The 72,089-nt window shown below is 38.1% G+C and overlaps 2 protein-coding genes across 6 annotated transcripts; both read right to left on the reverse strand.

Annotated features, from left to right (window-relative positions):
* Positions 1-28,156: 28,156 nt before the first annotated feature.
* Positions 28,157-36,682, reverse strand: LOC104114671 (uncharacterized). Of its 2 annotated transcripts, none has more exons than XM_009625169.4 (6): positions 36,374-36,680; positions 35,329-35,863; positions 34,188-34,379; positions 31,155-31,184; positions 29,410-30,516; positions 28,157-28,972 (listed from the first exon to the last, which is right to left on the reverse strand). In XM_009625169.4, the coding sequence occupies exons 2-6, from the start codon at positions 35,767-35,769 to the stop codon at positions 28,421-28,423; spliced, it is 2,322 nt and encodes a 773-aa protein (XP_009623464.1). In that variant the 5' UTR covers positions 35,770-35,863; positions 36,374-36,680; the 3' UTR covers positions 28,157-28,420. The 2 variants fall into 2 exon arrangements, with proteins under 2 accessions (XP_009623464.1, XP_018632669.1); XM_018777153.3 differs by having other exon boundaries at positions 28,722-29,088; positions 36,374-36,682.
* A 1,598-nt stretch (positions 36,683-38,280) lies between these two features.
* LOC104114672 (calcineurin B-like protein 7) lies at positions 38,281-42,636 on the reverse strand. Of its 4 annotated transcripts, none has more exons than XM_009625172.4 (9): positions 42,483-42,636; positions 41,005-41,155; positions 40,247-40,329; positions 40,060-40,119; positions 39,761-39,869; positions 39,565-39,617; positions 39,320-39,400; positions 39,119-39,231; positions 38,281-39,030 (listed from the first exon to the last, which is right to left on the reverse strand). In XM_009625172.4, exons 2-9 carry the CDS (start codon positions 41,081-41,083, stop codon positions 38,967-38,969), a joined length of 642 nt encoding a protein of 213 aa, XP_009623467.1. In that variant the 5' UTR covers positions 41,084-41,155; positions 42,483-42,636; the 3' UTR covers positions 38,281-38,966. The 4 variants fall into 4 exon arrangements, with proteins under 4 accessions (XP_009623467.1, XP_009623469.1, XP_009623468.1 ...); XM_009625174.3 differs by lacking the exon at positions 42,483-42,636 and adding an exon at positions 42,201-42,476; XM_009625173.3 differs by lacking the exon at positions 42,483-42,636 and adding an exon at positions 41,771-42,476.
* Positions 42,637-72,089: the final 29,453 nt, after the last annotated feature.

The following is a 72,089-nucleotide window of genomic DNA, read 5'->3' on the forward strand; positions in this document are numbered from 1 at the left end:
TGTAAGGATAGACTGTACAATATGAGGATATTGGAGTCTCATGGGGTAGACTTTGCTACTTTTCAGCTAGAGGGCAGAGCCCGTAGATGGTGGCAATCTTATGCTCTTGGCAGACCAGCAGATTCTCCTCCCATGACTTGGGACTGGTTCACCCGTATCTTCTTGGACAGGCATATTTCACCCTCCCAGAGGGAAGAGTTGCGGTTTCAGTTTGAGCAGCTCCAGCAGGGTTAGATGTCAGTGACTGATTATGAGGCGAGGTTTTATGAATTATCTCGCCATGCACTAATGATACTCCCTACTGAGGCGGAGAGAGTGCGAAGGTTTGTAGCCGATTTACATACTAGTATTCAGGCCACTATGGCTCAAGAGGTTGAGATGGGTACTTTTTATGAGCGAGTTATGGAGATAGCCCAGAGGATTGAGGGTGTACGTCAGCGGAGCCGAGAGCAGATTATGAGACATAAGCGGTTCAGGTACTCTGGAGAGTTCACAGGTGCTCCGTCCGGGGGCAGAGGTCAGTTCGTGAGGGGGCAGTCCAGCAGACCCCCATATCCAGCACCACCACCTCCTCGAGGTGCTCCAGTGCGACCTTATCTCAGTGCTATCCCAGAGAGTTCTTACCGCCCATAAGCTATTCAGGGTCCTCCCAGTGGGTATTCACATCCCCCGAGCCAGACACTTAGTAAACAGCCCATCGCACTGAAGAGTTGTTACGAGTGCAGGAATCCCAGTCACATGCGGAGGTTTTGCCCCAGTCTTCGAGGTAGACCAGTACAGCAGGGTCAGCAGCCTATGCTTACCGGACCAGTTACTCCACCAGTAGGACAGGTGGGTAGGGGCCGTCCTAGAGGTGGAGGTCAGCCAGGCGGAGGCCAGACAGTTGGCGCTCCAGCTCGGCTCTATGCTTTTCCGGCTAGACCGGATGCAGAGGCCTCAGATGCCGTGATTACAGGTATTATTGCTGTTTGTGGCAAAGATGCCTCAGTATTATTTGATCCAGGATCTACGTATTCATATGTGTCATCTCTATTTTCTCCATTCCTGGGTGTTTCTCGTAAGTCCTTGAGCACTCCTGTTTTTGTGTCCACTCCTGTGGGTGATTCTGTTGTTGTGAACCGGATCTACCGGTCCTATATTATTACATTCTGTGGTTATGAAACTAGAGCAGATCTCCTATTGCTTGAGATGACCGATTTTGAAATTATTCTGGGTATGGACTGGTTATCCCCATATCATGCTATTCTAGATTGTCATGCCAAGACTGTTACCTTCGCTATTCCAGCATTGCCTAAGCTGGAGTGGAAGGGTTCGCTTGTTAGTTCATTTAATCGAGTTATTTCTTTTATAAAGGCTCAACACATGGTTGAGAAGGGTTGTTTGGCTTATCTAGCCTATGTTCGGGATACTACTGCAGAGACTCCGGCTATTGATTCAGTGCCTGTAGTTCGGGAGTTCCCCGATGTATTCCCGTCAGATCTTCCAGGTATGCCACCTGATCGTGATATTGATTTCTGTATTGACTTGGCTTCAGATACCCAGCCTATATCTATCCCACCGTATCGCATGGCTCCGAAAGAATTGAAAGAATTGAAAGAACAGCTTGAAGAGTTACTAGCCAAAGGGTTCGTCAGACCGAGTGTATCGCCTTGGGGTGCACCAGTATTATTTGTGAAAAAGAAGGATGGAACAATGCGGATGTATATTGATTATGGCCAATTGAACAAAGTCACTATTAAGAACAAGTACCCCTTGCCGTGTATTGATGATCTATTTGACCAGTTGCAGGGTGCTAGGGTATTCTCTAAGATCGACTTGAGGTCGGGGTACCATCAGTTGAAGATTCGGGATTCGGATGTTCCGAAGACTGCTTTTCGGACTAGATATGGTCATTATGAGTTTCTGGTGATGTCCTTCGGTTTAACTAATGCCCCGCAATGTTTATGGATCTAATGAACAGGGTATTCATGCCATATATTGATTCGTTTGTCATTGTCTTCATTGATGACATATTAATCTATTCGCACAGTAAGGAGGAACATGAGCAACATATGAGATTAGTGCTTCAGACATTGCGGGAACAAAAGCTATATGCTAAGTTCTCTAAATATGAGTTTTGGCTTGAGTCTGTAGCATTTTTGGGTCATATTGTATCGGTCGAAGGTATTAAAGTTGATCCCAAAAAGATTGAGGCAGTTCAGAATTGGCATCGTCGCACTTTGGCGACTGAGATCAGGAGTTTTCTAGGTTTGGCAGGTTATTATCGTCGGTTCGTGGAAGGTTTTTCATCTATTGCAGCACCTTTGACCAAATTAACCCAGAAGGGTGCTCCATTCCGATGGTCCGATGATTGTGAGGTGAGCTTTCAGAAGCTCAAGGCATCATTGACTATAGCACCAGTGTTAGTGTTGCCTTCCGGTTCGGGGATGCATACAGTGTATTGCGATGCTTCGTGCGTTGGCTTAGGTTGTGTATTGATGCAGGAAGGGAAAGTTATTGTATATGCTTCACGTCAGCTGAAGCCCCACGAAAAGAATTATCCAGTACATGATTTGGAGTTAGCTGTGATTGTTCACGCTCTTAAGATTTGGAGGCATTATCTTTATGGGGTGTCTTGTGAAGTTTACACTGATCATCGCAATTTGCAGCATTTGTTCAAGTAGAGGGACCTAAATTTGAGGCAGCGCAGATGGCTGGAGTTACTAAAAGATTATGATATTACTATCCTGTATCATCCGGGCAAAGCAAATGTGGTTGCAAATGCCTTGAGCAGAAAGGCAGAGAGTATGGGTAGTTTGGCTTTCATTTCAGCAGAGGAAAGGCCATTAGCCTCGGATATTCAGTCCTTTGCTAACAAACTTGTGAGGCTGGATATTTCAGAGCCCAACCGAGTTCTTGCATGTGTGGTGGCCCAATCTTCACTATTTGAACAGATCAAGGCTCGCCAGTATGATGACCCATACTTGATGGTTCTTCGTGAAATGGTACTACGAGGTGGTGCCAAGGATGTTACTACTAGAGCGGATGGTGTTTTACGACTCCAGGATCGTCTGTGTGTTCCTAATGTGGGTGAACTGAGGAAAACGATCCTGGAGGAGGCACACAGTTCTCGATATTCTATTCATCCAGGTGCTACGAAGATGTATCGTGACTTGAGGCAGCATTATTGGTGGCGACGAATGAAAAAGGACATAGTTGAGTATGTAGCTCGGTGTCTAAATTGCCAGCAAGTTAAATATGAGCACCAGAGGCCAGGTGGCCTACTTCAGCAGATGACCATAATAGAGTGAAAATGGGAACGAATTACTATGGATTTTGTAGTTGGGTTGCCGCGAACCTTGCGGAAGTTTGATGCAGTTTGGGTCATTGTTAATAGGTTGACCAAGTCGGCACATTTTGTTCCTGTTGTGACTACGTATACTTCAGAGAGGTTGGCCCAGATTTATATTCAGGAGATGGTTCGGTTACACGGTGTGCCAATTTCTATCATATCAGATAGAGGTCCTCAGTTTACTTCACATTTTTGGAGAGCAATACAGAGTGAGTTGGGGACCCGTGTAGAGCTCAGCACAGCCTTTCATCCGCATACCGATGGACAGTCAGAGAGGACAATTCAGATTTTTGGAGGATATGCTCAGGGCATGTGTGATTGACTTTGGAGGTCAGTGGGATCGTTTCCTGCCTTTGGCCGAGTTTTCTTATAATAACAGTTACCAATCCAGCATCGAGATGGCTCCATTTGAGGCTTTATATGGTCGGCGATGTCGTCCACCTATCGGATGGTTTGAGCCAGGTGAGGCTAAGTTATATGGTACTGATTTGGTAAGGGATGCCTTGGAAAAGGTAAAGTTGATTCAGGAGCGACTTCGTACAGCACAGTCCAGGCAGAAAAGTTACACGGATCAGAAAGCATGTGATATATCATTTATGGTAGGTGAAAAAGTTCTCTTGAAGGTTTCGCCGATGAAGGGAATTATGAGATTCGGGAAGAAGGGCAAGTTGAGCCCAAGGTTTATAGGCCCATTTGAGGTGTTGAAACGAGTTGGGGAGGTTGCTTATGAGCTTGCATTGCCTCCCAGCCTATCGGGAGTTCATCCGGTTTTTCACGTATCTATGCTCCGAAAGTATCATGCCGACCTATCACATGTGTTATACTTTAGCACAGTTCAGCTAGATAATAGCTTGGGTTATGAAGAGGAGCCAATTGCCATTGTTGATAAACACGTTCGCCAGTTGAGGTCCAAGAGGATTTCTACAGTAAAAGTCTAGTGGAGGGGCCAACCAGTCGAGGAAGCGACTTGGGAGGCCGAGGAAAACATGCGGAGCAGATATCCAGACTTATTCAGCACTTCAGGTATAATTCTAAACCCGTTCGAGGACGAACGTTTGTTTAAGAGGTGGAGAATGCGATGACCCAAAATGTCATCACTAAATTTAATAATTAATTATGTATTCTAAAACCTCAAAAAGTACTATTTATCATTCCTCGACTTGGGTGCGCAATCCGTAAAATTTTATGGCAAGTTTTTATGTGAAAAATGGATTAAAATGTGGATTAGAGCTTTAAAATTCAATTGAGTTGACTTTGGTCAACATTTTGAGCAAACAGACTCGGATCAGTGTTTTGACAGTTTCGGTAGGTCCGTATCGTGATTTGGGACTTGGACATATGCCCGGAATCAAATTCCGAGGTCCCTAGCCCGAGATATGGAATTTTGAAGAAAAATTAAAATGTTTAAGTTCGAATAGTGACCGGATGTCTAATTATGTGAAAACGACCCAGGAATAGAATTTTGATGATTCCAACAGCTTCGTATGGTGATTTTGGACTTAGGAGCGTGTTCGGAATTTTACTTGGAAGTCCGTAGTTAAATTAGGCTTGAAATGGCTAAAAACAAGAATTTAAGTTTGGAAGTTTGACCGATGAGTTGACTTTTTGATACCAGAGTCAGAATCTAGTTCCGAAAATTTTCATAGCTCCGTTATATAATTTATGACTTGTGTGTAAAATTTGAGGTCAATCGGAGTTGATTTGATAGGTTCCGACATTGAATGTAGAAGTTGAAAACTCTTAGTTTCATTAAGCTTGAATTGGGGTATGATTCATGGTTTTGGCATTGTTTGATGTGATTTAGAGGTTCGACTAAGTTCGTATGATGTTTTAGGACTTGTTGGTATATTTGATTGAGGTCCCGAGGGCCTCGGGTGAATTTCGGATGGTTAACGGATCAAAAATTGGAGTTAAAAAGCTGCTGCAATTTTTCCTCATCTGTTGGACATTCTGGGTTGTGATCGAGCCAGATATCGAGCCCAGGTATCGAGCCCAGATATCGAGCCCAGGGTTGACGAGGCACAGGCTCGATCTTGTGAATCGAAGCCATGATCGAAGGTCTAGCTCGAGGGCCATGATCGAAGGACCAGCTCGAGGGCCATGATCTAAGGCAAGGCTCGAGGGCCAGGATCGAGACCCAAGATCGAGGGTCACAATCGAAAGCTCAAGCTCGATGCCATGATTGAGGCTATGATCGAAGGCCCAACCTTGATGCTCTGATCGAGGCCATGACCGAGGTCCAGGCTCGAGCTTGTGATCGAAGCCGCGATCGAGGTCCAGTTCGAGGACCAGTTCCGAAGGCTGCTGGGCAGTTTTATAAAAGAGGGCATTCGTCCCATTTACCATTTTTGACGAACTTGAGCTTGAGCAGAGGCGACTTTTGTCAGATTTTCAAGCAAAAAAACATTGGGGTAAGTGATTCTAACTCGGATTTGGTCTACACATACAAGTATATCATTGTTTTCACCATAAATTAGTGTTTTGAGATTTAAATTTGGGAAATTTTTAGAAATCTCATAGAAACTAATTTTTGAGATTTCGGTATTGATTCGGAGTCGGATTTGAGTGAAACTGGTGTGGTTGGACTCGTAATTGAATGGGTTGTCGGATTTCATAACTTTTGCCAGATTCTGAGACGTGGTCCCCACGGACGAATTTTTAATTAATTTCGAGATCTTTTCTTAAAAATATAGTATTTTCTTATAGAATTGATTCCTATAATATTTAGTGATTGTATCGAATTATTTTGGCTATATTCGAGCCAGACGGAGTTGGATAATCGTGGAAAAGGCCTTTTAGTGGATTAAATTGGAGCAAGACGAGGTAAGTCTCTTGTCTAACCTTGTGAGGGGGAAATTACCTCATAGGTGATTAAAATTTAATAATTGTTGCTAATTGTGGGAGGCTACGTACGCACGTGGTGACGAGAGTCCGTGCGTAGCTACTATTAATGCTAAAGTCCAGGTAGTTAAGGACTCAAAGCATGCCTTACTTGTGTAAATTGTATTCTTTGATTTATTTATATTAATTGATATCTATATGGATATATTGTGAATTGTTAGATAAAGATATTAAAGGATAAAAATCTCATAGGCTTGATTGTCTGTTTAAATCAATTAATTGTTAAAAGAAATTGTTCCCCTCCCAAATTTATCTTATAATAAATATACTCTCCTTCCGGAGGCACATAAGAAAATGTCCTCCTTTCTTGTGGAGCGGGCCGAACGCCTCGGCAGGATAGATGCATCTATAGATCGCGCCGCATGTCCCTCGGCAGTGTACACGACACTCTGGATCGGGCCGTACGTCCTCGACAGAAATTGTGCTTAATAATAATAATTACACGATACTTTAATAATTTATTTCAACTTGTGAAGTTAATAAATATATTTGGAAAATCCTTGGAATTTAATGAATTATTATTCTTGCTTGTTAAGGAATTAATTGTTACTCCTGTAATTGAGATTTAATTGATAAATTGAAAATTATTTGAATTTAAGGAATTTAATTAATATATTGAGAATTGTTACATTTGAAGGAATTTGAATATTTTCGCTGATTAAATAAATTATTGTAAATTCTATATATCATGCTGATTTAAAAATCCTAATTTTATTTCAGTTATTGTTATCGACCCATAGTGAGTGTCAAAGTCGGCCACCTCGTCTCTACCACTTCGAGATTAGGCTTGATACTTACTGGGTACACGTTATTTACGTATTCATACTACACTTGTTGCACTTTTTGTGCAGGACCTGAGGCAGGTTCTAGTGGAGGACCTATCATTACATACCCACGTCATCCCGAGGCATAGTGGTGAGCTGCCTTTCTGAGCCGTTCTGCAGCTACCAGTGTCTCTTCTTATATTTACATTCTGTCTATTTCATTTCAGACAGTATTTGGAGTATTGTATAATCTACTAGATGCTCATTCCCTTGTGACACCAGGTCTTGGCACATACATTGGTAGAGTTTGGGTTTATATTTTCTTGGTTTTAAATTTTATCAATGTATGCTTAATTTATTAGTTGGCTTGCCTAGCTGTAGTGTTGGGCGCCATCACGACCTACAGGTGAAATTAGGTCGTGACACTTGAGGTGCAAATTGTGATATATTGTGATACTAATACACATGCGGTGGTATAAGGTCTGGGTATTGAAACGCATGCGGTGAGATAAGGGTGGCTTGATACGCGTGGCTAGTAGGAGTGACTACTAGAAGTCATGCGGTGTGATAAGGGTGGCTAAAACGCGGGATGCTATTTCGGGAAAAATATTTTCTTTAAATAAATCGTGAAGGCTCCCGTGGTGATATAAGGAAATGAGATATTGTGAAATTATTTATAATTTGGGACTACGAGGCGGTACCTCGGTAGTGCCCTTGTTGATATTGATTTATGGCCATAGTTGCCTTCGATTAATTGTTGTGATTTTCATAAAGTTGAAGGAAATTCTGTATTGATTCTACGAGATATTATTTGCAATTATTTGGTGTCATTAAATGTGACATACTATTTGATTCATTTCCAATGTCATTTTATTTTACTATATTGTTAAACATTTTACCATGCCATTATTATATTCCAGTAGGGCCTCACCTGACCTCATCACTACTCTACCGAGGTTAGGTTTGGCACTTACTGGGTACCGCTGTGGTGTACTCATATTATGCTTCTGCACATCTTTTTGTGCAGATCTAGGTACATCTTACCAGCCTAGACGTCAGTGAGTTACCTGCGCACGGAGACTTCGAGGTATATCTGCCAGCATCCGCAGACTCCGTAGTCCCCTTCTGTCATTTTATGTTGCTTCCTTATATTTTATTTAGACCTTGATATATAGAGACATTGAGAATAAATTCTTAGAAGCTTGTGACTTATTTCTATTGGGTTTTGGGAGTTGTAATCATTTGAATTGTAGTTTATTTATTTTCAGATATTTATGATTATTCCGCATTGATAGGCTTACCTAGTCTTAGAGACTAGATGCCATCACGACCTCCTACGGAGGGAATTTGGGGTCGTGACAGTGTCTTGATTAACCTCGAGTGGGAGAAATTCCCCATAGGCATTGAGTCTTACGTGCAACTTGGGTAATTGAAAACCATGTACGCGAGGTGACGAGTACGTACTTGGTTTATATGTGCAAATTTTATTGAGTTAAAGTCTTGAGCATATTGTGTAGTAAATTGGATAATTGTTGGCATATATTTAATCATCTACTTATCGTGCCTAAACCCTTGTTGTTGACTATGTTATTATATGACAATGTGATGTGATTGTTATTTGATTATTTACGAAATTTCGTGAATTTGCTGGCTTGATAATTATTGGAATTTAATTTCATTTTGGATTTTTCCCTCTACAAATAATTAATTAAATGAGCTTAAGAAGAGGTGTTTATATAATTATTGAAAATTTGATCTTTTATGAAGACTTTGCTTTAGGTTGTGTAATTTCTATCTCTATTGATTGTTTTTGGGTGTTGTACACATTGTGTGGATCATTTGGCTATTTGCTATAAAATTAATTGACTTAGTTGTAGCTTTGAAATTTGGTTGTGTCCATTGGGCAAATTGTGATATGAATTGATTTTTGTTATGTTGTGATAATTTCCCGTGTAAATAGTTGTGTTGTGTGAGTTGTTATTCTGGGGAGATAAGGGTGCCATTTCACTGTTGATATTATGTGGTTATAAGAGTGGCATTTCACTGTTGTGTTTGTTGGCTATTGATATTGTCTGGGCAGAGCGATAAGGGTGGCTATAGGAGCGATAAGGGTGGCAATAGGAGCGATAAGGGTGGCTATTGATATTGTCTGGGCGGAGCGATAAGGGTGGCTATAGGAGCGATAAGGGTGGCAATAGGAGCGATAAGGGTGGCTATTATCAGGGACGATATGTGATGATGTGGGGTTGTGGTGTTGACAATTTTCATGTGATGTTGTGATTTTCTTGTGTTTATTTTTATACCTTATGCAACTTGTCTTGTTGTTAGTAAATTGATAATAATCTGATTTATGTTGAAATTGGGAGCCTTTGGCTATTGCCAAGCGGTTTATAAAATGAAATGTGGGCACGAGGTGCCGTGAATTTTAATATGAGATAGGGATATTGGCGTGAATTGTCCATGCAGTTGTGATATAAAATGTGGGCACGAGGTACTGTGATAAAATGATAATGATATTTGGCACGTGAATTGTCCGTGCAGTTGTGATATGAAATGAGGGCACGAGGTGCCGGGCAAATATGATGATTTAATTATGGGCACGAGGTGCCATTGAAATATGAAAATGGGCTGAGACCCGTATTTATGAAAAATATGAAATGGGGTGAGACTCGTATTTTGATGATTTTTAAATGAGGTGTCATATGGTGACTTTTTAATTGAAAGAATTATATTCAAAATATTTATTTGGAAGGAATTTTACTTAGAAAGTATTATATAAAAGAATTGTATTTTAAAAGATATTTATTTGAGGAAATTGTATTTGAAAAGATTTATTGAAAGAATTATATTTGAAAAATAATTATTTGAGAAAATTATATTTGAAAGAGAGTTATCTGGAAGAACTATGTGAAAGACATTTATTTGAAGGGCTTGATTTAATTGGGTGTAATTGTGTTTATTAATTGCTGAGTAATATTAATGGTATTCTTGTCGTCTGTTGTGCATATCACTAGTTGTTTTATCCTGCCTTTATTATTATTTGTTTCCTATTATTTTATATATTATATTGCACAGGTTATTAGACTAGTGAGTGTCTTGACTGTACCTCGTCTCTACTCCATTGAGGTTAGTCTTGATATTTACTGGGCATCGCTGTGGTGTGCTCACTCTACACTTCTGCAAATTTTTGTGCAGAGCCAGGTATTGGAGTTATTGGACTTGAGAAGAATTAAAGCGGGATCGTAAGGATTCAAGGTAGAGCTGCTTGGTCGTCGCAGTCCCTTGGAGTCTTTCCATTTCATTGTATTTTAATCAAACAGTATTATATATTCGGTCCTCGTGATTATTCTATGTATTCAGTTAAAGTTCGTGAATAAGTACTACCAGTCTTGGGAGGTTGTATATTGTAATTATTTCCGCTGTTAGTTTTGGTTACTTATTTAATTAAAAAAAATGGCTTAAAAAATGCAATGAAAATTGGCTTACCTAGTCTTAGAGAATAGATGCCATCACGACTCCTGTGGTGGGATTTTGGGTCGTGACACCACAATGCCAATTATATATGGTAATTTTATTCCTTTAATATATATGTATATATATATATATATATATATATATATATATATATATCCATGATATGACTTCTATTATAATAATTTTAAAAATTCTCTACTAAAATTCAAAATTATCTTATATTTTTATTCTTAAAATTAAATTATATTTTAAAATATAATCCCATTTCGAATAATTTATTTACATTTTAAAAAAAAGTTTACGTCATACCAATGTTTTTTTAAAATATACTTTTTGTTACACTTGAAAATCGGTATCGAAACTATCAATTAGAAACCAATATCCCTCTCGTTGAATTCGAGAAAAAAAATCTTTCACATAATCTAATGATTCAAAACTAATATTCTTCAACGAAAAAATATTATACCCTTATAATGTTGGATTGACTGCAGCTAAATGAAGAGGTTTCAACTTATACCCTTAAATTCCTAGAAGGTGCTAAATTAAAATTAATGATAGCAATTGTATAGCCAAAGCTGTGTTATTTGTTTGATATCCATTTATACAAATTGACTCTTCAAAGTAACATTCTTTAAAAAGAAAAAGAAAAATAATTTTTTCTTTAATATTGACTATTTTTGTGATGTTTCTTTCTCCAGCACGTAGGTTTACATTATTATATATATAAATAAACTTTTATTCGATTTTTAAACTCCATTTTGTTATATGGATTAAACATAGATGTGTACCCTATATATTACATTTATTTTAAAAGAAATTCGCTTTATTCAAATCTAGCTATAGTATTTTAAAGAACTATAAGTATAAGGTTTTAAATGTGAAAGAGTTTTACTAGTTATATGGAGTAGTTTTTTTTTTCTATTTTGCCAGAGTCGAAGTAGTATTTAAATAATTAGATAAGATAACAAAAGTTCCTAACATGATTGCATATGATCATTAACCGAATTAAGTATGATAACATGATAATAAAAGATAATTTTTTTTTATTTTAATTCAAATTTAAAAACTTTATCTATAAATTCAAAATATCCTTTAATTCATATTCAGTTGTTTTTAGATATATAAGTGCCACGACCCGAAATTCACACCTTCGGACCGTGATGGCGCCTAACATTTCACTTGCTAGGCAAGCCAACGTTAGAATAATATTAATCAATTTTTAAATAATTTTTAAATTATTAATAATCAAAGAAACAAATGCGGAAGCAAAGTTTGAAATATAGTGAATAATCCCTAAAACAAATGACGGTGTATAAATACCATCCCAGAATTGGTGTCACAAGTGCACGAGCTTCTAGAATAACACAAATAAAGGTCTGAATAAAATGAAGCTGTCTGAAAATAAACACACAACTAAAGTAAAATAGACGAGGACTTCAGAACTGCGGACGCCATGCAGTTATACCTCAAGTCTCCTCTGAGTAGTTGAAATCCGAGCAAGTCTATGGCACGCCGCTGAGACCAACTCTGATATCTGCACAAGAAGTGCAGAGTGTAGTATCAGTACAACCGACCTCATGTATTGGTAAGTGCTGAGCCTAACCTCGACGAATTAGTGACGAGGCTAAGGCGGTTCACTTACATTAACATGTACGCAATATTAGTAACAACAGCAATAATAGAAATAAATCAGGTAACTCATTCATAATGATTGAAGCCAACTCAGCAGTCATAACCAATTATCATTTCCATCAATTCTGTTGCAGCGTGCAACCAGCTCTCACAATATATTCACATTCAATTATGTTGCAGCGTGCAACCCGCTCTCACAATATATTCATATTCAGTTCTGTTGCAGCGTGCAACCCGCTCTCACAATATATTCATTTTAATCAAGTCTGTTGCGGCGTGCAACCCGATCCTCCAATATGGACTTTTAATAAGTCTGTTGCGGCGTGCAACCCGATCCTCCAATATGGACTTTTAATAAGTATGTTGCGGCGTGCAACCCGATCCTCCAATATGGACTTTTAATAAGTCTGTTGCGGCGTGCAACCCGATCCTCCAATATGGACTTTTAATAAGTCTATTGTGGCGTGCAACCCGATCCTCCAATATATTCATTATAATCAATCATGTTGCGGCGTGCAACCAGCTCCTCCAACATATTCCTTTACCAATTCTCATAGAAGAATTTCCCCAATAAATGCAACAATTAATATAAAATTATAAGACAACAAGCATACACTAATTATGATTTAATTACGAACAACCAAAGGCAAATAACAAATTATTATAGAAATCAGAGAGAAAATATGCAGTTTAATATTTAATATGCTAAATATCAAATAACAATTAAGGCACATAATTGTAACGACCCGACCGGTCGTTTCGAGAATTTAAGTCTCGTCCGGTGGCATAAGGCCCTGAGCAGCTTCATATTATGTGTATAGACTTACGTGCATAGTTGAATTTATTTACCGGATAATTCAGAGTGATTTAGGACACTTAGTCCCTAAAACGAAAGCTTAAGTCTTAGGATTTTGACCATAGTCGGAACTATGTGAAGACGACTCCGGAATGGAGTTCTGTTGGTTCCATTAGCTCCGTTGGGTGATTTTGGACTTAGGAGAGTGTCCGGACTGAAAATCCAAGGTCTGTAGCGGATTTAGGCTAGTAATGGCGAAAGTCGAATTTTTGGAGATTTGGACCGGAAGTGGACTTTTTGATATTGGGGTCGGAATGCGATTCCGAGAGTTGAAACAGCTCTGTTATGTTATTTGGGACTTGCCTGCAAAATTTGACGTCATTCCGGGTTGATTTGATAGGTTTTGGCACGAGTTTTAGAAGTTGAAAGATTTGAAATTTATAAGTTCGATTCATGGTGCGATTCGTGGTTTCGACGTTGTTTGATGTGACTTTAAGGCTCTACTACGTTCGTATGGTGTATCAGGATTGGTTGGTATGTTGGTTGAGGTCCCGGGGGCCTCGGGTGAGTTTCGGGTGCTTAACGGATTAAAAGTTTGATTTGTGTTACTGCTAAGTCTTCAGGCTTCTGGTATTTTCGCACCTGCGAAGAAGAGACCGCAGGTGCGAAAGCGCACGTGCGGAGAGGCAAGCGCAAAAGCGAAAAAATAGAGGAGGGCCAGGGGTCGCAGGTACGAGGAAAATTCCGCATCTGCAATGCCCGCAGATGCGAAGATAAAGGCGCAGGTGCGAGAAGAGCTGGACTTGACAGTCTCCGCAGGTGCGGAGAAATTGCGAGCATCAGCGGCTCCGCAGAAGCGAATTTTTGGCGCGCAGAAGCGAGAAGAAGCGCAGGTGCGGTTGGACATGCGCACCTGTGGTCGCGCAGATGCGGCTATTTATGCGCAGGTGCGGTCACGCCTGGGCAGAAAAGAGAAATCCGAGGGTTTGGTTTCATTCTTCGTTTTTGCACTTGAGAGCTCGAAATTTGGCGATTCTTCGAGGGTTTTTCAGAGGAAACTTTGGGGTAATGATTCCTAACTCGTTTTTGGTTGTATTCCATTAATCTATAGTGTTTTCTCCATTTAGTTTCGGATTATTTGGGGTTGAAATTGGGAAAAATTGGAAGAACTTCTTCAATGAAGATTTCGAGTTTTGAAAGGGGATTTGTGGTCGGATTTGAGTAATTCTTATATGGTTGGACTCGTGAGTGAATGGGTGTTCATATTTTATGATTTTTACCCGATTCTGAGAAGTGGGCCCCATGGGCGATGTTGAGTTAATTTCGGAATTTTCGTTAATACGTTGATTTCGTTAATTAGATGAGTCTATTATTGTTGTAATTATGATATGCAATTGTGTTTGGTTAGATTTGGACCATTTGGAGTCGGATAATTGAGGGAAGGGCATTCTTACGGACTGTTTGAGCTTGGTTCAACGTAAGTATCTTGCCTAACCTTGTGTGGGGAACTTTCCCTTAAGATTTGAGTCTTCTATGTTGATTTGTAGTCCATGCACGCGAGGTGACGAGTACGTGCTCGGACTTATTTGTGAAAAATTGGCCTTTTAGGATTCTTAGGTCCTTATATTCACTGAGTATGAAGTTGTTCTTGATATGATTAAGTTCCTATTTACTAGTTTCACCTCTACTTGCCTTAATTAGAATTAATTGCTTTCAGGATTCACTCTTATTGCCTATTGTATTCTTATTTGACTTAACTGAAGATTCTACCTCCTCTATTGTCATGCTATCTTTTCATAACTGCTTATCTTTATTTGAAATTATTATTATATCATCTTATAATTTGTTCAGTCTTAATTGAGGTTATGATTATCTTTCCGCTGCTTATCCTTAATTAAATTGTTGAAAATCCTTAGTAATTTCTCAACCTTGAAAGAAGTTTTAGATATCCTATGTCTTAGTCGACTTGTTTTATTTGGAATTATTTAACTCGTGTTAGTTTCCCTGTTGTTGAAATGTATATTGTGGGATCGTTGATACACGTTAGTTTCCCTTTATTGAGTTGTTCTCTTTACGCCTAGCATTCTTTACTGTGGTTATTCCTTGTGATTTGGTCCCACATTTTTCCTATGATTTAAAAGTTCTTGAGTTGATTTACTTGTCGTACTTTGTATTATTGCCATTGTTGTTGTTGTATTTGTTGTGGTGATGCACGAGGTTTCTGACGTGCGATTGTTATTATTGTGATGCACGAGGTTTCTGCCGTGCGGTTGTTGTTATGGGGTTGCACGAGGTTTCTGCCGTGCTATTGTTACTATTGATATTTGCACATGCGGCGTGACAAGGTGGGATATATATGTGTGTGAGTTGCGCATGTGGCGAGACAAGGTGGGAACATTATTATGCACGTGTGGCGAGATAAGGCGGGCATTTATGTTACTATTGCACACGTGGCGAGACAAGGTGGGCTGTGTCAGGGATTGATTTGTGATGATTTATGGCCTGGGGGCATTCTTGTTGTTGATATTTGTGTAGTGGTATACGTACCTGTGTGAGCTTTATCTTGTGAAAGTTGTGAGAAAATATTCTACGTGTTGTCCGTTCTTCTTCTTCCTTATGCTTATTTGCTGGTATGGACTATGTTAGGACACTTGCACAAGCATACACGTAGTTAAGCACTTTTATTGGATAAGAGGTGTTCTTGATATTGTTGAGCATAGATGCTCACCCTTGTTAACTTGCCTTCTATGTGAGAATGGCTCTATTGGCACGTGAGTCATCAGTGTGGTTATGAGGTGTTATGAGGGCACGGGATGCCAAGTGTTAGGGTTCAGGTATTGAGACCCGTGAGTTGTGAATTGTCCAAGGTTCGGTACCTCGTGGAGTTGTTGACTAAAACCTGATGTAAAAGCGGTTGTAATTACTGAGTTATTACTTGTCCTTGCTGTATTCGTGATTCCGGATTTAGGTTGTGTTCCATTCACTTTGTCTGCGTCATTTTCATGATATTCCGCTGATACTTGTTGTTTCTTGCTTTAATTCCATTACTGTATTGTGAGTCATATTGCATAATCTTTATGTAGACATCATACTCCTGTTATTCATGTACTTATATCTGTTCAATTTATTAGACCAGTGGGTGTCTTGACTGTTCCTCGTCACTACTCTACCGAGGTTAGTCTTGATACTTACTGGGCACCGCTGTGGTGTGCTCATGCTACTCTTCTGCACATTTTTGTGCAGATCCAGGTACTTGTTCGTAAGCTAGCTGGGTGGACTGTTGCTATGGAGACTCAAGGTAAACCTGCTGCTGCGTTCGCAGGCTTCGGAGTCACCTTCTAGTTTTCGTTTTGCTCTGTTTATTCTTATTTCTGGACAGTTGTATTTAGAAGTTTTCTAGCAAACACTCTGTAGAGTTTATGACTTGTACTACCGATTTTGGGAATTTTAAGAGATTCTATTTAAATAATATTGTTGTTTTAATTATTGTTAGGCTTACCTAGTCCCTAAGACTAGGTGCCATCACGATACCCAACGGAGAAAAAATTGTGTCGTGACAATAATTCAAATAGCATGTAAAAATTAATGCAGGAATTTCAGAATTAATATTTGATAAAGAATAGGAGAGAAATAATTATTATAACAATTAATTCATATTTAAAATAATTAATGATTTTTCAACTAAATACACAAACAATTAATTTGACGACGTATAGACACTCGTCACCTCGCCTATACGTCGTTCACATACATTTCACATAACAAATAATTTAAGGATTCTATTCCCTCAAGTCAAGGTTAACCACGATACTTACCTCGCTTTGCAAATTCCAATCAATTACTCAGCCATAACTTATCCTTTTAAATTTGCCTCCGAAAGCTACAAATCTATTCACAAACAATTCGATATATTCAATACTAATCATAGGAATTAATTCCATATGAATTTACAAACTTTCCAGATAAAAATCCGAAATTCATTTAAATATTCGATAGTGAGACTCACATCTCAAATCTCGGAAAAACTTACGAAATTCGAACACTCATTCCGAGACGAGTCCAACCATACAAAAATTATCCAATTCCGATGTCAAATGGACATTCAAATCTAATTTTTTTGTTTTTGAAAAGTTTTACAAAAATTCCAATTTCTTCCGTCTAAATCCGAAATAAACGATGAATATAGACTTAGATTTATGAAATACAATCACTATATGATAAAGAACACTTACACAGTTCAAAATCATGAAAAACTTCTTTGATATCGCCCCTAAACCGAGTTCTAATTGAGGGTTTGTGAAAAATGGGAAAAATCTCATTCTGGTTCTGTTTTAAGTCACAGGCGTCAGGCCTTCTTCCCGATCGCGAAGGGCCTGTCGCGTTCGCGATGAATAGCAGCCCATGGCTTTCGCGTTCGCGAGTCCTCCTTTGCGTTTGCGAAGGCTTTTCCCCCCTGGCCTTCGCGTTCGCGTGTCAGTGCTCGCGTTCGCGTAGAAGGACAACTGACCCCTCCCCTAGGCCTCTAAAGCTTCACGTTCGCGTTGAGCTGGTCGCGTTTGTGAAGGGTAAAGTCCCCATAGCTTCGCGTTCGCGACCCAATCTTCGCATTCGCAAAGAAGGAAAATTCAGTCAGCCCAGTTTGCTCTTCGCGTTCGAGAGAGTACATTTGCGAACGCGATGAAGGAAATACCAGAAGCGTGAAGTTGCAGAAAAATCAGATTTTCTAAGTTCAAAATCATCTCGTAGCCTACCCGAAACTCACCCGAGCCCTCGGGGCTCCAAACCAAATATGCACACAAGTCCAAAAACCTAATACGAACTTGCTCGCGCGATCAAATAGCCAAAATAACACCTAGAACTACGAATCGGACACCAAATCAAAGGAAGTTTTCAAAAAAAAATTAAAACTTATATTTTTACAACTGGACGTCTGAATCACGTCAAATCAACTCCGGTTCTCACCAAATTCGGCAGACAAGTTATAAATATTATAGTGGACCTACACGGGGCTCCGGAATCAAAATACGGACCCGAGGTCAATAAATCCAACATCAGTAATTTCTTAAAAATCATTAAGCTTTCAAGCTTTTAATTTTTCATCAAAATTCCATATCTCGAGGTAGGGACCTCGAAATTCGATTCCAGGCATACGCCCAAGTTCCATATCACGATACGGACCTACCGGAATTGTCAAAACACTTATCCGGGTACGTTTGCTCAAAATGTTGACTAAAGTCAACTTAGTTGAGTTTTTAAAGCTCTATTTCACATTTTAATCTATTTTTCACATAAAAACTTTTCGAAAAATTGTACGGACTGTGCACGCAAGTCGAGGAATGATAAATGGTGTTTTTTGAGGTCTTAGAACACAGAATTACTTATTAAATTTAAACATGATATTTTGGGTCATCACATTCTCCACCTCTAAAACAAACGCTCGTCCTCCAACGGAGTTAGAAAAAGTACCTGAGCTGGTGAATAAGTGTGGATATTTACTCCGCATGTCCAACTCGGACTCCAAGTAGCCATCTCAATAGGCTGACCTCTCCACTGCACTCGAACGGAAGGGTAACTCTTTGATCTCAACTGGCGAACTTGCTGGGCTAAAACTACCACCGGCTCCTCCTCGTAAGTCAAATCCTTGTCCAACTGAACAGAGCTGAAATCTAACATATGGGATGGATCACCATGAAATTTTCGAAGCATAGACACATGGAACACCGGATGAACCGCTGATAAACTAGGTGGTAATGCAAGCTTGTAGGCTATTTCACCCACCCTTTCAAGAATTTCAAAGGGTCCGATATACCTAGGGCTTAACTTGACCTTCTTTCCGAACCTCATTACACCTTTCATAGGTGAAACTCGGAGCAATATTCTTTCTCCAACCATGAATGCAATATCACGAACTTTTACGGTCGGCATAACCCTTTTTCCTAGACTGAGCTGAGCGAAATCGATCCTGAATAATCTTGACCTTATCCAAGGCATCTTGTACCAAATCGGTACCCAACAACCAAGCCTCTCCCGGTTCAAACCAACCAACTGGCGATCGGCATCACCTTCCGTATAATGCCTCATATGGAGCCATTTGAATGCTCGACCGGTAGCTATTATTATGAGCAAACTTCGAAAGTGGCAAGAAATGATCCCAAGAACCTCCAAAGTCTATAACACAAGCGCGGAGCATATCTTCCAATATCTGAATAGTGCGCTCTGACTGTCCATCTATCTGTGGATGAAATGTTGTACTCAACTCCACCCGCGTGCCTAACTCACATTGTACAGCCCTCCAGAAATGTGAGGTAAACTGCGTACCTCGACCTGCAATAATAGACACGGGCACCTCGTGAAGGCGGGCAATCTCACGAATGTAAATTTCAGCTAACCTCTCTGAAGAATAGGTAACTGCCACTGGAATGAAATGTGCTGACTTTGTCAACCTGTCCACAATGACCCAAACTGCGTCAAATTTTCTCTGAGTCTATAGGAGCCCAACAACAAAATCCATAGTGATATGCTTCCACTTCCACTCAGGAATTTCTAACTTCTGAAGCAAACCACCAGGTCTTTGATGCTCGTACTTAACTTGCTGACAATTCAGATACCGAGCTACATATGCAACTATATCCTTTTTCATTCTCCTCCACCAACAATGTTGCCGCAAATCTTGATACATTTTGGTGGTACCTGGATGAATAGAATACCTGGAACTGTGTGCTTCTTCAAGAATTAATTCACAAAGCCCATCCACATTAGGCACACAAATATAACCCTGCATTCGCAGAACCCCATCTTCCCCCACAACAACATGTTTGGCATAACCGTACCGCACAGTGTCCTTAAGGACAAGTAAATGAGAATCATCATACTACCTCTCTCTCTGATGTGCTCATATAAAGAAGACCGAGCGACTGTGCAAGCTAGAACCCGACTGGGTTCTGAAACATGTAACCTCACGAACTGATTAGCCAAAGTCTGAACATCTGCAGCTAATGGCCTCTCACCAACCGGAATATACGCAAGACTGCCCATACTCACAGCCTTTCTACTCAAAGCATCGTCCACCACATTGGCCTTTCCAGTGTGATACAAAATGGTGATATCATAGTCTTTCAATAACTCCAACCATCTTCTCTGCCTCAAATTAAGATCATTTTGTTTGAACAGATACTGAAGGCTACGATGATCAGTAAATACATCACACGAGACACCATAGAGGTAATGCCTCCAAATCTTCAGCGCATGAACAATGGCTGCCAATTCTAAGTCATGAACGGAATAATTCTTCTCGTGAACTTTCAATTACCACGACGCATATGCAATTACCTTGCCATCTTGCATTAATACTGCACCAAACCCAATGTGAGAGACGTCACAATATACCGTATACGATCCTGAACCTGTGGGTAATACCAACACTAGCGTTGTAGTCAAAGCGGTCTTGAGCTTCTGAAATCTTAACTCACACTCGTCTGACCATCTAAATGGGGCACCCTTCTGGGTCAATCTGGTCTTAATAATTGTTCACAATCAATTATAGAATCGTCAATTAACTTCATGTTAACAAAAATCTCGTTTCAAACCTTCACAATACTAATAATGAGATACGAGGCATGAAGACCTCATAATTATTTTACCCGAATTAATGAGTAACATTTAACACCACCTGGGCGAGCACCTACCTCGTAGGTTAAAACTCAATAATTACAAACACGAATTTTGGCAAATATGCACAGAGAATTTCATACAAGAATTCTCAAATAAGCCTAACATACATGACTCCCTATTAGTACTATAGTACAAATTTAATTTTCACAAGGGAGAATTTAAATACAAGAATTTTTATCACAAGGATCTCGTCCTTATATAACTTCCACCGCAGCTCATAGCCCGGTTTAAACATATCAATTTATTTTAAAATGCGAGGACTTCGGCCTCAGTTCTGAATCACAAGTAATATACACATCTTGCCAATTGAAACTTTCCATTTTCTCCTTTTAAATAATTTCGGTTACACAAAATCACAACACATAATGAACCCCACACCGGTAGGGCATATAATTCATAATTTGTAATTAATTATCCGTAATTTACATCAAAACTTACCGAAATGAGTAACAGAAAGTCATATTTAGCCTTACAGCTCTTATTAGTGACCAACATGGATTGATAGGCGTAGTTATCTCCATAGAATCTCCCAACAGGAATAAACACATAAGTAGATTATAGAATTACGAAGCTTTCTCATAAGTGGAGCACAATAGGAGGACTCATCTTGATACTCAGAACCGAATCAAGTTAAGGAAATTATTCCTTTATTTTAAATCGAGGTCGTACCTATAACGACATCATTTGATGTAATGACCCCCACCATACCATAAAACAAATATAACAACGACTGAGTCTCCACCTCTAGGGCGTCTTCTACCCGCATGTCCTCCACCCTTAACTGGTCGTGTGGGTGGTGTAGTAACTGCAATGGGGCACGTAGCCTGAGTGCTTTGATGAAATATGCCTCTCCCAAGTTTGGGACAATTTTCTCATGATGTGCCTAGTATCACCGCATTCATAACAACCCATTTGCGGGTTTGGCTACTCATACTAAGTCTGTGCTAGATAACTGGGATAACCATTGTAGGAAACTCATGTCAGTGGTGCATTAAAAGAACTTACTGGAGCACCTCGATTAATCCGATGTGTGAACTGGGCTGGCCGACTATCCAAGCCTCCGCCATAATGATTTATACTTATAGAGTAGAATCCACTATATCCCCCAGAACCTCGAGACGTCTTGGTCCTCCTTAGTTTCCTTCCCGAACATGTTCTAATATCTTGGCAATTTCTACCACTAGTGGAAATGAAGTATTAGCCTGTAGCTCCCGAGTCATACAAAATTTTACGATCATAATTGAGTCCTTTAATGAGTCTGTGGACTCGCTCTCTGGCTATAGGAAGCAAAGTAGGAATATGACGGGCTAACTTATTGAAACTGATGGCATATTATGACAACGTCATGGTGACCTGATGCAATCGTTCAAACCCTATGCACCATGCATTACGGAGAGTCTAGGAAACAAACTCTTACAAAAGTATTTCTGAGAACCGAACCAAGTGGGCGGTGTTGTATTGGCTGGTCTGCCCTCTTCATAGGCTTGCCACAGATACCTGTGGAGAATTATCTCTCCCAAGGCCAATTTCTTCTTTTGTTATGCTGACTCAACACTGTTGAGCTGACCCATTTCTTAACATACTCTTCGATTTTTTTCTTTGGGGTAAACTTTACCCCTATTTATATACAATGATCACAAAAGTAGAGCTCCATATAGACAATTCTTAGTCCAGAATCTCATCAAACACTGTACTTCCTCCGAAGCACCCCAAAATCCGCAACCGTGACGTCCACGCTGAGTAGACCTTCTATAAATTCAATGTTGTTTCTCTAACTCCGTTGGTACTGAAGTATAAGATTATTACGGAGGCGGACATACCGCAAGTCCCAACCTTATTCTCTATAAGATCTCAGGCCTTAAACACATGTAAATTTTGGAAGAACCTTTCAGTACCACATATATACATTTCAGGCCAAAACTAATATAACACATGACTCGCAATCCATTCATTGATAGTGGACCCCCGCACTCGGCACGAAGTCATAGTTCACCATGTCCGATGGTCCACAATATTAACCTTCACAACTCGTATAAATCAACCAGATGCCAAGGTACGTTGCACCCCCTACATTATTCACTGGGCAATCTCTTTATACGTCCGCATCTTCAGTCGGAATCACACGTTGAGGCAATGTTTGAGCATCTCTGGCTCCCTCGTAGTTCATCTGTAGCATCACGAACCGTCGACGCACAACTGATATAGAGTGCGCAATGTCATACACGAGTAGATACAAAGGAATACGAGATATAGGTTTCAAGAAAAATCAATGTTGAACGATAAGGAATGAAAGAAGTGATATTGTTCCTAAACTTCATAGCCTCTGAGAGATAAGTACAGACATCTCCGTACCGATCCTTCAGACTCTACTAAGCTTGCTCGTGACTCATGAGACCTATGTAACCTAGTGCTCTGATACCAACTGTCACGACCCGAAATTCCCACCTTCGGACCGTGATGGCGCCTGACATTTCACTTTCTAGGCAAGCCAACATTAGAATAATATTAACCAATTTTTAAACAATTTTTAAATTATTAATAATCAAAGAAACAAATGCGGAAGCAAAGTTTGAAATATAGTGAATAATCCCTAAAAAAAACAACACTGTCTAAATACCATCCCAGAATTGGTGTCACGGGTGCACGAGCTTCTAGAATAATACAAATAAAGGTCTGAATAAAATGAAGTTGTCTGGAAATAAACACACAGCTAAAGTAAAATAGACGGGGACTTCAGAACTGTGGACGCCATGCAGTTATATCTCAAGTCTCCTCCGAGTAGCTGAAATCCGAGCAAGTTTATGGCACTCCGCTGGGACCAACTCTGATATATGCACAAGAAGTATAGAGTATAGTATCAGTACAACCGACCCCATATACTGGTAAGTGCTGAGCCTAACCTCGACGAAGTAGTGACGAGGCTAAGGCGGTTCACTTACATTAACCTGCACGCAATATTAGTAACAACAACAATAATAGAAATAAATCAGGTAACTCATTTATAATGATTGAAGCCAACTCAGCAGTCATAACCAATTATCATTTCCATCAATTTTGTTGCAGCGTGCAACCAGCTCTCACAATATATTCACATTCAATTATATTGCAGCGTGCAACCCGCTCTTACAATATATTCACATTCAGTTGCAGCGTGCAACCCGCTCTCACAATATATTCATTTTAATCAAGTCTGTTGCGGCGTGCAACCCGATCCTCCAATATGGACTTTTAATAAGTCTGTTGCGGCGTGTAACTCGATCCTCCAATATGTACTTTTAATAAGTCTGTTGCGGCGTGCAACCCGATCCTCCAATATGGACTTTTAATAAATCTGTTGCAGTGTGCAACCCGATCCTCCAATATATTCATTATAATCAATCCTGTTGTGGCGTGCAACCCGCTCCTCCAACATATTCTTTTACTAAATCTCATAGAAGAATTTCTCCAATAAATACAATTATTAATATAAAATTATAAGACAACAAGCATACACTAATTATGATTTAATTACGAACAACCAAAGGCAAATAACAAATTATTATAGAAATCAGAGAGAAAATATGCAGTTTAATATTTAATATGCTAAATGTCAAATAACAATTAAGGCACATAATTCAAATAGCATGTAACAATTAATGCAGCAATTTCAGAATTAATATTTGACAAAGAATAGGAGAGAAACAATTATTATAACAATTAATTCATAATTTAAAATAATTTATGATTTTTCAAGTAAATACACAAACAATTAATTTGACAACGTATAGACACTCGTCACCTCGCCTATACGTCGTTCACATGCATTTCACATAACAAATAATTTAAGGGTTCTATTCCCTCAAGTCAAGGTTAACCACGACACTTACCTCGCGTTGCAAATTCCAATCAATTACTCAACCACAGCTTTTCCTTTTAAATTTACCTCCGAAAGCTTCAAATCTATTCACAAACAATTCGATATATTCAATACTAATCATAGAAATTAATTCCATATGAATTTACAAATTTTCCGGATAAAAATCCGAAATTCATTTAAATATTCGACAGTGGGACCCACGTCTCAAATCTCAAAAAAACTTACGAAACCCGAATACCCATTCTGAGACGAGTCCAACCATATAAAAATTATCCAATTCCGATGTCAAATGGACCTTCAAATCTAAATTTTTTGTTTTTGGAAAGTTTTACGAAAATTCCAATTTCTTCCGTCTAAATCCGAAATAAACAATGAATATAGACTTAGATTTATGAAATACAATCACTATATGATAAAGAACACTTACCCAATTTAAAATCATGAAAAACTCCTTTGATATCGCCCCTAAACCGAGTTCTAATTGAGGGCTTGTGAAAAATGGGAAAAATCCCATTCTGGTTCTATTTTAAGTCACAGGCGTCAGGCCTTCTTCGCGTTCGCGAAGGGCCTGTCGCATTCGCGATGAATAGCAGCCCGTGGCTTTCGCGTTCGCGAGTCCTCCTTCGCGTTCGCGAAGGCTTTTTCACCCCGGCCTTCGCGTTCGCGTGCCAATGCTCGCGTTCGCGTAGAAGGACAACTGACCCCTCCCCCAGGCCTCTAAAGCTCCGCGTTCTCGTTGAGCTGGTCGCGTTCGCGAAGGGTAAAGCGCCCATAGCTTCGCGTTCGCGAAGAAGGAAAATTCAGTCAGCCCAGTTTGCTCTTCGCGTTCGCGAGAGTACATTCGCGAACACGATAAAAGAAATACCAGAAGCCTGAAGTTGCAGAAAAACCAGATTTTCTAAGTTCAAAATCATCGCGTAGCCTACCTGAAACTTACCCGAGCCCTCGGGGCTCCAAACCAAATATGCACACAAGTCCAAAAATCTCATACGAACTTGCTCGCGCGATCAAATCGCCAAAATAACACCTAGAACTATGAATCGGACACCAAATCAAAGGAAGTTTTCAAGAAAACTTTAAAACTTATATTTTTACAACCGGACGTCCGAATCACATCAAATCAACTCCGGTTCTCACCAAATTCGGCAGACAAGTCATAAATATTATAGTGGACCTACACCGGGCTTCGAAACCAAAATACGGACCCGAGATCAATAAATCCAATATCAGTAATTTCTTAAAAATCATTAAGCTTTCAAGCTTTTAATTTTTTATCAAAATTCCATATCTCGAGCTAGGGACCTCGAAATTCGATTCCGGGCATACGTCCAAGTCCCAAATCACGATACGGACCTATCGGAATTGTCAAAATACTGATCCGGGTCCGTTTGCTCAAAATATTGACTAAAGTCAACTCAATTGAGTTTTTAAAGCTCTATTTTATATTTTAATCCATTTTTCACATAAAAACTTTTCGAAAAATTGTGCGGACTGCGCACGCAAGTCGAGAAATAATAAATAGTGCTTTTTAAGGTCTTAGAATACAGAATTACTTATTAAATTTAAAGATGACATTTTGGGTCATCACAATAAGTATTTGACTAACATTGTCAAATATAGAATAAAGTTACTATATACTATTGGCATTTATTAGCTTGTCACTTGGTTTAACCACAATGCTAATTATATATGGTAACTTTATTCCTTATATATATATATATATATATATATATATATATATAGATTATAGTCAATGATCAAATTACTGCAATATCATTTGCAAAACCTCGGAAATTTGGGGGAGAGAAGAAAAGTAAGAAAATCGGCATTAATTACTTTTTAAATTTCTTCCTTTGGAATAAATTGCAGTTGGAGCATTAATATATTTGAAAATAACACCTAATCCCACTAAACTTAAAAATGGTTGTGACATGTGACTTACATTAATACATTAAATTCAGGAAGAAAATTTTGAAAATTCAGTTAGAATAAATAAGATAAGAGCTCAAATAAAGATGAAGCTGGAGTAAGACACAAAGAAATAAAGGAGAGATTCAAGAGGAGAAAAAAGGAATATCTCAATCCCATTTGATAGTGATTATAAGCATGTATTTATAACACCTTTTCATGTAAATGATCAGTTGCGATTACTGATCTATTGTAATTAAGCTACTAATATACTATTTAGTTTATATTGTTAGCTCACCATTTACCTTACTTCTTCACAAATTTCGAAGCACCCAAAATATTGTATCCTAGATACGAGTCATATGAATTTTATATAGAGAGGAAAAACATTTTCCTTCATTTGACGTTTAACTTAAGCAAATTCTCCATCCACCTATTTTGACATCAAACTAATTATAGCCTGTTTGGTAAACTTCTAAAATTAACTTATTTTGAACAATATTTTTTTTTTAAAAAGTACTTTTGGTAAAAATATTGCTAATTAATTTGAAAAGCACTTTTAAGTAACAATTAGTGTTTGATCAATCTTTTAAAACGTGTTCTAAGTGTATTTTTCTCAAAAAATATAATTCAAAAAGTGTTTTTGGGGAGAAACTATTTTTCTGCTTCTACTCGAAACTTCGTTTTGATATAGAGCTAAAACGAATTACTCCATTACATTTTTGCACCAAACTCTATCTATACTAATATGAAAAACAAGAAAATATGTCAATATAAAGAAGACGCCGAAAAAGGAAGAAGACATGCACGTTACGACTATTTATATAGAGAAATGTACTTTAAATGAAAACTACGGCATGCGGAGAACTATGAAAATGGAGTAATATTAAGTAAAAGCCAAAAAAAATTAGGTCATCCCAAAACAAGAGCAAAAAATTATAAAATTACTAGTCGTGTTTAAGCCATAGTTCAAGGTCATTATCGGTAATCAAAATTTCCAATCCATCTTATAAGCCATGACAGTGATGTGAAATTGTTTTCTTATGGATGATTGTCAGAAAATATTTTCTTAAGAAAAACATTTTTCAAGAAGAGTATTTCCGTCAAAAGGTGAAATTTAACCTTTTTTTTACTTTTGGGTGAAAGTTATTTTCGTTCCCAAATATTACAATTCGTATAACTTCATATCATTGGTCCACCTAATTATACTTAGACATATTATTAAATTTTAATACTCAAAAAATTAAATAAAATACTGCTCAATTGCTAATATGACTATCAATCTCTATTAAAAAAAAAAATTCTTAACCAAAAACCAAAAAATATATTTATTTAGAAAATAAGTCATTTTCTAGACACATTATACAGAAAATGTTTTCTGTCGTACCAAGAAGCTGCCCTCATTTTCTTGGATCACTAGGACAGTTATCCCTAGTTGTTAAAAGCATACCACTATTCTTTTTATAGGGCAAATCAGTCATCATATTTATGTGGTCTTGGATCAGGAAAACACATCAACTTGTCACAACTATACATGTAGTATGTCCAAATTTATCTAAGTTCTTTTTGTATGAGACAATCTTCCTGACTTGACCCTTCCATATAGAGTAACAGAACTTAGTATAGTATATGTAATTTCACATTTAAGTCTTTTCCCATATTATTTCCTGTTTCAGTAACAGTAAAGGTACCTATGGTTGATCCAATGCAAATGCACTATTACACATTGTATTTCTATTTTCTATTGTTGTGAGGGAGAGGGGGTGGGAGAAATAAAATTAGTTAAGAGGAATTGCAAGCTCACTAATCACTGCTACAGATGGTAAATAATCAAATTTCTCCTCAGGAAGAGGAGTGCTGTATTATTTTTGTAGATCAGGTAAGCTTATGGTACATGGCAGTTATTACAGAGATCAGTTGCACAAACAACTTTTATTAGCCTGCTACCTTTTGCTCTAGTTTATCAGAAAATAGTACAACTTCTTTTATAATCAATTGAAACATGCTGTAAACTGAAATGAGCCCCTAAACTTCTCTACCCCGAGAGTCGAGACCTTAACTGCATATTAGAACAATGAAAAGGCCACTCACAAGTTCCTCTGAATGAATTCCAAAATTCTCTCCTCCATGTATATACGATCTCTCATTCTCCGAGGCATGTGACGTTCATCTGGGAATATTAACAACTCATAAGTCTTTCCGGCTGCCACGAGTGCATTAATAAGCCTAGCCGTGTGCCTAAAATGCACATTTTCATCAATCATGCCATGTACAAGTAACAGCTTCCCTTTGATCTTGTCTACATGGTGCATTACAGAGCTCTCTCGATAGCCTGATGGATTTTCGGATGGCAGGCCCATATACTTTTCTGTGTAAAATGTATCATATCCATCCCATGATGTTACAGGGGCACCAGACACAGCACATTTAAATACCTCAGGAAACCTTGCCAATGTCATAGCTGAGAGATACCCACCATAGCTCCATCCATATAATCCGATGTGGCCTTGTTTTGCGAGCCCTTGTTTCAGAAGCCACTCAGCTCCTGTCAGTTGATCCTCAGCGTCAACGAGGCCACAGTTATGTTTGAGTGCACCCTCGAACACAAGTCCTCGCCGAGCAGTGCCTCTATTATCCATCTGTAAAAAGCTGAGCAGCTAGGTTCAGAATTACTTTGCTTTTATCGGGTTTATTCTCTGTGTTTTCTATGTTAGCCCGAAATGAATTCTTAAGAAAAACTAAAAGGCAGTGTCATCTGCATAGATAAAAAGCACAAAAAACTCAATTTAGGTAATCCAGAGAAGAGAAGGACAATGATTTCCATAAAAAGACAGTCATGTACAAAAAAGGGCAGCCCCGTGCACGAAGCATCCCGCGTTCATGCAGGATCCGAGGAAGGGCAGCACCCCAAGGGGGTGTGTTGTAGGCCAGTGGTTGATTCTACGGCTCGAACCTAGGTCACACGGAGACAACTTTACCGTTGCTCCAAGGCTCCTCTTCGATATTGCCAAGTACAACTGAATGAATTTAGATTTTTTTAAAAAGGCATATGGATAGAACAGAAAGAGGAGCGGACCTTCCAAACTAAGATGCCTTTGCTTCTTAGATACTGAGCTCTCATATCGACTGTGTTTGTCCACGAATCACACACAAGCTGTACACTGGGACCACCATAGACTTCAATCATAGTTCTGTATGGAGGAGGTCCAAATTTCATTGGATCCGGCTTGTATAATTGCCCATATAAAGCAGTTCCATCCTGGGCCTGTATCTGAATTATTTCTGGAGATTCAAGATGGAGTTTTCTGAACCGTGGAACACTGACTGGTTGATCAAATAGATGCATAATTAAGCTTCCGTCATGCAAGGAGCAGAGTGAAATTCTGGGTGGTGAGACCAAGGAATCATGGATATCTATGAATCTTTGCATTTGGTGATCAAGCACAACTGCATGCTTTCCGCGTCCATTAGTCAATCTCAAAGGGGACTGCAATAGACTGTTAGCATCGGGGAACAATTTAGCACAGTAAAGGTGAGATTCCAAAGGCCCATCTAATGTTCCTGTAAAATATACAAGGCCAGTAACTTCATTTACACCAGCAACTTGTTCAACCAGCCAATCACCATGTGTTATAGGTCCCAAACACACTCCATTTGTGTCATGGAGATACAAATGTCTGAATCCTGTTTTCTCACTTGCCCAAATAAATGCACCATTAGTTCTGTTGAGTCCTTTGTCCAAAGGTACAAAACAATCGTGAAGATTTATCCATGTATCATGTTCTTCAACCAATAATACATTCCTTTGCCCTGTCTTGATATCAAACTTAAGAATTTTCAGTTTGGAATGTGATCGATTCAAGACCTGTGCAGTCAGAATATTTCCATGCATCCAATTCACTCTGCTCAAATATTCATCTTCATTTTCTTTGTCCTTTTCACCACACAGAAGATCCATCCAAGTTATTTGACCTCCATTAGTTGGAACCACTCCCAGGCGAACTTTAACATTTGACCCTCCGGCAAAAGGATAAGCATGGTCTTCCTGTGCCTCGGGACCAATGGAACTTTTACCTTGGTGCATAATTCTGAATAGAGGTATACCAGATGAATCAATCTGTGTGAATGCAATATATTTGCTGTCCAATGACCACCAGTACCCATTTTTCCGTTCCATCTCCTCCTACAATCAGCAGAAATGAAATTTTTTAGATGATTCTGTAATACCAAGAAATGACAATTGAAGCATCTAAGCAATCCACTCTGATCCCTATTACTAGAGTCCTAAAAGATCCATTTCCTATTTGCTGGCAGAAGGTCATAACAGATGCTGAAAGTGCTGGAGAAGTAAATAAGTCAGAAATTTTTTTAAAAAAAGGTCAAAAGTAGTATTTATTTTTAACTTACCCTCCTCCCACCCTATACCCAATAAAAATTATATACAAGAAATATAAATTAAGACAAAAGGTCAAACTTCTATGTCAACCCTACCCTAACTTGAACAAAGCTTTAAAATTTTAACAAATAAGTTCAAAAGCACTAGATCCAAACTAAAGGATATGAGAATCTAAAATCTTATAAAATACTTTCAACACTCATTTGACTATGTCTGTGTTCATTTCCTCGGTCAGAGCAAATACAACTATTTCAACAAGCTATCTGAAGATGTCCATAAACGTAGGTCTTTTTGATAAAGGTTCATAAACGTAGATCTTAATGGTACTTACTAAAACGGGCTAATATACTGATGAATTTTCAATATCAATCTCAAACAGGCAAATCTTCCCTATACTAGTAATAAAATATCAATAGCAATCTCACCTGTGCAATGTATTCAGCAAGACCATGTGTCTGTATATGAAAAAAAAGAAGACAAAGAGGATTAGTATCAAATTAATTTAAAGCAAGCAGCATAATACTAACCATACTGTCCATCTCAGCATAAAAGGATTCGGTTACAAATTCTAGCCAAAGCAACTGTTCAATGATCAGTTCTGTTAAAACAACAGATTCACTATAGATACTGATCCTTCCACTTCAGCGCACTCCTTTTTCTTTTTTATTTTTTCTTTTTTTGGAGAAAGAGCATTCCCTTTTCTTTTCTTTCCTTTGCCGTCCCACTTGTCTTTCTCCCTCATGCAATAACTTATGCTCTCGCTACAGCCTAATGGGTCTATTTCTACCATCATCACTATTAGAATAGTTAGAATTATCACATATGTATGGATGTAATATTATATGTATTACTATCCTACGTTGCGTCAACGGATTGTTCAATTCAAGATATTTTTCTTCCCGCATTCTCCCAATCTTTCTCTTGTTTTCTCCTGGCACATCATTAATTCCACTTCACCTCAAAAGATAAAAGGTAAAGGACATTAAAAAAATGTCAAATGAAAACAACTTGACTAGATAAGTTTGTTGTTGACCCACATTTAAATATATCTTTACCTTCTATTTTTCAAGATTTCTGAAAACCAATTCGGATTTATGCCGGGACGTTCGACTACGGAAGCTATTCATTTTATTAGGCAGGGAGAGAAAGAGGGATTTACATATGGTGTTCATCGACTTAAAGAAGGCTTACAATAAAGTGCCAAGGGAGGTTCTGTGGAGATGTTTGGAGGCTAGAGGTATTTCTCGTTGCATACATAAGGGCTATTAAATACATGTATAATGGAGCTAAGACTCGAGTGAGAACAGCGAGGAGGACTCAGAACACTTCCCAGTTGTGATGGGGTTGCACCAGGGGTTAGCCCTCGGCCCATATCTATTTGGGCTGGCGATCGAAGCACTGACGCGCCACATTCAAGGGGAGGTGCCGTGATGCATGTTATTTGCAGAGGACATTGTACTGATTGATGAGACGCGAGGCGATGTTAACGAGAGGTTAGAGGTTTGGAGGCAGAGTCTGAAGGTTTCAAGTTGAGCAGGACCAAGACAGAATACTTGGAGTGCAAGTTCAGTGGTGCGACTCAGGTAGTGGACGAAGACGTGAGGCTTGATTGTCAAGTCATCCCTAGGAAAGAAAGTTTTAAATAGTTTGGGTCAGTTATACAAGAGAATAGAAAGATTGACGAGAATGTTACACGTCGTATTGGGGTGGGGTGGATGAAATGGAGGCTCGCTTCCGGTGTTTTGTGTGATAAGAATGTGCCACCAAAACTTAAAGGTAAGTTCTATAGAGCGGTGGTCAGCCCAACTATATTGTATGGGGCGGAGTGTTGGCCAGTCAAGAACTCCCATGTCCAAAAGATGAAGGTGGCCGAAATGAGGATGTTGAGATGAATGTGCCGGCATTAGGTTAGATAGAATTAGAAATGAAGTTATTTGGGACAAGGTGGGCGTGGCCCGTGTGGAGTACAAGCGAGGGACGAGATTGAGATGGTTCAGGCATGTGAAGAGAAGAGACACAGATACATCGATTAGGAGGTGTGAGAGGTTGACCTTGGAGGCCCTAAGTAGAGGTAGCGACGGGCCGAAGAAGTATTGGGGTGAGGTGATTAGGCAAGATATGGCGTTGTTCCAGCTTACTGAGGACATGACTATAAATAGGAAGGTATGGAGGTTGAGTATAAAGGTCAAGGGTTAGGTAGCCGAGCGTTGTCCTTGTATGTTACAGTCACTTTAGTACATGACTTAGTGTCATTTGTGTATTTTCGTATTCCTTGACTTCTGTCATTACTTGTTGTTGCTTTCGTTTCGACTTTCTGATTGCAGTACCTAGTGTTAGTTTTGTATTTTTGCTCCAATTTTTAGATTGGTGTGCTTGTTGTTGCCTTCTTTTTAACTTTCCTAAACCGAGGGTCTACCGGAAACAACCTCCTGCCTTCTTGAAGGTAGGGGTAAGGTCTGCGTATACACTACCCTCCCCAGACCTCACTTGTGAAATTACACTGAGTTCGTTGTTGTTGCTTCTATTTTTCAAGATATGCTGAGAACAATTTCAAAACAAGTTTAAGAAGTAGGTTTGTCATTCTGTTCTATTCTTTCAACAAATAATTAACCACACAAGCTCCGTAATTTTCATTAACAAATTGATTGAGAGTGAGAGTGATAATATTAGAAAAATCCTTTTTTTCCAGAGAATCGTGATAGCGTCAAAGAAAAGTACAGAACATGTATATTTAAATCCAACTTGGTCTTCTAAATAAGCTAACAGAAATTACAGCCAATGTGAAGGTAGCAAGATCATAAAAAGAGAGACAAATTAACTAATGCAAGTAATTCTCGTTTCTCAATGTTTCTGTGCAATGCAAATATGAAAGGGGCTAAGAAGAGTCCCACACCACAAATGAGGAAAAGATTCCCTCCTCCGGCATCTTTTAAAGTATCACTTGCCCTCACCATGCTATACCATGTTAAAGGCTGGGTGTCTTTCCATAGGCCACAGTGGAGTCTTTTTTCCCACATTGGACCGTCTCTAATAGGCTTTTTATTTTCTGATAAGTAAATCCATTTTGACCTGTCTGTAATAGCTAATACACGAGTTTTATCTCTTTGAAATTGTGGTTCACAAACTCAGTATGTTCCGCTTTGAATTCTTAAAAGTTGGTGAAAATTTTAATAAAATTCATTGTTGTGCCCCAAAAACTAGTTAACTGAGGGAGCAATATGTGGCTGCCAAGCATCGAAGTCAATAGGATGGACCAAACAAAAGAATAACTGAATAAAGTTTCTACTTGAGCTACCAAATAATAAAATGACAAAGGAAGAGGATGAACAAGGCATAAATTAGCACAAAACTGTCAGATGATGCATGTTACATGTGAAGAGCAGTTAAATTTGTAGAGCACTTATAGCAAAAGATACAGGCAGATAAATCAGCAATAAGTATTTGGAACACGTCCTTACTATAACATTGCCATCGGCACCTGTTGTTAACTGCTTAGATTCATGGTACAGAAGGTTTAACACATGCAACTCGTTATCTCTCACATAGGCAAGCCTGGTACCATCAGGTGAAATATGCGGATCCAAGACCGGCGAGGAGGATGTACTTGCTAGCTCAAGTTCTGGCTCTGCATTCTGATCCTTTAAGTATAACTGTTTTACACATAAAGTAAGCTCTGATTAGATCTGATCATTGGAGAAAAAAGTTCAAGGATTTCAGATTGTTTGGCTCCTTAAAGACACAATATGATACAGATTTATGCAGGATTTCAGGTAAACAACATAATTTCACATGAAAAGAAATTATTACTCCATATGACATTTTCTTAAGCAATCCCGAGAAATATTTTCGTAGATGAAACACAGAATAAAAATGTGTTGATCAAAACTCAAATAAATGACTTCAAATGCGAACAGAAGGACTATATTAAGTGAACTTGAAGAGAAAGAGAAAATTGCCACTAGTTCAGAAAAGACAGTTCTGATCTTTTACAACTTCATGTGCCACACACCAAAATAAGGCTTTCTATGACTTTTTTAAAGCAATACACTTCTTTTATTAAGTAAAAGGTTTAATGATGAGTACAAGGAATTAATGAGTTATTAAAAAATATTCTACCATGAATATTTGCTGTTTTTTTCCTGGCATTCTTTGTGAGACCGAGATGTGATTACTAAAGATGCATCGTGCATACCAGTTGTCGCTACATTGCATGGATAAATAAACCAACATGTAAAAATATTTAGTGGCTCTCTCTCTGTGAGAAGTATTGCTCATAGGCCATTTAACCGCGGTTAATGTCATCCAAAGTCCAGTATAATGCACGTCATAATGAGGCCATGCATGTACAACAGTTATTCCTTGAAAAAAAGAGAATCAGGGAGTTGGCTCCGTGCAGAATATCACAGTGTTGTAAGGTTCTGGAAAGATACACAGAAAATGAGAGAATTTTATAACAGGCAGACAGCAACTCTTTTTCTTCTTTGACTGCCACCAATTGTATCAACAAATAATTCAGGAAAAGCTCTCGTTCAGTGCAACGTAGGGATCAAATTAAATAGAAAGTGAGCACCAAAAATTATATGAGAAGAGAGAACGTACCCCCGCAGGCAATGGCACCATAATGACCTTTCGTTTAGCGCTTGCCTTAACCCATTCATATCGTGTTACCCCTAAACCACGCTCCCTTGACCTTTCCCTTCTAAGCTTCTCTTCTGCAGATAAGTTATTCTCATCGAGCCCGCCATCTGGTGGACTGAAGAACAAATCTTGCCTACCACTTTTGAGATCTAACACAAAAACCTTTCTGTATAGAGTTTGGTTTGGACTATGCAAATATGTAACTAGACTATCATCCGGACTAAAACTTATACAAGTTGGTGAACCATAACCAGGCAATGGGTACTGCACTATTTCTTCAACAGGAAACAGGATGCAATCCTCTAGAGGCTTTGCAACATTTGTATCAGTCGCTGGCATTTCGCTTGGAAATGATCGTGAACGCTTCAAACACTTCTTGTTACTTGAATTTGTAGATTGCATTACAGATTAGGTCATCCAAGATTGTACAATTCACACATTGATCCAATCAATCTCAAAGATTAGTTCTACGCCAAATCACTTCTCAAACGTTCAGCTGCATTCGAAGAAATCAACAGGTACCCCAAATTGAATACTACTTTTTATTAGTGTAATTCAGAGCACTAAAACAAGAAAATTGAAAACACTCAATAGTAAAACAAACCCAGATTCTAAGACAAAATCAAATAAAGCTTCAACCTTTAGGCTACCACCAAAATTCCTACTTCACAATACAAAAACATTTTACTATACATAATAAGTAGATTTCAGATTGGTTTTAGGCTGAAGAGTTTTCACTTTATTCCTGTCCTCTTTGCACAACAAACAGTTAAGTGGTTAAAAAGTTTAGAGCAAATGCCAGTATTTGAAGTAGTGATACTGATAGTGGTTGGTATTTTCTACAACTAAAATAGATGCTGAAAAAAGAAATAAGAAAAACACAAATAGAGGAAACAAAGATTTAAAAACCAATCACCCAGCTAAAAGATACTATTAAACCACACAATACACACATAAAAGCTAAAGAAGATGGATAATAAGTGATTAAGAGATTGAATTAACTTGCCTCAAAGAGAGAAAGTGGTAATCAAATCTGAACTTTCTGTTGAGTGAATTAGGATTCGATGGGCAAGATTCGGATTCCTAATTTTGCTCTTCTTTCGTGTTAGATAATTTAGTTTTTTTTTTTTCTGGAATTAGAATCGGAACGTCGATTACTGGGTCCGAGAAAACTTGAAATGATTGGAAAAACTGAAGTGAAAAGAAGAGTAGGGGAAAAATGGGAAGCAACGTGAAGTAAAAGGAGCGTGGGGTAACACGCGCGGTAAGTGAGCGTTGGGGTAAGTGCTTTTGCGGTGCATGATTGACTTTGTTGAACAACAACATAGTGTTAGTTGGATATTATCAGTGATTTATGAATATCAACTCGTATATTTTTATTTACTCTCTCCTCCAAAAACTTCACCTTATTCCCCCCATCCCACCCAAGAGTTACAAATATAACTTCTTTCATCCCAATTTAAATATTTTTAGTTTATGTTTGCACAATTATTATTGGAAACTTTGAAGGTAAGATAGGGAGTTAGTTGGATTAAGGTAAGTTGAGTAGTGATGTTTAAAAAAGCAACACAATCGGAATTGGAATTGTAACATGGTAAAGGCCTTTTTATTTTTTTTTGCAAAATTGACTAGAATAGTTCGTCTAAAGGTGATTAAGATGATAGATCACAAAAAAATAATATATTTTAAAGAAAAAAATTACATAAATTATGAACCTTTGCAAGGTTTCAGAAAGAATTGTTTTATATATAAGTCATATCGCAACAAAATTACAATTTTTGGTGATACCTTTATTAAAATAAAACAAATTCAATTGACTAAATTATTTAAAACATGTAAGACGAAAATTCGGTGGTACCTATTTGTGAAGAAGACAAGAACTAACAGGTAATATATCAAATAAATTTGTCACCCAACTAACCCCTAAAACCACTTTTTCTTTTACCAATCACGGATATCTAAGCACGATTAATAATTGTTTATAATGGTGAATAGAACTACCATCGTCGAAAGTGCAAAATAAACCATCAAAAAGTTGTTTTAGAAACGGACAAAAACCTCCAGCAGTAAAAGAAAGGAAAAGGGTTCATTGAAATATTTCCATATTATTCTTTTGTACTTCACTAAAAGTGGTCTTAGAAAATTAGCAAAGTATTCCAAATATTAAGATGGTATTTTGACATGATTTGCCAAATTTAGGAGGGCGAGGTGGAGCTTTATCTAAAATAAATATGAAAAATTCATAATGAAATCGTTAGATAGCTAGTGCATATTTTTAGACATTTCGTTAACGGGTTCAACTTTTTTTTTTTTTTTTTGGAAATAATGAATTAAGAATTAAAGATGATCAATGAAGTTATTCATTCGATCACATGGTCGATATAATTGCCTATTACTATTATTGCAGCTAGTAATATAGTACTCCCTCCGTCCCAATTTATGTGGTATTGTTCGAATTTGAAGAGTCAAACAAGTTTTTTTTTATCATAATTTTTTATGTCTTTAAATATTGTGAATTATTATAAATATTATAACTTATACTAGTACTTTTTACGTAGTTTCCAAATATATAAATTTTATTTAAAAAAACTTAAAAATTTTATGTTCGAATTCCCGGCCAAAATTTTAAAAAAAAAATTAGCTCTCGACTGATAAATTGGACAGTGGGACTACTGCTTAGTTAAGTTAAATCCTTTAGCATTACCTTTCTATTAAATTCTCTGCCTTATCTATTATATAACTTCATAAGTAGTATATTTATTCACTGCATGTAATTATTTTCTTTGGGATGAAATGGTCAGCTACAACATCAACTAATACTACGCAACTGTACTGAAAAGAGCAACAATCTCAAATGGACCTTAGTCCATTGAATCAAGCAACTCAAATTTTGATTATCAACTGAGACAAAAATTCAGCAAATCAACATTATTTGATATGACACAGTTTTCACATCTTTATTAATTCTTTGACTAAAAAATACATCTTCATCACCAAATATTCTGTTTTTCCTAAGATTATTACAAATGATAAGAGTTTATAAGTTCGAGAGAATGAAAAAAACAGGCCGATATACAAAGCATTCCGCGGGTCCAGAGAAGGGTCGTACTTGTAGGGGTGTGATGTAGACAACCAACCCTAATGCAATCATCAATGGCTACTTTCACGGATCGAAATTGTGACCTATAGGTCACACGGAAATAACTTTACCGTTGCTCTAACTCTTCCCTTCCTTATAAGTCCGAGAGAAGTGAGAAAAAAATATGAACAACCCCTGTTAAAACTTTAGCCTGTATGTGGGCAAAATGAAAAAGAGCCATTTGGAGAACTATGACATGAAAAATGTTAACTTGCTTTCTAACTCCAGCTGAATAGCTAGAAACTTTATAGTACTATATCCTGCCAAGCAATTGAAGATGACAGAAAATGGATGTGGTCTGCCTCTTAAGTTCAAACTTGTGTGGCCAACCTCCAAATAATTCAATGCAACACCTAATGTCTTTTTTGATTCTTGACCCCTTTGCATTTCTGTTGCATCAGTGTGGAAGAGATTACCTGATACGACCTTCAGCTATGCGCGCTATCTGCTAAGCATGAGCCTAGACTTCCAAATCTTCAACCTCAGAGCTCATCACAAAACTAGGAAATGCTAGAGTTATGTCCCTATAATAAAAGCAAGGCCACTTATTAGGTAACAACAACCTACTCAAAAGTTTCTTTGTAAAATGCAACTCAATGCCTTATAACTTACTTCAGATAAGGAAGGGTCATATTCTTTAGAAGAGAAGGATTCTTCAAAGCAAACTCCTTCCACTCTTCTGGATCTATCTTCCCATCACCTGTTTTATCTGCTTCGCTAAATGTCTGGTGCACAAGATAAAATTAGGCGGTAAATATGAATACCAAAAAGGCACATAAACGTTTGAGCAAAAGATAGAGTAAAACGTTCAACCTTATCTACAATCATTTCAACTACATCATCTGAAAGAACCAGGTCTGATTCATGCAGCAGTGCCAAAACCATCTCTTTCAGCTGCAATTAAAACAAGGAAACGAATAAACTATTAACTCGGCCAAACATACTGTTGCAACTCAGAGTAATATTAGAATTTCTATTCTTTTTTTGGATGAGACACCTATTGCTCATGCCAAGGGGAGAATAGAGGAAACCAGTACAAGTACGGTTGCAACACCTACCTCTTCTCTCTCAATATAACCAGTTTGCCTCAGATCATATAATCGGAATGCAACTGCAGAAAAAATTCCAACATACACATTAATAATGTCACAGAATAGGTAATATGCTTAGAATTCTAAAAGTGTTGAAAATGATAAATAAATATATAGCGTTTAGAGAGTGAATATTCATAAGGGATCAAAAATCATTCCCTACATGCAATTTTATCGGCTACTGGTGCATTTGGGTGGAACACGCTCAATGATCTGACAAATTCTCCAAACTCAATAACTCCATTGCGCTTGTAATCAAAGAGATCAAAAATCTGCGAAATTCAAGGGAGAAAAAAATACTCAGCAGGTATAAGTCAGATTGATGCAAGACATAGAACGGTTGAGTTTTCAAATGAAGCAGAAATAACTGCAACATAAACAATATTGTAGCTTGGCTGCAAGTTTTAATGCTTAATCAGAAATACAGAGAATTTCGAGGAAAAGTGAGTCAACAGAACGTACCCTGTCTGCAAACAGATTTCTTCTGTTTTGGTTCCTGAAAAGTGCCAGCTGAAGTTCTTCCTGATGATAGAGTCGCATAGAAGTTAATAGGTAACTGTAACATATTCTAGGCCTCAGCAACAAGTCGAATACTTAGTATAACGCATAATGACAATGTTAATGCTAGTGGCCAGCAGTAGAGAAATACCTTGTGAATGAGCCCATCATCAATTATAGAGCTGCTTATTTTCTTAAACAGCACGTATAATGCTTCAACTTCACTCACCGTAACTGCAATATAACATAGCAGTTGAAAAGTTCATACAGAATGATTAATTAGTTGTTTGGATTGGATAAAAGCAGACCATAACTTAATGGCAACCTTGGCTTATTATATGATTCTAGTACATTGTTTGCTTACATGCTACATATTTCACAGTGAAGTATTAGTTCCATCATCATGTTCACAATGCAGACTTACCTCTCTTTCTTAGCACAAGAAGTGTTTTCATAGCATTTTTGAGGAGACAATTTGTAAGCTTTTTGTTGACCACTGCCCTCAAAATCTCATTGATACAATGCTACGGAAACTCTTTTGGTTATTTGATACGCACACTTTCAAAAATCTAGAGAAGGAAGTTTTCATTCTGAAGCTCAATTATATTATTCCGTCGTTCCTTCAGTTTAAATTCTATAAGATTATCCATATGCACTTAAGGGGTTTGAGCTCTTCTTGCTGTGTAGGAAGAAAACCATATCCATTTATAACCTTGTAGTATTTTCCTTTAGCAAGAAGCTCAAGCTGTTGTCTTTAAGTATGAGGGCTCTACTGCAAAGAGGAAAGCTAGAGGTGTCTGACTGACTTGCTAAGGTCATACGATATGAAATCCAAACAGGCAGACATAACGACATGTAACTTCAAACTGATTGAAACAAAAACCCAATTTCATAAGGATGCATACTCACAAGCAGTCTCAGCAGCAAGCACTGTTGGCTCCTCATAACCAGGGGTGTATTTGGAGATTGTTGAGTGACAGCAGCCCATCAAATGATGGAAATAATAAAATGTTGTTAACGAACAATATATCCAAGATAGTGAGACTTCATTGATAACCACCTGACAATACAAATACAAGAGAACTACAACATCATCATCAGGGAGTTAAGCAAATAAGTATATGTCAGGTCAAAATAATACAGTTGGAAAAAAGCAGAATAGTATTAAAAGCTAAGATAGATCCATCATCTCATTAAGCTTTGCACCCTCTTCACAAGCTCTGGCGGCCAAACAAAGTCCGAGGAGATAACTATACCTAGATAAGGTCAAATTCTATAAAAATCCCAAGCTGGGGATAAATTAAAAAATAGAAAGAAGAAAAAAGAGATACCACTAAAGATTGCCTTGCGATAGTGTAGATTATGCGAAATATACCCTCTCTTAAGAGTGCTCCAAAAACTATATAGTTATGTACTTGTGATCTTTATCAGGTTCAGGATAATCATCGGGACATCAAATGTATCGCTTTCTTAAATTAGCTAAAAACAAGAATACAGAAAAGAAAAAAAAAAATGATACTCCATAATAATTGCCTTCACTCGTGGTAACATTAGATGCTTAAGACTTAAGACTGTAGATCTACATGATCTTCAAACATAAGAGTAGTAAAACTCAATATGACATCCAAATTCCGGTGCTTGATGATAAAGGCATAAATTCTTGGTTACCACTCACCAAGACCTTACTTCAAAACCTGCAATCTTATTTCTTCAGCAGATTATACCCTTTCCGTTTTCGTAATTAATCTACCTAAAGAATACAAAAATTATCTGCTTCGAAAGGCAATATAAAGTTACTTCTGGATGCATATCGAGAAGCCAATGCCTAAGCAAATCTAACCTCTTCTCATTAGCTCCTTGGAGTATTGTGAATATATAGAAAACGAGAAAAATTCCGACTAGTAAATTAAAGAAAATGTAAACGGAATAATACATTAACCTAGTTAAAATTCATAATCTTGACGGTGAAAACACACAGGGACCAAAGTGACAAATTTGAAAGTATCTTTAAAGTGAAAGGGTAAGCGGCGGATTGAATTTGAAGCTCATTGTATAAAAATGATGCATACAAAGATTGGAACTGAGATTACTGAAAGACTTGTTACCTAATGTTGCATTGCTTGTTAAATTTGTGAAAACCAGGTTTATAAAGGGCACATATATTTATAACCCTTTTCATTCTTAGTTAGTTTCTTTAAATCAAAGCCATAGCCATACTTGCTTAAGCTGGAAAAGGGAATAAACGATGAGAAAAAGTGACAAATGACGCATCAGACAGACATGATAAAAGAAACATTAGATAATGAAGGAATGTGGCAAACAGAGATCCCAAAATACTACGTACTTATATAAAAAGGCTAAAGAGGGAGAGACACGAGTTACTCAACTTGAAGAAAGAGGACAAATAATAGAGGATCTTGGGAAAGCTGCAATGTTACAAACTCCACCACTTCAAGCACGTATTATTATACTACTCATTTTTCTGTCAGGCTGCAGATTTAGATCGATTCTTTTTTGTTTCAAAATATACTCACTTTTTTGTCCTTTTCAAGCGCACGTATATACATTGCGTATGTAGTATTATTCAAAACTAGGCTACGGCTTTAAATTTGCTTGGCGTGCTAACCTTTACTGGTTCCTACTTGTGGGGTGTGTAGGGGGGGGGGGGGGGGACTGGTTTAATTTAATATCTCCAAAAGTATCTCTAACCAAAATGAGTTTGAGTTATGCATTAAGTGTAAAACAATCATGTTATTTGTAAGATAATTATAAACAAGTCTTGATATAGCTATAAGCCTATAACTGTATCTAATAATCAGAATCAGCTATATGAAACTTCATTGATCATATTACTATCGAGTAATACTAATATTTTGCCTACGGCAAGCCGCATGTGATGGGTCAACCCGACTGAGGATGGCTCGGGATGGTGTTATGGTCAAACATAGTGTTTGTTTGATGGACTTGGTTAAAAAATAAAATTACGTCATTGCTATCAGCTATAACTTCTGACATATGATGATAAACACAGTTATTCACTTAAATACATCTCAATGCACATTATACAATAAAAATAAAAAGAACTAAAAATCATATATGTTATTAATAACCTAAAAACTGATACTTAACATGCTATAATAAACTGAACTAGATTACTTAATATTTACGCCATTATATAGCTTAAATCCTATACAAATGTCACAACTTTCGCTTTCTGATACCCCAATTTGGTGCGAGACAGAGAAAGCTTTGAACTGTTAATCCTCTCTTAGTTGGCATTTAATCACCTACCCCCGTCTGCCCCTTCCTTGTCAAATATGTACTACTCTTTCCTAATTTTTTTTTCTTTTTCAATAAAAGAAATGAATATAGTCTATTATCTTCAATATTTCTCCCTTGATTCTATCAAATTGTCATCAACTTTGTCTCATTGCTTCGAATATTTTAATAAATATATCAAGAATTGACTACATTAGCGATTAAACAAAAGCACCGATGGAGACGGATAGATTCAGAAGTTGAGGTCTACATCATTTTGTTATAGTAACAACATTCAAGAACTTAAACTTGTTCTTGGAAGGAGACAAAAAAAAAAAAAAAGCAAGTGGGGAAGAGTATTTATGTTTGCAACTTGACATTATATCGAGAAATGTCCATACCAACGACATATTTGACCTAATTATGCTACTGCTCTATCCTTGTGAATGCATAATATTAGACTATTATAACGATTCTGCCGGTCGTTTTGAATATCGCCCCGATCCCCTAATTATTGCTTCCTCTATGTTGTATTGTGGTTATGTGATTTGCCGGAGGTGTTTGGTTTTGATCTCGGGGAAGTTTCAGAGTGAAATGGGACACATAGTCCCTAAGTTGGAGTCTTAAGTTGTTAGAGTTGACCGTGGTTTGACTTTTATATAAACGACTCCGGAATTGAGTTTTGACGGTTCCAATATCTCTGTATGGTAATTTTGGACTTAGGAGCGTATTCGGATGCTGATTTGGAGGTCCGTAGGTCGTTTCGGCGTGAATTGGCGAAAGTTAGAAAATCGAAGATTTGGAAGGTTGGAGAGTTTGACCGGGGGTTGACTTTATTGATATCGGGGTCGGATTTCGATCCCGGAAGTGGGAATAGATTTGTCATGTCATTTATGAGTGAAAAATTTGAAGTCAATCGGAATTATTTTGGTATGAATCGTTATTAGTTTTAAAATTCGGAAGTTCATAAGTTCATTAGGCTTGAATCAATGTGCGATTCGTGGTTCTAGTGTTATTTGATGTGATTTGACGCTTAGCGAGTTCGTATGATGTTTTAGGACTTATTGGTATATTTGATTGAGGTCATGTAGGGCTCGGGTGTGATTCGAACCATGTTCGTGTCACGACCCAAAACCCCAACCTGTCGTGATGGCACCTATCTCGATACTAGGTAAGCTGATAATCTCAATAAACTACAATTTCTTTTAAGTTTGAAAATATAATATTTAAATAAAATTCACAAATCTTACGAATACCGATACAATCACTCCCAAAACCTGGTGTCACTGAGTATATGAGCATCTAATTATGAATACAAGTTTGAGACCAAATACAGTAAATAAGAAGATAGGGAAGGAGAGACAAGGTCTACGAAATATGGCAGCTACCTTAGGATCTCCGAAAAATCAGCTGCGCGGAAGAATCAATACCCGCTATATCCAGGAACACCTGGATCTGCACACGAAGTGCAGGGTGTAGTATGGGTCAACCAACTCAGCAAGTAACAATAATAAATAAAGAACTGAAGATAGTGACGAGCTACACAGTTATAGTTCACTTTCAGTAATTCCAACAAAGAATAGACATGCATTCAAATTCGGTAGTTTAAGTCAAATCAATTTATACAATTCAATTTCATGTAATCCGGATATAAATCCTTCAGAGATTTTATAACAATGACAGATAGCAGCCAAGTGCAACAACAAATGCAAACAAGTACAGCCTCTCAGGCAACAGTCACTCAACTCATCACAACAGCTCAACCACTCGGCTCTCGGCCCTCAGCACTCACAGTCAATTGGTACCCGCGCTTACTGGGGTGTACAGACTCCGGAGGGGCTCCTACAACCCAAACGTTATAATCTGCACGGCCAACTCACGTGCTGCACAGACAACTCACGTGCCATAGTATCAATATCTGGATCAGCACGGCCAACTCACGTGTTGCACAGACAACTCAGCTATAGTATCAATATCTCATAATCAGACCCTCACTCAGTCATAAATCTCTCCAGTCTCTCAAGCTCTTAATAATCATGAAATCAGCCCAAACAACAATGATATGATGCATCAACAATGAACAATAGAGACTGAGATAAAATAAATAAGTAAATTGTGACTGAGTACCAAACAATAATTTAGCGGATAATTCAACATGTACACGACCGTTGTGGGACTCAGCAGTACCAACATATAGCCTAAACATAATTTCTAACATACCTTACAGTCAAATTTCCACAACACATAGAGAGCATATAGCTAACAACAAGATATTCAACTTTTCAGTTTCACGGGATGGACCAAGTCGCAATCCCCTCGGTGCATGCCCACACGCCTGTCACCTAGCATGTGCGTCACCTCCAAAGTAATCACATGATACCAAACCCTCAAGACTAGATTTAAAATTGTTACTTACCTCAAAGTGTGAAATTCTTTACTCTGCTATGCCTTTGCCTCGCAAAACGGCCTCCGAATGCCTTGAATCTAGTCACAAATAATTCGTTTCAGTCAATAAAATTTATTGGAATTAATTCCATAAGAAAATACTAATTTTCCATAAAAATCCAAAATTTAGCTCAAAAATTGCCCGTGGGGCCCATGTCTCAGAACCCGACAAAAGTTACAAAATTCGAAAGCTCATTCAATCACGAGTCTACCTATACCAATTTTACCAAAATCCGACCTCAACTTGATCCTTAAATATACAAATCTTATTTCCAACTTTCTAAGTTCAAATCTCCGATTTACACCTCAAAATCATATAATCTAGTCGTATTATTCAATGATAATTCAATATTATGGAGTAGAAATGATCACAAGGGACTTACCTAAAGTTTTCCTTGAAAATCTATCAAAAATCGCCTCTTTATAATTCTGCCCAGGCAGCCCTCGGTACTGCCTCGATTTTGGCCTTCGATCGTGGTCCTCGATCCTGAGCATCGATTCTGACCCTCGATCCTGGCCCTCGATTATGGACTTCGACCCTGCCTTCGATCCGGCCTTTTATCATTGATTCGATACTGGCTCGATCATGGGAGATTCTGGGCTCACTTCTCAGCTCGATTTTGGGTGAAGGAATTTGCAGCAGCTATTTTAATCCATTTTTTGATCCGTTAACCATCCAAGACTCACCCGAGACCCTCGGGACCTCAACCAAATATACCAACAAGTCCTAAAATATCATACGAACTTAGTCGAGTATTTAAATCACATCCAACAACACTAAAAACACGAATCACATATAGATTCAAGCCTAATAAACTTTGAAACTTTCCATTTCTATAAACAACGTCGAAACCTATCAAATCACATCCGATTGACCTCAAATTTTGCACACAAGTCATAAATGACATAACAGACCTATTAAAATTTTCAGAATCGAATTTCGACCCTGATATCAAAAAGTCAACCCCCGGTCAAACTTTCCAAAAATTCAACTTTCGGCATTTCAAGCCTAATTCCTCTACGGACCTCAAAAAAAAAATTGGACATGCTCCTAAGTCCAAAATCACCATACAAAGCTATTGAAATCATAAAAATTCAGATCCGAGGTCGTTTACACATAAGTCCATATCCGAAAAACTTTTCTATCTTAAAATTTTCAATTATGAGACTAAGTGTCTTGTTTTACTCTAAATTCCTTTCGGACCCGAACTAACTAACCCGATAAGTCATAAATTAATTGTAAGGCATAAATTAAACAGTAAATGAGAGAACGGGGTTATAATATTCAAAACGACCAGCCGGGTCGTTACATTCTCCCCCTCTTAAACGAGTTTAGAATAATACCTGGAGTCTCAAATAGGTGTGGATATTTGTTCCGCATCTCCTGCTCAATCTCCCAAGTAGCTTCTCCGACTGGCTGGCCTCTCTACTATACCTTCACTGATGCTATGTTCTTTGACCTCAACTTTCGAACCTGCTGGTCTAAAATAGCTACGGGCTCCACATCATAAGTCAAATTACCGTTCAGGTGTACTGTACTGAAATCCAGAATATGAGACGGATCCCCGACATACTTTCGGAGCATGGATACATGGAACACTGGATGAACATCTAATAGACTAGGTGGCAAAGCAAGTTCATAAGCCATCTCTCCAATTTTCTTAAGTATCTCAAAAGGCCCAATATACCGAGGGCTCAACTTGCTTTTCTTCCTGAACCTCAACACACCCTTCATGGGTGAAATCTTGAGCAGAACCTTCTCCCCAACCATGTAAGTAACATCACGGACCTTCCTGTCGGTATAACTCTTCTGCCTAGACTGCGTCGTGCGAAGCCGTTCCTGAATCACTTTGACCTTCTCTAAAGCATCCTGAACCAAGTCAGTACCCAATATTCTAGCCTTACCCGGCTCAAACCAACCCACCGGGGACCGGCACCGTCTCCCATACAAAGCCTCATACGGAGCCATCTGAATACTTCACTGGTAGCTATTATTGTAAGCAAACTCCGCGAGTGGCAGAAATTGATCCCAAGAACCCCCAAAATCAATGACACAAGAGCATAACATATCCTCCAATATCTGAATAGCGCGCTCGAAATGTCCGTCCGTCTGAGGGTGAAATGATGTACTCAATTGAACCTGTGTGCCCAATTCTCGCTGCACTGCTCTCCAAAACTGTGATGTAAACTGCGTGCCCTGGTCTGGAATGATGGACACTGGCACACCGTGTAGGCGAACAATCTCGCGAATATAAATCCCAGCCAACCGCTCCGAAGAATAATTAATACCAACTGGAATAAAATGCGCAGATTTGGTCAACCGATCTACTATCACCCAAACAACATCAAACTTTCTCAAAGTCCGTGGAAGCCCACTATGAAGTCCATGGTAATACGCTCCCATTTTCACTCCGAAATTTCAAGCCTCTGAAGTAATCCTCAAGGTCTTTGATGCTCGTACTTTATCTGTTGACAATTTAAACACTGAGCTACAAATCCAACTATATCTTTCTTCATTCGCCTCCACCAATAGTGCTGCCTCAAATCCTGATACATCTTCGCGACGCTTGGATGAATAGAGTACTGCGAACTGTGAGCTTCCTGGAGAATCAGCTCACGCAAACCATCTATATTAGGCACACATAGTATGTCATGCATGCGTAATACACCGTCATATCCAATAGTGACTTCCTTGGCGTCACTGTGCTGAACCGTGTCCTTAAGGACAAGCAGATGTGGATCATCATACTAGCGCTCTCTGATGCAATCATATAAAGAAGACGGAGAAACCACACAAGCCAAAACTCGATTCGGCTTGGAAATATCCAATCTAACAAACTGGTTGGCCAAGGCCTGAACGTCCAATGCTAAAGGCCTCTCTATTACCGGTAAGTGTGCTAAACTGCCTAAACTCTCCGCCTTACGACTCAAGGCATCGTCCACTACATTGGCCTTTCTGGGATGATAGAGAATGGTGATATCATAATCCTTAAGCAACTCTAACCACCTACGGTGCCGCAAATTAAGATCCTTATATTTAAACAAATATTGTAGACTCCGATGATCGGTATATACCTCACATTAGATACCGTACAAGTAATGCCTCCAAAATTTTAAGGCATCAACAATAGCTGCTAACTCAAGGTTGTGGACTAGATAATTCTTCTCATGTACCTTTAACTGTCTGGACGCATAGGCAATCACCCTACCGTCTTGCATAAGCACTGCGCCGAGACCTATACGCGATGCGTCACAATACACATTATAAGACTTTGAACCTGTAGGCAACACAAATACTGCGGCTGTAGTCAAAGCTGTTTTAAGCTTTTGAAAGCTCTCTTAACACTCATCCGACCACCTGAACGGAGCACCTTTCTGGGTCAATTTAGTCATGGGTGATGCATTAGACGACAATCCCTCCACAAAACGGCGATAATAACCGGCCAAGCCGAGAAAACTCCGAATCTCCGTAACTGAAGATGGTCTGGGCCAACTCTAAACTGCCTCTATTTTCTTCGGATCCACCTTAATTCTTTCACTGGACACTATATGTCCCAAGAATGCCACTGAATTAAGCCAGAACTCACACTTAGAGAATTTGGCATAAAGTCTCTCATCTCTCAGCCTCTGTAATACAATACCCAAGTGTTGTGCATGCTCCTCCTGTCTACGTGAGTACACCAGAACATCATCAATAAATACTACGACAAATAAATCAAGATATGGCTGGAATACACTATTCATCAAATGCATAAATGCTGCTGGGGCATTGGTTAGCCCAAATGACATCACAAGAAATTCATAGTGGCCATAACGAGTTCTGAATGCCGTCTTTAGAATATTCGAATCTCGAATTTTCAACTGGTGATACTCCGATCTCAAATCAATTTTAGAGAACACCCTCGCTCCCTAAAGCTGGTCAAATAAGTCATCAATACGCGGCAAAGGATATTTATTCTTGATTGTAACCTTGTTCAACTGCCTATAATCAATGCACAATCCGCATAGTACCATCTTTCTTCTTCACAAACAGAACCGGTGCACCCCAAGGTGACACACTAGGCCTAATAAACCCATTTTCAAGGAGTTTCTAAAGTTGCTCTTTCAATTCTTTTAACTCAGCTGGTGCCATACGATATGGAGGAATAGAAATGGGCTGAGTGCCCTGCACCAAGTCAATACCAAAATCAATATTCCTGTCGGGTGGCATACCTGACAGATCTGCAGGAAATATATCCGAAAAGTCTCGCACGACCGGTACTGAATCAATAATAGGAGTATCTGCATCAATATCTCTCACAAAGTCCAAATTTGACAAGCACCCCTTTCCAACCATACGTTGGGCCTTCAAATAGGAAATTACCCTGCTAGGAACAAGATCTAGAGAACCCCTCCATTCAACCTTTGGCAACCCCGGCATCGCCAATGTCACGGTTTTTGCGTGACAGTCCAGAATAGCATGACATGGAGACAACCAATCCATACTCAGGATTACATTGAAATCAACCATACCGAGTAATAAGAGATCAACCCTAGTCTCCAGTTCCCCAATAGTTACCACACACGACTGATACACACAGTCCACAATAATAACATTACCCACCGGTGTAGATACACAAACAGGTGAAACTAAGGACTCACAGGGCATATCCAGATAATGAGCAAAATACGATGATACATATGAATAAGTGGAACCAGGGTCAAATAATATAGAAGCCTCCTTGTGGCACACTGAAACAATACTTGTGATCACTACATTTGAAGCAACAACATCTGGCTTGGAAGGAAAAGTATAGAATCGGGCCTGACCGCCACCTGATCGGCCTCCCCCTCTTGGGCGACCCCTAGCTGCCTGACCCCCACCCCGAGCTGGCTGGGCGGGTGGTGGAACTACTGGTGTTGGTGCCGTTAGTCGAGGACTCTGCTGTGGAGCTCCACTCAACAGCCTAGGACACTCTCTCTTGAAATGACCAAATTCCCCGCACACGAAACAACCCCTACTCTGACGGAATTATTGCTCCTGATATCTCGAGAAATTACCTGTAGAAGCCTGAGCGGACGAGGCATGATGAGAACTCTACGCTGGCAGTGCACTGAATAAAGACTGGCCTGAGTGAGAATTGTAAGAACTGTGGCTAGCTGATGCACCATGATGAGCTGGACAACCCGTCTGAGCGTGTCTGTAAGAACGACCCCAACCACGGTAAAACTGACCCCCTGAAGGAACACCGTTGTAATCACCTGGACCACGAGGCCTCTTAGCCTCTCTCTCTCCACGTTCCTGGCTACGAACCATCTCTATCTGCCGAGCAATGTCAACTACCTCATCAAAAGTAGCACCAGATACTCTCTCCCTAGTCATAAGTAACCGCAGCTGATATGTGAGGCCATCAACGAACCTCCTAATCCTCTCCCTATCAGTGGGAACCAACCAGACTGCGTGACGAGCTAACTCAGAAATCTCATCTCGTACTGCGTCACGGATATATCACCCCGGCGAAGCTGCTCAAACTGTCTGCGCAACTCCTCTCTGCGGGACTGAGGCACGAACTTCTCCAAAAAGACTATGGAGAACTACTGCCAAGTAAGGGGTGTTGCACCAACAGGCCTACGCCTCTCGTAAGTTTCCCACCATCTGAGTGCAGCCCCAGAAAACTGAAAAATAGTGAATGAGACCCGGCTGGTCTCCAGAATACCCATTGTCCGAAGCATCCGTTGACACCTATCCAGAAAACTCTGAGCATCCTCTGACTCAGTACCGCTAAATGGTAGAGGTCGAAGCCTCTCAAATCTCTCAAGTCTCCTCTGCTCATCATCTGCCATAACAGGAACTACCGGGACTTGAACAACTGCAACCGGCTGGGCTGGTAGTGCCCCCGGTATCTGAAGTCCCTGTACTACCTGGTCTGGAGTATGGGAAACATAGGTATGAGTACCTCCCCCGGCCTGAGAAGTAGAAGGTGCGGCCTGAGCCGAAACCACCTAATCAAGACTAGTGCAAGCTGTCAATATCTAGGCCAAAGTCTCCTGAAGGCCTGGAATCTCAATGGGCACAGCTGGTGCCTGAGATGGTCTTGTCGGCTCAGCTATATTTGGAATCTGCTCCTGACCTGGAGCAACTAGTGGTACTACATATACGGGTCCAACTGTGGTATGAGCTACACCTCGACCTCTACCTCGGCCCCGACCTCTACCACGGCCCCGGCCTCTCGCGACCAAAACTGGTGGCTGGCCGTCCAATCCGGTAGTACGTGTCCTCATCATCTGTGAGAGAATAGAATAACAGAGATTTAGTTTCCGGAATCAACAAATCCGCACAACAGAATACAAGAAAGTAAAATTTTCCTAAGGGTTCTACAGCCTCTCGAAGATAAGTACAGACGTCTCTGTACCGATCCGCAAGACTCTACTAAACTTGCTAATGACTCGTGAGACCTATGTAACCTAGGCTCTGATACCAACTTCTCACGACCCAAAATCCCAACCTGTCGTGATGGCGCCTATCTCGATACTAGGCAAGTCGATAATCTAAATAAACCACAATTTCTTTTAAGTTTAAAAATATAATATTTAAATAAAATCCACAAATCTTACGAATACCGATACAATCACTCCCAAAACCTGGTGTCACCAAGTACTATCTAATTATGAATACAAGACTGAGACCAAATACAGTAAATAAGGAGATAGGGAAGGAGAGGCAAGGTCTGCGAAATACGACAGCTACCTGAGGATCTCCGAAAAATCAGCTACGCGAAAGAATCAACACCCGCTATGTCCAGGAACACTTGGATCTGCACACGAAGTGCAGGGTGTAGTATGAGTATAACCAACTCAGCAAGTAACAATAATAAATAAAGAACTGAAGATAGTGACGAGCCACACAGTTATAGTTCACTTTCAGTAATTCCAACAAAGAATAGACATGCTTTCAAATTAGGCAGTTTAAGTCAAATCAATTTATATAGTTCAATTTCATGTAATCTGGATATAAATCCTTCAGAGATTTCACAACAATGACATATAGCAGCCAAGTGCAACAAAAAATGCAAGCAAGTATAGCCTCTCAGGCAACAGTCACTCAACTCATCACAACAGCTCAACCACTCGGCCCTCGGCTCTCGGCCCTCAGCACTCACACTCAATGGGTACCCGCGCTCACTGGGGTGAACAAACTCCAGAGGGGCTCCTACAACTCAAGCGCTATAATCTGCACAGCCAACTCACGTGTTGCACGGACAACTCACGTGCCATGGTATCAATATCTGGATCCGCACGGCCAACTCACGTGCTGCACAGATGAATCATGTGCTATAGTATCAATATCCCACAATCAGGCCCTCGGCCTCATTCAGTCATAAATCTCTCCAGGCTCTCAGGCTCTCAATAATCATAAAATTAGCCCAAACAACAATGATATGATGCATCAATAATGAACAATAGAGACTGAGATAAAATAAATAAGTAAACTGTGACTGAGTACCAAACAATAATTTAGTAGATAATTCAACATCTACACGACCTATGTGGGTCCAAGCAGTACCAATATATAGCCTAAACATGATTTCTAACATGCCTTACAGTCAAATTTCCACAACACATAGAGAGCATATAGCTAACAACAAGATATTCAACTTTTCAGTTTCACGGGGCGGACCAAGTCACAATCCCCTCGGTGAACGGTCACACGCATGTCAAAAGTAATCACATGATACCCAAAATTCAGGGTGTCATACCCTCACGACCAGATTTAAAACTGTTACTTACCTCAGAGTGTGAAATTCTTTACTCTGCTATGCCTTTGCCTCTCAAAACGGCCTTCGAATGCCTCGAATCTAGTTACAAATAATTCGTTTAAGTCAATAAAATTTATTGAAATTAATTCCATAAAAAAAAACTAATTTTCCATAAAAATTATCCGAAATTTAGTTCAAAAATTGCCTGTGGGGCCCACGTCTCGGAACCCGACAAAAGTTACAAAATCCGACAGCTCATTCAACCACGAGTCTACCCATACTAAATTTACCAAAATCCAACCTCAACTTGACTCTCAAATCTACAAATATTATTTCCAACTTTCTAAGTTCAAATCTCCGATTTACACCTTAAAATCATGTAATCTAGTCAAATTATTCAATGATAATTCAATATTATGGAGTATAAATGATCACAAGGGACTTATCTCAAGTTTTTCTTGAAAATCTATCAAAAATCGCCTCTCCTTAAGCTCTAATTTGTCAAAAATGGCGAATCGGACGAAGTCCCCTGCTTTATAATTCTGCCCAGACAACCCTCGGTACTGCCTCGATCTTAGCCTTCGATCGTGGTCCTCGATCCTGGGCCTCGATCTTGGTCCTCGATTCTGACCCTCGATCCTGGCCCTCGATCATGGCTTTCGACCTTGCCTTCGATCCGGCCTTTGATCGTTGCTTCGATACTGGCTCGATCATGGTAGATTTTGGGCTCGCTTCTAAGCTCGATTTTGGGCTCGATTCTGGGAGAAGGAATTTGCAGCGGAAGGAAATTGCAACAACTATTTTAGTCCACTTTTTAATCCGTTAACCATCTGAGACTCACCCGAGGCCCTCGGACTTCAACCAAATATATCAACAAGTCCTAAAACATCATACGAACTTAGTCGAGTCTTCAAATCACATCCAACAATACTAAAAACACGAATCACACATAGATTCAAGTCTAATAAACTTTGAAACTTTCCATTTCTACAAACAATGCTGAAACCTATCAAACCACGTCCGATTGACCTCAAATTTTGCACACAAGTCATAAATGACATAACAGACCTATTAAAACTTTCAAAATCAGATTTCGACCCCGATATCAAAAGTCAACCCCCCGGTCAAACTTCCCAAAAATTTAACTTTCGGCATTTCAAGCCTAATTCCTTTACGGACCTCAAAAAAGATTTTTCGGACACGCTCCTAAGTCCAAAACCACCATATAGAGCTATTGGAATTAAATAAATTCAGATCCAAGGTCGTTTACACATAAGTCCACATTCGGGCAACTTTTCTATCTTAAAATTTTTAATTATGAGACTAAGTGTCTCATTTCACTCCGAATTCCTTTCGGACCCGAACCAACTAACCCGATAAGTCATAAATTAATTGTAAGGCATAAATTGAGTAGTAAATGAAGAACGAGGTTATAATATTCAAAATGACCGGCTGGGTCATTACAGTTCGGCGCATTTCGGAACTTGAAGACTGCTAATTTCTGCTGGTGCTGGTTTCCTTGTACGCGTTTGCGAAGAGTATTTTAGGCAAGTGAGGATTTGTTCTTCGCGTTTGTGAAGAGAGAAATGCGCTCGCGAACGTCTGAGAAAATTTTTCATCACGGTCACAATGAAGAGCTCGCGTTCGCGTAGAAGGTAAAGGCACGCTTGGGCACCAGGCCCTAAGCCTTCGCATTTGCAGTTAGGGGGACGTGTTTGCGTAGGCAAAGCTCTGCGAAGCATCGCGTTCGCGGGGGATACTCTGCATTCGAGTAAGAGGATTTCTGGGCAACTGAGTTTTGCGCTTCGCAAACGCAAGGCACTTTTCGAGTTCGCGAAGGAGGACGTCTCGGCAAAATAGAAAATATCAAAAACGAGGGTCGGAGTTATTTTTCATAATTTGACCTTGGGAGCTCAGATCGAGACGATTCTTGGAGGGATTTTCAAGAAAGTTATTGAGGTAAGTTATTCTAACTCGGATTTGGTTAAATTACATAAATATATCATTGTTTTCATCATTTAATTAGTGATTTGAGTTGGAAAATGGAGAAATTTGTTAGAAATTTCGTAGGCTTTAATTAAGGATTTGAAGGTCGAGTTGTGATAGGATTTGAGTAATTTTGATATGGTTGGACTCGTGGTCGAATGGATGTTCGGATTTTATAATTTTGGTCGGGTTTCGAGACGCAGGTCCGGGTTGACTTTTTTGAGTTGACTTTTTATTTCTTTGCAAAGATCGTAACTTTATGATTCAAAATAGTTTCCTACAGCTTATATTTATAGTATGAAGTTGTTTTGCCTAGAATCGAGCCGTTCGAAGTTGGATAATCGAGGAAAAGGCCTACTAGTGGGTTGAATTAGCGTGTTTTGAGATAAGTGTCTTGCCTAACTTTATGTCGGGGAATTACCCCTTAGGATTGAGATAAGTGTCTTGCCTAACTTTGAGATAAGGTGGGCTTGATACGCGTGGCTAGTAGAAGAATTATTAGAAACCACGCGATGTGATAAAGTGGGCTAAAATGCGGGATGTTATTTCGGAAAAATAGTTTTCAAAACTAAATGCAAGGCTCCCGAGGTGATATAAGGAAAAACTGTGAACTATTCATGTAATTTAAGACTATGAGGCGGTACATCGGTAGTGACTCTTGTTGGTATTTCTCTACTGCTGCACTTGTATTTGGTTGTTTTATTTCCTTAGCATATCATTCCTTATTTTCTTCGTGTTACATTATTTGCTTTAGTTCCATGTAGCTAACCTTGATATATTATTTGTTGTTTCAATTTCATTGCTTTCATTACTACACTGACATACACTTGTACAATTTTATTTTATTTATTCTAGTAGGGCCCTAACCTGACCTCGTCACTGCTCTATCGAGGTTAGATTTGGCATTTACTTGGTTCCTTTGTGGTGTACTCATGCTAAGTTTCTGCACATCTTTTTGTGCCGATCCAGGTACCTCCTATCAGCTTAGGTACTAGCGAGAACTCAACTTCGGAGACTTCAAGGTATACCCACCGGTATCCGCAGGCCTCAGAGTCCCCCTTTACCTAGACTATTATGTTTTCCTTATCCTGTATAGACATTGATGTATAGGATTATTCAGTACTACTATTTAGTGCTTATGAATTGTATTCGCCGGGTTATGGGAAAATGTATATACTGAGTTGCAGAGTTTCTTTATGTTAAATTATTAAGTATTTGAGAGTTATTTGTCATTTCAGATATATTCCGTAGGCTTACCTAATCTTAGCGACTATGTGCCATCACGACATCCTGCGGAGGGAATTAGGATGGTGAAAAATATTTCTTTTTTTAATAAAAAAAGGAAAAAAAATGCTATTGAAATTGTGAAGCTCAATATCTAGTAGAAGAAACTTGAAAGAGAAACATGGGGATAAGCGTTAGAATTAGTTGAAACATAAGCACATAATACAAACCATCCAAATTTACAGTCTAATGATATGAGAAGTCTCTCACATAATAAGGTTGATTCCAATTACATTTTAGTATATATCCTTCTCCCTTCCCTTTTCTGCTTTATGCTATCGATGCATGCATCTTTTTCTGATTGTAAAATTATTACTTTTAAAAAAAAAACGCAATCAAGGAAGTATTATTAATACAAATGAATCCTTAATTTTGTTGTACACGTGGTTAAATTATCGTCAATTTTGTCCTATTTAATTGGAGTTTTATTATTGAAGCTACAAGTTGAGATGACTACTAGTATTATAACCACTTAAAATCTCAATTGATAATCTTGAATTGGTTATAAAGAAAAACACCGATATAGAGACCGACAGATCAAGACGTTGAGGTTTACGTTTTAATATTAAAAAACAAACATATAAATTTGATGATCTTGAAAAAGAAATGCAAGTGGAAGATCGTTTGTAACATGAGATTATCCATTTATCAATATTTATTTGATCTATGCTAATTATGCTTCCGTATTAGTCGAGACTGTCTTATTTTTTATTTTTCAAATTACATAATAGAAGAGGCTTGAAGCTGAAACATATATATGAGCACATGGTACAAGTTTTCATTGCAAAACATTGAACGATAAGTTGGTAAACCTATATATCTACGGTAGATGTACTAAACAATTAAAAACATACATATACACGTCAGAAAATTGTAGTTAGTAAAATACTGGCGGCTCCTAAATGCAAGATTTGTTGTTTATTAGATGTCTCACGTCTGCAACTAGGCGGAGTTATAGTATTATATACACACTTGGATAAGTTATTACTAGTTTTTGCTTATGCATTAAATATTTAATTATAAACTCAGTGATTAATTTAATCATTAATTTGGCTTTTTCAAAATAAAATTAGTCATGAGGTACTCTGCTTAGTGGTAAATTAGCTATTAAAAAAAGAAGATAAATTATGTTTTAATCGACAAATTCATAATCCAAAATTTTAAATTCTGGCTCTGACTATATATATATATACGACTTCACCATTTAAAACATGCATGCATTATTAGAATTTAGAAAAAGAAAGAATGAGACTTTGGGATATATCTATGTAGAAGCTGTCTTATTAAAGAAAGACATGACAAGTGAACATTGATTCACCACAAATTTGTGTGGAGCTATCTCTTACATTGATAATGCTTATAAATCTGCCCACCTAATAAGACCTTATCAACGATCATCTTTTTTCTTTTTCCTTTTTTCTATTCAGTAGTCAACACTACCATTTCTACCACAGTTAATTAAATTTTATTGATGGTAGCTCTTCCAAGTTCTAAGTGTCACTTGAAGTTGGAATGTAGAAACTGGCCACTAAATTAGTTAGCTTTTGCTACTATCTTTTGGGTGACCTTCATGCAATTTTTTATTTGTCTAGAAGAAAGCAACTACTAGGGATGGCAAGTGGCGTGGCGGGTGCGGGTACGGGTGCGGGTGCTGGGCATGTTTTCTCTTAATCCGTAAAATTTTAATCCGCCCCGCCCGCATAGCAGTTACACCCGCGTTCACTCGCCCGGCCTGTATCCACACACGCCTCTACCCGCCCCGCCTAATTTTTTTTTTTTTTGGTTAGTTTTAATTTTTTTAATCTTTTGACTGGATTTTTTTGTATACTTTTACGATATATACTCATGCTATTTATTAATTTTATAAATTACGGAAAGCTTCATCTATGGAAAGAAGAAGATAAGATACTTACGGAATTAAATCTGGCACATATGCAATAAAAGTTACTTAACAAAATTCTTTGATATCATAATACCTCTTTGTTTTTTTTAACTTTTTATATTTGATAAAAGTATATATGTTATTTTACCCTATTCAAGCTTTTACATTAGAAATACAAAAAATCTCTGTCATGATTAATTAATAGATATTTTTCTTTTTGTTAATCAGTAGTCACGACTCGTGTACTTGAGCAAAATAAGGGATAACACTTTGATAAAAAAAGGATTTTTAATTAATTAATAATCATGTGTTAGATAATACATTACCAAAACATGTCATAATAGAATAAAAACTTGACGTGCAAGCGTTGGGTTCAAAGCTCAAACAATATAAAACTTTATTTTGCTTCAATATATTATATGGAATCAATTTCATCTTCAGAAAATCAGAAAATTGAGTTTTCTTCTTTGATGAAGTTTTTAAACCCGCACCCGCATAGATTTAAATTTTTTTTTTTATTTCGGGCCGCCCCGCCCCGCCCCCGCATATATTTAAACCCGCACCGTCCTGCATGTGTCTAAACCAACACTGATCCGCACTCGCACCGCCCAATTGTCATCCCTAACAACTAGATTAATAGTGCAGTTAATCATTTGGGTTAATTTGCTCAGGGAATAGAGAATGTTGGTTCTTTTAAGGGTAGAGAGATGGAATTTGAGAGATTTGTGTTGCGCTGGTTTGAAACTTTTATATGTGTGAATTAAGTTGGGTGTTAAATTTCTCTTATAGAACAACAATCATACCTTTACGTCAAACTTAAAAGATGTTTAGCAAACACCATATGTAATATGCTAACACATCTAGTTAGTATCGCTTGTACGCATCGGCTAAGTCAGGAATTTTACTAAAATTCAAGATTATAATCTCTTATAGAACAACAATCATACCTTTACGTCAAACTTAAAAGATGTTTAGCAAACACCATATGTAATATGCTAACACATCTAGTTAGTATCGCTTGTACGCATCGGCTAAGTCAGGAATTTTACTAAAATTCAAGATTATAATATATATATATATATATATATATATATATATATATATATATATATATATATTAAAAGATGTTTAGCAAACACCATATGTAATATGCTAACACATCTAGTTAGTATATCGCTTGTACGCATCGGCTAAGTCATGAATTTTACTAAAATTCAATATATATATATATATAAAAGTAATATTAAACTTATGTATACAAATTAATTTTTTGACGAAAAATGGTCAATTCACCACCCTTAATTGGTTGTCGCTCCACCCAGTATGAATTTTATTTCTTAATTTTATTTTGAAGAAAAAAGTGATCAAATGAATCTTATCGCTATATGTTATTGAATTGTATTGTTTATTTTCATTACGGGAAAGGGCCAAAAATGCCCTTGAACTATTTAAAATAGCTCAAAAATACTCTCCGTTTATTTTTGGTACCAAAAATATCTCTGCCGTCTATATTTTGGACCACAAATGCCCTTCAACCGTTAGTCTTGCCATTGAAGGTGACATGGCATTTCAACTAGATTAGATTTGCTTACATGGCCATCCATCAAAGCAATCCAGCATGTAAAAAAAAAAAATTCGAAAAAAATATTTTTTCGGAAATTTTAATTAAAATACAAAATCAACACTTATTCTGAAAAAAGTAAAAAAAATTCGGAAAAATTATTTATTTCGGAAATTTTTATTAAAATATAAAATCAACACTTATTCCAAAAAAAGTAGAAAATTCCGGAAAAATAACCCCCAGATATTTATTTTTCCGATTTTTTTTTACTTTTTTCGGAATAAGTGTTGATTTTGTATTTTAATAAAAAATTCCGAAATAAATAATTTTTCAGAAATTTTTTACTTTTTTCGGAATAAATGTTGATTTTGTATTTTAATAAAAATTTCCGAAATAAATAATTTTTCCGAATTTTTTTTACTTTTTTCGGAATAAGTGTTGATTTTGTATTTTAATAAAAAATTCCAAAATAAATATTTTTCCCCGAAAGTTTTTACTTTTTTTCGGAATAAGTGTTAATTTTGTATTTTAAATAAAAGTTTTCGAAATAATTAATTTTTCCGGAATTTTTTTACTTTTATCGGAATAAGTGTTGATTTTGTATTTTAATAAAAAAAAAATCAAAATAAATAATTTTTCCGGAATTTTTTTACTTTTTTTGGAATAAATGTTGATTTTGTATTTTAATAAAAAATTCCGAAAAAATAATTTTGGTAGGCTGGATTGCTTAGGTGGATGACCATGTAATCAAATCTAACCCAGTTGGACTGCCATGACATCTCCAATGGCAAAACTAACGGTTTAAGGATATTTGTAATCCAAAACATAGACGGCAGAAATATTTTTTGTACCAAAAATAAACGAAGAATATTTTAAAGCTATTTCAAATAGTTAAAAGATATTTTTGCCCCTTTTCCGTTTTCATTATTAAGTTACCCACACGGGGCGTTGCCAAATGAATAAATGCACGGCATGTTTCAATATTCACAGTGCAACTCCACTAAATCTACTCAAGCTGAAAAGTTTCATATTGTTGGATAAAACGGGACGATTTCATACTTTCATATCTATCAGATCTATATAGTTTATTTCCTTCACCAAATCTTTTGTCGGTTCACTAAAATCGTAGAGATTAAAATGTTTGCATAAACTATAGTCCATAATTACATGTAGCAGTAGGACCACTAATATTTGTGACACGCTGATGTATAATTGACGTTGAAGTTGGACATGACAGCACAAGGCAAGAGAAGTACCGTTGAACTGATAATCAAATATGGAATCCGGAATAAAAATGTGATTCTTTTGGATTCAAACAACCGAAATATATGAAAAAAAGAGATGATAACCAAAATATGTATAACGCCCTTTTAAAGGGTGCTATACATTAACGGCCGTTTGCCCATTAAGGTATAGCGCCCTTTAAAAGAGCATTATAGTATAACGCCTTTTATTACCGTGCTATAGTATAGCGCCTTAATAAACGGCGTTATACCCACATAAAAAAACGGCCCCTTCCCTTCCCCACCAAACCAGAACTACTCCCATTAAAATAAATAAAATTACAGCGCCCCCCCCCCCCCCCCCTTCATTGTGAATGAAAAAAGCTCGAGTGGAGTTCACCCGTCCCACAAAAAGTAAAGATTCTCAATCCCACATCCTAGCTAAGGCGTTATCTCATAGTGGACACATTGATTTTTTTTTTTGTATTTTATGTACATATAACATTCATTAAATAATAGCAATAATTTTTATTGTTTACATTATATGCGCATTATGTTTTTATTTCTCCGGTTCTTAATTATTTTAATACTACAACACAAACACAAACATAGCAACTTAACATAATTTAAATTCAGTACAACTAATGAAAATACATGACATGGAAAACATAAAGATAAAATACTACACTCAACATATACATGTTGTTTAGTCACTACCGCCTATTATTCTCTACTCCAACCACTTAAATTTCTCTTCCATTTTATTTTTTCTTCTTCTGCCTCCTTTAGTTTCTCCTGCACTGCCGCAATTTCTCGTTACATTTTAGAGATTTGGCGTTGGTATTCACCGTTCATATTCCAAACATACTGCAAACATAATTTGTGGTATTCCTAGTTAATGAGTTCATCATACCAATCCTCAAACATACAATGATTTCCGTCATTGCGTCCAAACAATTGTTGACACATTCAGTATCTGCGCCCAACATTACCATCGGACCAACATGCCTTCAAAATCGCACGTTTGCCACAATAACACCTTGGTTGGTCATTGCGTCCTGACATTTGTTAATGCAAGAAAAATGATAAATTTATAGAAAGTTTTGCTATTTGTTTTGGTTAAGCGCAGATAATAACTAAAATGCGCTAGTTATTTATAGGCAAGACAACCCAGATAACGTAGTATTTTACCGCGCTATGCTTCGCATGTTAAAGATTCTTTCGGGTATAATACAACTTTTTCAGAAGTTAGCTTTTGCAGGCGAGCAACTTTTTACGTCGACAAGACAACCCACATAACGTAGTATATTACCACGCTATGCTTCGCGTGTTAAAGATTTTTTCGGGTACAATACAGCTTTTTCAGAAGATAACTTTTGCAGGCGATAAGCTTTTTCAGGTCGACAAGACAATTATTTTTTTTTAAAATGGGTTAATGTTAGATTGTTGTACTGAAGTATTAATGTTAAATATCAATAAGATTTAACAGCAAATGGAAACCTAATTTTATTTCATACATTCTGCAAGATAAACAAGTACATACACTTATTACAAACATATTACGGAAACAAAATACTACGTGTATCCTTGATAGTTGGGCACATTAGATGAACTTCCATCAGGAGCTGGATTACCACCGCCACCCAAACCAACTAAAGGATATTTACGACGGTTGTGTCATGTTTGCGAGCATATGCTACATTTGCACGCATAAACGGTATCACCAACATCCATTTGGTTCCATATACGCGTTCTTTTTTGCACCTATCGTTGACGTACATAGTTCTTGTTACACACCATTTTAAATGGTTCCGGCGGCCAACAATACTCAGCACCCACTGGCTGCAACTGCCCACTATAGATGTTTAAGTATGCAGCAATACTATATTCTTTATCAACGTAGTTGGTTGGCCCTAAACCTGTATGTTGAAAGCACGTGATGGCATGTGAGCACGACATGTGGTAGATGGACCATTTCCCACAAGAGTATAACCTTCTGGCTTCATTTACGTGTGTATATTATTTTTCTGGTTTTGATGGATAGCGGTGCCAACTTCAAAAATATTTCGTTCGTTGCAATACTGTAAATATGAATGCCAATGTGCTCACCGCCTGTATTTCTCAAATCTTTTTATTGGTATTGGCATAAATTCAACATCTCTTTCCATCAATGACGATACACATCTAGCCCTTTCAACAAACCTCTCCGCCATCTACTTGAATGGCATCCGCACCATGGCAGTGATAGGCAATCCACGTGCAGATTTCAATAACCCGTTGAAAGGTTCTGACACATTTGTAGTCAGAATTCCCCATCTTCTTCCACCATCCACATACAAAGTCCACTTGTCAAGATCATGTCGCATCAACCAACGATAGGCTCCCTCGTCTTCCTGCCTGATAGATTCTATGCGCCTCCTGAATTTACACTCTTAGTGATCTGTTGCAGCCATCCACATTAAATCATGCAAATACTTGTTGGGATATGCCTTCTGAAAATTGGCCTTCTGGTGCTTCACACAGTAATGGTGGTAAGCATACGGTTCCTGCCGTGCACACAAATTCTGTACAAAACATAAAATACCACCATACCTATCAGATATTAGACAAATACCTGAATGCTGTTTGATAACGTGCTCTTTCAAGTGGTTTAAAAATATGTCCACCTCTCTTGGCTTTCATTGGCACAAATAGCAAAAGTTAAGGGAAATATACTTCCATTAGCATCTACTGCAACGGCGATCAACAACTTAATATCATACTTTCCATAGACACGAGTGCCGTCTATGGATATTTCCGGCCGGCAATGCAGAAAACCATCAATTGGTGGTTTAAATGCCCAGACCACATATTTGAATATATGTTCTGGTATTTCAGAACTCCGCTCAAGCTTCCATTCAACAACAGTCCCGGGGTTAAAGTGTTGCAATACAGCCATGTACCTGGGTAGAGATGCAAATGACTTATCTCAGTTACCATAAACAATTTCAAACGCACGTTTGCGTCTGAAAAATGCCTTTCTTTTGGTAATGGTGCACCCAGATTCCTGGTGGACGGATCTTATACACTTTTTGATCTTGTACTTTATGGACGCTTCAATGTGTGGAATCAAGACAAGAGAAATCAAGTCAGCATTCAAGTTAAAATGATTCCCACTGAATGTGTCCATTTCACAATTGTGGGTGCCAATGTATACCCATAACCCACATCTTTATTTTCTTCTTCCTCGCACGCAACATCCAATTATAACCCGTAAACCATCTATGCAAGACTACCTTGTATACATCTTGAGATGACTCGCATACCATGATCTCACGATACTCTTTTATGTTTTACATTAGCACCGCCCTGGTTAGGCACGCTTTATCGGGAAAAAGAATGCCCTTTGACAGCACCGTTGCTCTAGATTCATCCTACATTGCTGTCCGAATTTTGTCAATATCCCTTGTGAGGGCATCCACATCCGGTGTACTTGAAAAATGATCAAGGTAGGTAATCTCCGTTGAATGAAACGGCACGTAAGACTTATACACTCTTGGTCTAACGGGGGTGGAGCATGCTCCCTCGTCAAATCAGGTCCAGCATTCTCTTCCTCCTCATCATCACCCTCATCAGGGAAGGGTGTGTCATCTCCAGACTCATCGGCATTGTTGTCATAATCACTATTCTCTTCCTCACTCTGTGCATCTTCTAGATCCCGATTAAATATGTCGTCTTCGGAAAATTGAGTAAGGACATGACTTTCAGGATACTCGCTTTCACTGCACAAACAATAAAATAATGAGTTACTCAAATTGATAAATACTTTATATATAGCTATATCACTTCACTTACAAATTGTAATGTGTTGACATCGCATGATGGACATTATCCTGTTGGTGATGACTCCCGAATAGACCACCATGATCCAACACACCAGAACTAGGCATATTCCAACTGGGCCTTGGTTCATAACTTATAAAATTCATATCTGGCTGGTACCCCCCTGTGGAATATATGAGTGTTAGTAAAAATTCAATACAACAAAAATAAATACTGTAACACAAAGAAAAATTAAAGTTTACCACTCGTCTTGTGGATTATGTAAACTAAGAGAGAAATTATTTCCTCGCTCCTCATTCGCCCGTGGAGATAAGTTTAGATCGGGCCAAACTTTTTCAGTCGGAACCTGTTCGACTAAACCTGCTCCAAAATGACCACCCGATGACTGAGGGATATCCCTGCTTTGCGCAACCTCATTATTGCGAATGTTTTCAATCTTGACGTACATTTCCAACATTTTTATCACAAGAAATTCTCGGTATTCATCCGGAGTCCTCAAAAAATCTCTCAGAGTTTCATCGTTCTCGATGTTAAACTCAACATAACAAACAACCCCTTGCGGAGTGACAGAATATAGATATCTTTCGGTTACTTTAAGGTTCACCGAACGTTTGCTCACACTAATTTTTTTTTACATAACAACGATACCAATTTAACGCTCCATTGTAAGTGGCAACTTAACATGACACTGTGGAGATAAACTATAGGCTACTGAGTTATTCGCCACCATAACCTCACCCCCTCAATATAAGAAAACCCTTAATTTTCGCTCTTCAGACATTATGACAAAATGCAAAACAACTTAACGAAGAAATATTTCAGAAGACTTGAGAATATTTATGAATGAATTTTTAAAAAATTCTTAACCTCCTTAAATAGGGCAAAAATCAGTCTGGGGGGTACAATATTTTTAGGTATAGCGCCTTAAATAAGGGCGCTATACCTAGTTGAATTATTGTTATGTCAGTTAAGTCCTAAAGAATTATTTGTGGACCCACAAAATATGTATAGCACGGTAATAAAAGGTGTTGTACCCCGTCTTTTCAAATTCACATATAACACCCTTTTAAAGGGCGCTATATCTTAACGGGCAAATGGCCGTTAAGGTATAGCGCCCTTTAAAAAGGGCGTTATACATATTTTGGTTACTATATCTTTTTTCCATACATTTCGGTCGTTTGAGTCCAAAACTACATATTGATTCCGGGCTCATCAAACATGGGGTGGCATTTTGATTTTAATAGTTCTTCTGGAGAATGTCTTTTTCTTGGAAAATGTCTTTAAAATGTTTAAAGTAAACAATTTGTCGAGCTATTTTGAAATATAATATTTTTGGAAAACAATTGCATTTGAATGGATATTGTAACACAACACGACTATGAATAGCTTAGATGGTTTTTCGTTCTTTAACAGCTTCTTCGAAGAAATAAAACAAAATTCTTCAATAGTTACCCTTCTTTGTAAACATAAATCAAAACCTCCATAAATATTTTTAAGATTAAAAGCTTACTTGGGCAAGGCGTGTATTCAAATGATGGCCAGGTGTTTTGCACAATCATATTTTTCTGTTTTTAAGATTAAAAGTTTATTTGGGCCAAATATCAGACTCAAAAATTGTTTAGTATTCTTATTAGGATTGGTGTAATAATTTACTCAAATATTTTACTCCTAATAACAAGAGAACCATATTATGCCGGATTTATTTGGAACACAAAACAACTTATGTATTCTATATGGTAGCATTTGTCTTTGTATACGGGTGAAACCGGACCCATAAACCGACCCGGTTCCCGATAAAATAAATCAAGTAAGGGACGCGATGACGAGGAGTTAGAATCGAGGTAAGGGATTCATCGAGGCAGGCATCGAGGGCACGACTCTGCCCTCGAGTATATCGAGGCCATAACCCCGAGATCGGTCCAAATCCCAAAAGACTTCGAAGAGCATTATTGGGTAATCGAACACGATTAACGGAAGGCCGTAATATCTGTGACCAACCGAGTATCACGGCGCGTATCTCAGCATGTATCGACGGGAATCCAGTAATTAGTTAAACAGGAGATTTTCACCTTTTATGAAATTGTACCTAGAGTAGATTCTCCTACTATATAAAGAGGGTCTGATTATTCATTGAACACGTTGTAGCATGCATCCCAAAGCAATATACTGTTATTTTTACTATTATTCATAGCTCTTATTCTCGTTCATCAGTTCTAGCCATTGTGAATCCGAATCAAGGGTGGATATTTCATTAAGGCTGGAATTATCCTCCTTACGTGGTTTGAACTTACTATATATTTATTTATATAATCTAACACAATTTATCATTTGTATCTAATTAATTCACGTATCCTTAAAATTACTTACAAATTTAATTGTTATCTATTTTTAGGGTAAACAGTTTGACGCCCACCGTGGGGCTAAGGATAATAGTGGCAATTTGATATAAATTTCCATAACACACCCTATTTTACACTTGTTCTTTGGAGTGTCTTTAATTTTAGGTCAAAGTTTAAAATATCGAACACCCAATCTGCCCCTCTAAACGTGGATGCTGAGTCCAGTCATCATGGCGAGAACAACGATATGGTACCCAATAACGAGGTGCTCCCTGTCAATCCCAACAGAGTTCTGGTCGCGGACCCAATCGATGCTAACTCACATGTGGCCATCAATGCGAATTCGCCAATGATCCTGAGAACAGCGTCCGCGGGGGAGTCTGATCAGTAGCCCAAAATACACACGATGCCGAAGGAGATGGGATCAACTTGCAAGTGATCTTCGAAAAGGTAGCGATAGCCCAGTTGCAGAACCAGAGCCGTGCCCCTAGCAGGGTTGAGCCTGAGCCGCCCCGGGAAATCGCTCGCAGAAATGAACCAGTCACGGAGAGTCTGAGTGATACCGAACTCGGGACTAACCCCGAGATCATAAAAATGCTCTAGGAACTAACAAAATGGGTAGAATGGGGAGAAAAGAAAATCAAAGCCAATGACAAAAAGGTGGAAACCTACAATTCTAGGGTCGACTAAATCCCGGGGCACCACCGATATTTAAGGGCCTGGATTCCAAGAAGTTTGTTCAAAAACCTTTTCCTCCGAGCGCAGCTCCAAAGCCAATCCCGAAGAAGTTCTGCATGCCCGAGATTCCTAAGTACAACGGAACAACCGACCCAAATGAGCATGTAACCTCCTACACATGCGCCATCAAAGGGAACGACTTAGGATGATGAGATCGAGTCTGTCCTGCTGAAAATATTAGAGGAAACTTTCTCGAAGGGAGATATGATATGGTATCACAACTTACCCTTAATTCTATTGACTTGTTTGCTATGCTTGCGGACTCCTTCGTGAAACCACATGCCGGGGCCATCAAGGTCGATACCAGGAAGTCAGACCTTTTCAAAGTGAAACAGAGAGATAATGAGATGCTCAAGGAATTTATGTCCCGGTTTTAGACAAAACAAATGGGCCTGCCTCCGGTCGTGGATGATTGGGCCATCCAGGCCTTTACCCAATGGCTCAATACTCGAAGCTCATTGGCTTCATAGCAGTTGAAGTAAAATCGGGTAGAATATTCGACTGTAACTTAGGCCGACGTACATAAATGGTATCAATCAAAACTTAGGGTGGAAGATGATCAACTTGGGGCTCCTTTCGGGTCTGTTTATTCCGTCAGAGCTATCGACAGACCCAAGAGAAACATTGATCGTGAACCGAGATCAAATAGGGATCGGTATCAACCATACAATGGGGACCGAAAAGGTAGTGAGTCTGGACGAAACCCTGTGAGAAGTGAAAGGAGAAGCATCGATGTCAAAATAACTGGGGACTCATGAGCAAAGCGATTTCGATAGGCCCACCAGGCCTAAGGAAGTTTCAAAGTTATCGGAGTACAACTTCAACGTCGATGTTGCTACCATCGTATCTGGCATTAGACTGTAATGACCCAACTTGTCATTTTAAGAATTTACGTTCTGTTTGGTGGCTTAAGGTCTCAAGCAGCTTTGAAATGTGTATTATGACTTGCGAGGGTGGTCAAGTTTGGTTTTGAGATGATTTAGGATTTAATTGAAAGAACAATTCTTATTTTGGAAGCTTAAGTTGACATAATTGACCGGATGGTGAATTATGTATAAATGACCCTGAAATGGAGTTTTGATAATTCTAATAATTCCGTATGGTAATTTTGGACTTAGGAGTGTGTCCGGAAAATATTTTGGAAGTCCGTAGTGAAATTTTGTTTGAAATGGCGAAAGTTGAATTTTTGGAAAGTTTGACCGGGAGTTGACTTTTTGATATCGGATTCGGAACCCAATTCTGAAATTTTTTATAGATCTGTTATGTCATTTATTACTTGTGTACACAATTTGAGGTCAATCGGAATTGATTTGATAGGTTTCGGCATCGAATGTAGAAGTTGAAAATTCTTAAGTTCCTTAAGCTTGGTATGATTCGTGGTTTTAGTGTTGTTTTATATGATTTAAGATTTTAACTAAGTTCGTATGATGTTTTAGAACTTGTTTGTGTATTGGGCTGAGGTCCCGAGGGTCTCGGGTGAGTTTCGGATTATTTTTAACTGTTGGATATTTTGACAACAATGTGCGAAATTTCTGATGCGTAGAGCTGATTTTGGAAGCTTATATATCAAAATATATAAGGAATATTGAAATTATCAAAATATAAAAGTTGTAGCCCTTTGATTCTATTTTTCAGAATTATAAACCATTTAGCATTTAGACATTTGTACAAAAAGGTATGATTGATTGACTGAAGCTGGTACTGCAGATTTTGGCTACAGCAGTGTGCATCGCCAGAAATTTCTGATGCACAGGCTGACTTTGGGAGCTTATATCTTGCAATCTATAAGAAGATGGGCGATGAGAAAAACATAAAAGTTGTACCCCTTTGTATCTAGTTTGCCGAAATTTAAACCGTTTGGCAGTTGGAGTTGAGTACAAGAAGTTATAGTTGACACACTACAAGCTGTCGGGGAAGAGTTTTGGAAGAGTTTGATGTTTTCAGCATAAGCATGTAATGATCCAAAGGTCCATTTTTAGTTCTAATAATTGAAATTCAATTTCGAGACTTTCGAGATTCTGATAATGAATTATAGGAGTGATCTAGAAAGTTTGGTCTAATTTCATCAAGTCGCGATTGAGTTTTTAGCGCGAAATATGAGTTACTTGTTTAACGGGCAAAATTAGTATTGTATTGAGCAAATGAGCTCTGAATTGAGTTTCGATTAAACGACTAGGTTTGTATTATTATTTGTGACTCATAGGAACAAGAATTATCGAATTCCGAGTTCGTATGATGGAGTTAAAGCCTTTTTAGTGAAAACCATAACTGGTGGTGCAAGCAAGTTCTGGTGTAGACTTTTAGTGACGAAAAATGGACTTTTAGCGACGGAAAATAGACTTTTAGTAATATATGGGCAGAAACTTAAGGACCCAAAATGGTCATTTCCTTCATTTCGTTTTTGGATTTTTGGAGCACAATTCTTGGACGATTTTGAAAATTTCTTCACGACTTCGTCTTGGGTAAGTGTCCTATATCCAAAAGCGATTATATTTCATAATCCATGGTTATATTCATCATTTATTTCGGATTTAAATGGAAGAAATCAAGATTTTTGCAAAACTTTTCAAGAACGAAAATTTTAGATTTAGAGGTCGAGTTGTTATCGTAATTTGATAAAATTGGTATGGGTGGACTCGTAATTGAATGGGTTGTCGAATTTTGTGAGTTTCGTCGGATTCAGAGACGTGGGCCCCATGAGCGATTTTTGAGTTAAATTTCGAATTTTGTTGGAAAATTAGTATTTTCATATGGAATTAATTCCTATAATTATTATTGACTGAATTGAATTAATTTGGATAGATTTGAGCTATCCGGAGGACAATTCAAGCAAGAAGGCCATTTTGGAATATCGGCCTAACTTTAAAAATGTAAGTATCTTGCCTAACCTTGAGTGAGGGAATTACCCCTTAGGCATTGAGTCTTATGTGAAAATTATGTGATTGAAAGTCGTGTACGCAAGGTGACGAGTACGTACTTGGTTTATATGTGCAAATTATATCGGTTAAAATTCGTAGACACCCTTATGTATTAAATTGAAAAATTTTTGGAACTTAGTAAATCCTTGAATTGTCATGCCTCGTTCCTTGTTTGTCGAAATTTTATTTTATATGATAATTTGGTATTATTGTCACTTGAATTTTTATGTGAATTCTGTGTGCTTGTTGATTTGATATTTTTTTCTTGGAATTAAATTCATTATTGAATCCTTATCTGCAAATAATTATTAAATAAGTTTAAAATGAGGCATTAATTTATATTTATTAAAATCTGGATTAAAGAAGGCGTTGTCCTATGCTGAGTTACTTTTCCATCTCTGTTGTTGTTTTGAGATTTTATATACGTTGTGTGGAGCCTTGGGCTATTTTTGAGAAATTTATTAATTTTACTATATCATTGGAATTGGTTGTGGTCATTGGGCAAATTGTGATATGAATTGATTGTGTTGTGTTGTCGTGATAATATTCCGTGTAAATTATTATATGATTTGAGTTATTATTATGAGGATATAAGGGTGGCATTTCACTATTGATATTATGTGGGTATAAGGTGCCATTTCACTGTGGTTATGTGTGTTGGGATATTGTCTGGGCGGAGTGATAAGGGTGGCCATAGGAGCGATAAGGGTGGCTATTGATATTGTCAGGGCGGAGGGATAATGGAGGCTATTATAGGAGTGATAAGGGTGGCTATAAGAGAGATAAAGGTGGCTATTGTCAG

Source organism: Nicotiana tomentosiformis, chromosome 3, assembly GCF_000390325.3.
Source record: "Nicotiana tomentosiformis chromosome 3, ASM39032v3, whole genome shotgun sequence".
NCBI lineage: Eukaryota > Viridiplantae > Streptophyta > Magnoliopsida > Solanales > Solanaceae > Nicotiana > Nicotiana tomentosiformis.

What these genes read in the sequence shown, in the direction of transcription:
- LOC104114671 (XM_009625169.4), bottom strand. Translation starts at nt 35,769, where the DNA reads ATGCAATCTACAAATTCAAGTAACAAGAAGTGTTTGAAGCGTTCACGA. An exon ending in TTGCTGAATACATTGCACAG is followed by an intron (nt 30,517 to 31,154) that starts GTGAGATTGCTA and finishes TGCTGATTGTAG; the next exon opens with GAGGAGATGGAACGGAAAAA. An exon ending in AAGGCATCTTAGTTTGGAAG is followed by an intron (nt 28,973 to 29,409) that starts GTCCGCTCCTCT and finishes AGCTTTTTACAG; the next exon opens with ATGGATAATAGAGGCACTGC.
- LOC104114672 (XM_009625172.4), bottom strand. Translation starts at nt 41,083, where the DNA reads ATGGGCTGCTGTCACTCAACAATCTCCAAATACACCCCTGGTTATGAG. An exon ending in TTGAAATGATTGTAGATAAG is followed by an intron (nt 39,232 to 39,319) that starts GTTGAACGTTTT and finishes CTTGTGCACCAG; the next exon opens with ACATTTAGCGAAGCAGATAA. An exon ending in ATGACCCTTCCTTATCTGAA is followed by an intron (nt 39,031 to 39,118) that starts GTAAGTTATAAG and finishes CTTTTATTATAG; the next exon opens with GGACATAACTCTAGCATTTC.